This window comes from Pelodiscus sinensis, chromosome 14, assembly GCF_052426305.1.
Source record: "Pelodiscus sinensis isolate ZL-2025 chromosome 14, ASM5242630v1, whole genome shotgun sequence".
Taxonomy (NCBI): Eukaryota; Metazoa; Chordata; order Testudines; family Trionychidae; genus Pelodiscus; species Pelodiscus sinensis.
Genome location: NC_143065.1, coordinates 37,886,616 through 37,942,452, shown reverse-complemented (window position 1 = coordinate 37,942,452; position 55,837 = coordinate 37,886,616). Strand labels below are relative to the sequence as shown.

Below are 55,837 nucleotides of genomic sequence, written 5' to 3'. Positions count from 1 at the left end.
AGTTTTGGGCCACCTTTGTACGTATTTGCAATGTGAACCAGGTCCCAGATGACCAGACTGACTGGAAAAGCCAGGAAGGTATTTAATGAACTGGGGGAGGAAGATGCTTTAGACTGAGCGGCTTAAAGATTATGCACTGAGACAGTTCAAGGTTACCCCTGAATCTCACCGGGTTAAATTTAGGAGCTTTAAAATGTCTAGTGACTGTACATATATGGAATGTGCTCACAAGCTGATGGGTTTTGTTAAAAAGTGGTTATGAGGGCAAAAGCGAATGGGAATTGTGAGAAACTGCTGGATTTGATTACCCTGGAGCAGTTTCTGAGTATTGTGCCTGACCAGGTCAGGGCAGCTGTGTGTGATCAGGAGCCCGAGTCAGTCCTATGCGCTGCACAGTTTGCAGATGCCCATACCCAAAACAGGGCACAGGAAGGGCACAGACCACATGGGAAGACTTATCACCTTTCCCTGTAGATTAGACGGAGGGAGGGGTTTAGAAGCAAACCCAGCCCTGAATCCAACAAGGGAGCTCAGAGAAACCCTGAGAGCAGGAATGCTCACCCCGAGGATAAGCAGGCCAAATGCTACCACTGTGGCAGATCTAGCCATGATTACCTGACTGTCCAGACCTGAAGAGCAGCCCAAGGCCAGCAGCTCCTAGCCACACAATAAGCACCAACTCTGTCACTGTGTGCACCCAAGCAGGTCACTCAAACCCCAGCGAGGATGCTGATGCCAACCAGAGTCCAGGTGTGAGCACTGCAGTGGATAATGTTAACCCAGTAACTTATAGTGTTGAGGGGGAGGGCAGTGAGCTCACGCGGTATGTCAGGACTGAGGCATGAGGCATGGAAGGGCAGCAAAAAGTTTATGGGGGAGGCGAAGGTTGATGGAGTTGAATGTAGGGGTTGACGAGACACTGGTGCTGATCTCATGATAGTTAAAGGGCACTTGGTGAAATCGGAGGACATGTTGACTGGGGATTTGTGGTTGGTTCTTTGGGACCAGGAGGACCAGTTCTGGGTAGGTGAGATTGGGTTCTATAACCACTCACCTGGATGCAGACCCAGGGCTGATTGGGGCACAGGAAGAGCTGGGGTGTCAGAGGGGTTTTGCTCGTGAGTCTTCCTGCCGGCCAGATTGGCAGATGAAGTGCTCGGTGTGACTGGTTTGTGGCCTATTTGGGAAAGGTCTCCAGTCAGGGGCTGTAAGCAGCCCTGGTTTTGAGCAATTCACCCTGAGCGGATGCCCTCGGCTGTGCCCAGACCCAGCCTGGTCCATCACACCCCCACCCCACAGCAGGGCACATAGGCAGCTCCATTGGAGCTTTGCTGGGGGGCAACCGGGCCGGCTTCCAGTGGCATGCGGTTCCTCCCTCCCACTACGGCACTACCTCTACCATCAGTCTGGTGGCACGTCTCCTCCTCCTCCAGGCTGCGTGTTAGTACAGCAGCTGCTGCCACCAGGCAGCTGGGCGGGTCCAAGTCAAAACCCAGCAGAGCTGCTCCCAGACCTCCACACTTTGGAGCCCCAGCAGGAGCCACACAGAGCCCAGCTGGGGTGCTGTGAGGCAGGGCACACTCGGGCACAGCAGGTGCCAAGACTGCAGCAGAAGCAGCCCATGGTGCTATTTTTAGTACGGCGATCCTGGTCCCCGTGGGCAGCCCTGGCTTCAGTTGGAGCCAAGCAGCAGCTGCATGAAACGTGTTCCAGATGGGGCAGCCTCACCCGAATGGACCTCATGTGCTGCCACTTTACTGCAGCTGGAGCTGGGCTGCCCACAGAAACTGCGGTAGTAAAAAATAGTGCGGCAGGTGGCCTCTGCTCCAGTCCTGGCACACGGCTCCGCCCTGGGAGCAGTTGGGGCTGCAGGAGGTTCTGGAGCTGGGACCGCAGTAATGAAAATAGCACTGCAGCCCCAGCTCCTGCCACTGCAAACTGCTTTCCACGTTGAAAGCAGGTAAGGGAGGGGCAAGGGAAGAACTAAGGAGGGGGTGGGTGAGGAGAGATGAGCTTGTGCTCAGGGGAGGGGAGCAGGGCAGGAGAAGAAAGGAGAAGGCACCACAGGGCATGGAGGAGAGACAAATGCCAGGGAGCCAAGAGGAGACAATGAGAAAAAGGGCAGGAGGCGGGAGTTGAGGGAGGGTGTCAGTGGGAGTGAGAGAAGGGAGGGGACAGGATGATGGTGGGAGAGGAGAGAGGAGGGACAATGGGGGCAAGAGGGAAGAAGAGGAGAGGGGAGGAGTGGGTGTCGGGAGAAGAGGGGTGGGCATGAAGAAGGCGGGGGATGGAGCAAGTCATGTGTGAGGGCACAGAGGGTGTGAAGGGACCTGGGGGAAAGGTTGCTGAGGGGGTGAGCACCAAGCAGAAAGAGGGCAGGGGCAGTGCAGGAAGGGGGAGGCACCAGGAAGGAGCATGGGTAAGGGAAAGTGCAGGTGCCAGGGACTGGGGGGGTGAAGCAGAAGGGCAGACACATGGAGGTGCGGGATGGGCAGAGGACAGAGGAGAGAGACAGGGCAGGTGGGTAGAGGGAGGTGTTAGGAGAGGGGCTGGGGAAGGGTAGCTACAGATGATCAGAATGGGAGTAGAAGAGGAGTGGGCACAGGGGAAGAGAAGTGCTGGTGCAAGGATCAAGGAGGATGGGATGGGGGGCAGGTCCCCAAAGGGCTGAGGGAAGTGAGAATGGCAGGAGCCAGGACAGCAGAGGAGGGTAGGGGGCAGAAGGCATCAGGGGAGCAGATGGGGCAAGGGGAGGGTAGGAGACATGGCAGCAGAGGGACCAGGGAGAGGTTTATAAGATATTTATTAATAACTTGGGTGCCACAGTGGCACATCCGAACAAGCGCATATGAATTCCATACTAGTGCACAAGACAAAATCCATTCTGCTGATAGGAGGAAAATCTTAGAGGGAACACTATCCCCAGCCTCTCCCCCCAAGTTAATGCAATGCAAATTGGGTCAATGCAATTGCAGGATAGTTGCATGGGGGGGTCCTGTGGGAGCCAAACCATTCCTATTGGCAGGAGGACAGTAGAAAGAGTTCTTCGTAGGGTCACGTGACACCCTTTACTTCTGGTCATGTGTCCATCTTGATCCTGGGAGTACTACCTCCAAGGGTGGGACTTCTTGTGGCAGGGGTCATGGCTAATGCAGGGGTCAGGGAGTGTGGCTCATGGAGGTGGGCACAAAGCCAAGAGACCCAACTCAAGGTTTGCTGCATCGGACTCTAGCCCTACAAGAATATGCAGTGGAAATAATTCACATAAAGGGGAAGGAAAATATAGTGGCAGATGTATTATCAAGAATGAGGAGCTTTTAGGTTTCAGTCCGTGCTGTCTGGGACACCTCTTCCTGCTTCAGTTTAGCAGTGATGGTATCTGATTATCATGTGACCATAAAAAACAAAGTTGCTACTATTGTTACATAATTGCAACACAATATGCCAAGTATGACACATGGTCAGAAAGATTAAGCATGCTGCAGGCTAACTAACCCAGAGTCAGCATAGAAAGATATATTAAAACACTAGGTAAATGGTAATTAGTGCCATTCAATGCAAGATAGGCTAGAACTTTGAAATGCAAATCTAAATGTGCATGTTTACTTGTATATCTTGCTAGACATTAGTGATGTAAACAAACAGTTCCTGTCTACTACTTTAGCTGTTGATTAGGCGATCAAAGGGAATATTAACATTGACATGGATGTTGGGTGAAATAATTTCCTTGTCTACATGTCTCTAAAGTTTGCGATAGACAGTTTCGTGGATAAATTACCTTGTGTTAATTACCATAATATCTGGGAAACTTAAGGTTACGTGTCCTACCAGGAAACTGTAAGATCATTGGATCCTCATCCCATCATCTCAGATCTGCTTACAGTTTCCTTCAGGGGAAACCTAAGCCATAATGAGTGAATTCCCAGTTAAGCTCAGGCCCGTACGCAGGGTGGGTGAAAAGGGTGCAAGCACACCCTACCACAGCCCCCATCGGGCCAATTCCATCTGGGCTGGAGAAGGCTGAAGCATCTCCAGCCAGACTCAAGAGGCAGCCGCCCCCTCTGCCAGCTGCAGAGGCCAATCAGAGCCAACAAAGAATGGGATCTACTGACAACGCCTATCAAGCACAGGTCACAACATGCTCCTGATCTATTGCAACCCTCGACCACTTACCAAATTCTTGGAGTGCCCCCCCCCATCAAAATTATTGCCCACCCCTAACCTGTGGACTAAATTCTAAAGAACTCTGAGACTACAAAGCTCACCATCTCTATTTTGAATCTGATCTTAGAACTATACTCATGTCTGTAACCAATACTCTGTTTTACTTTTTAATAACATTTAATCAGAATTGGCTATAAATGTGTATTTGGGATAAGATCTGAAATATTCATTGACCTGGGAGGTACTGTGTCCAGTCCTTCAGGACTGGTAGAACATTATTTGACTTGGGTATTTGAGTGGAAGTCTAAGGCTGGGTTGCGCTGAGGTTATTTTGTGCTGACTTGGTAAATCTAAGTATCAGAATAACCACCAGTTTTGAGTGTGAGTGCCTCATTCTCTGCAGTTCACCCTAATCAAGTGACCTCATCTAGCTCCCTGCCTTCCCTCAGTCACAAATGCACACTTATTGTTAAAACTGAAAATATAACACTAATATAGAACAACCAGTTAGCTTTAAATCAAGGAAGTTGCTTTATTTTACTCTTATAAACATCTGCATCATATTTCAGTTAGATTTCTAATAAAGGTTGAAAAAAATGGAGTAAATAGTGTGAAATTCTGATCAAAATTTTGTGAAAATTTTGACGAGCTCCTGAGTCTAAATTGGTGCTGAGCGCCAGATTTTTGAATCCTTGCACATCATGAAATGCATTTATTCATTTGAGAGGTCCCACTGAAGGCAGCATTTCACTTGAACCATTTGCATGTGTAAATTTCTCAGCATGGTTTGAAGGCTCTGAAGTCTGGCCCTGAGCAAGTAGCATAGGTTAATAACCTCTAATTTCAAGTATATTTTAAAATGATTTAGATCTGCCTGAGAGGTATTTTCAAGAGACCATAAATGCTTTTAAAGAACCTGAAGGGATGGAGAGTGCTAAATGCCTGAGAGCTGTGAATGATTTTTGTCCATTTCGTATAATCACTGGCCAGCAGGAGGTAAGGGATTCTGGAAGATCCGTCTGTCTTTATCCACTGACACACTTTGTAAGTAGAGGTTTTTTGCTAGAGCCTTTCCATAGAAGTGGCATTGCTCTCTCAGTGAACTCATGATAGAAATGATATCAAAGGAAGATTTGGCTGGTTTTGGCTGGAAACCCGTTAGGGTTTTAATTTATGTAGATCTCTATTAGTTTCACTCATTAACTTGTGTGAGACTCTGTCATAAGAGCAATTCACTTTCCCAGGAACAGAATGCAACACAAACCCTAAGCTAAATTTTCCACTCAACCATACGCAAGTTGTTTTAAAGTGAAGTTTCACTGTTAACTAAATAAATAACTCTAACACACACATACCACAACACAATCACAGCTACCCGTCATAAAAATAATTTAATGCCTAATAATCCAAATATAAATAGTTATCTTTACTATATATAAAGTTTTCTTTACCACATTCCGTCCTCAATTCACAACTTCAATGGGAATGGCTTTTTGAAATCTAGGGATATGACATTAGTTTGTTGTGTAATTTGATGGCTAATGATTTCAATATGATTAAAGTTTTCTTTAAGATCTCTGTATACAAATAAAGAGATTTGTTTTATTATAGCGTGGCTTTTTTTTACCAAATATTTTGTATCACACTTTGTATATTCCAATGCTAGTGATATTATGTATCTTCTTATATCGCTACAATATTTACCCAGTGTTGCTCGGGCCCTTAAATAAGTTTTGTTTTTCTTCATTTAAATCGTTCTTCTGGATTTGGGCTGGGGATGAGGGGTTCAGTATAGGGACTGAGACAACCCCAGCCCTCTCTCACCACAGCAGCGTGGGCCATGTGAGAAGCACCTCTCCATGGTCCCTGTAGCTCCTGTGGGCACAGCCAGGGGAGGGGTGCATATCCCCAGCTGGGGACACACAAACTCTCTGGCTTGATCTACACTAGACCAGGAAAGTTGGCTTAAGGTACGCAACTCCAGCTATGCAAAATGCATAGCTTGAGTCAGCTTACCTTAAACTGAACCTTGGTGGCCTCCACACCGCAGAGGCTGACAGGAGCAAATGCTCTCATCCGCTTCCTTTACTCCATGCAAAAGGAGGAGTCTCAGACACCAGCAGGAGCTGCCCTCAGAATTCAATTTAAGGGTCTATACTAGACCTGCTAAATCAAACACCAGAAAATTGACCTCAAGCGTGTCCATCTTCCAATAAGCATAGACATGTCCTCTGAAATATATAGTAGATTGCTCTTCCTTTCTCAATGCCTGCTGCCTGCTGGCCAAATGGAGTTACAGCTGTCCTGGTACCCATCTCTGGCCCCTTGCTACCCCCCGTGATCATTCTACCGTTCAACTGTCTCTGCCTACCAGATCCCTCCCTTTCCATTTTATGAGAAATAATCAAATTCCAGGCACATCCTATTGTCCTGGCACAACCAAACCCTTATCTTGCTTTTTCTTATGATGAGGCAGCTGCACATCAAATGTGGTGGTCCTAGCTCTTATTGTTTAGGGGTAGTTCTTGAACTGACTCAGACCAACGAACATTTCTAAAATATATAGCAAGATGTACTGCAGTGCCTCTTATATGTTACCCTCAACAAAAGGACTGTTGTAACTCAGGAGACGATTGACTTGTCAGAGTGAGTTTTCAGTCTTCTTGACCAATCTTCCTTTTACAGGCTGTTACATTCTGTGTTCCCCTGCACTTCAGAAATATTTGGGCCATAACTCACAGAAATGCCTGATGGAAAAGTAACCCACACTGGTGGACTGTTTGCAGGGCAATAGTTTGTTGAATATCATACTTTTTAGGACTTCAGCATCAGTGATCGAAGCACAGCTTACAGAGATTTGGAGATGTGCCACCACTACTTAGATTTATCAGAGCAGCAAATGAAATTCAGATGACAGTAGATTCCCTTTCACCTTCATTCCCACACCACTCCAACAAATTAGCAACACTGGCCCAGTAGTTCATCTATTAGGTCTCTACCTCTAATAGATATCATTTACATCATCATCCTGAAACTGTTGCTCAGCATCTTCCTCTGACACTAACATGTTGATAAGAAATCAGGCAGCATCCCCTCTCTTCAGAGGGTAACAAACTGAGTCATTACAGGAGAAGTCAAGAAAAGGCTGGGATTAGAACAATCCATTGAAAGCAGCAGTTCTCAATTGTGATAAGCGTTAGACATACTGAAAGAGCTTTACGGATGAGCTGAGTGTTTCAAGATGCTCAGTCCTTACAGGGGTTGTTAATTATTCATTTTGTACATTAAGTGAATAGTGGAACTTGACACTGACTCAGGTTTTACAATACCCTTCCTTTTTTCATGGCCTCAGATGTAGTAGCAAAACAGATGATCATTTAAAGACCACCATTTTGTGCTATTATGCAACAGTACTCTATCATGGGAAGGTTCAAAGCAAATGTATATGACAGGTTTCTCATGTTTATTTATGAAGACTAAACCAGTATTTGCAAGTATCCATCATGCAGAACTGTCATTGGATTAAATATTGAATACATAATCTTTCATGAGAATAGATTACTTACCTTAATGGCTACAGAAAAAGATTCATACAGGTGAATGCTGTTTTTATTTTTTATACTTTCAGATCATTGTCCTTTAAAACCATGTAAGGACAGCCTCTTCAGTATTCTCGTTTGTGAAAGGAAAATTTTATTTCTGTTTGGAAATGCAAAACTGCCTAACAAAAGAAATGTAAATAAATAAGATTTAGATAGGCATTGTTATTTTTAACACTGCACTAGCTTTTTGAACCAATCTGGATTTTTATATGTCTATTTAAACACCTTCATAAAGGCATTACATTACCTTGATAGCCGAGCACCATTAATTACATTGTACAAAAACTGCTGAATAGGGTATGAGAAAGGGGTATGAGTTAGTAAAATATTCTCATTTAAAAAAAAAAAAACACAGGAGTTCACAGCAGTGGGGGCTATTTTTAGTTTAAAATCTTTCTTTTGTATCAGATATGTATAACATTAAGCAGGTTCTGCATGTGCATAACATTCAGGAATTATTTGATTTCAGGACTCTTCTTCTCCGGTTGGCAAAGTACTTGCGACTGTACCCTTGGCACAACAGGGAAGAGAAAAATAGGATCAATGGGGTCAGCTACACAAAAAACATCTATGAATAAATACAGCTCACATCATTTAAAGAGAAAGCTATTTCACTTTTTCATCTAATGGTTTCTGGGGTTCAGAGCTTATTTGCTCTCATATTTGACTATAGGGGTTTCTATGCTTCAGGAAGGGTACACGTTCAACCCTGCTAAATTTAGTACTATTTTAAAAGAATTTTGGATATAAAGATGCATTTCTGGTGAGATGTTACTTTCAAGAGTTCAGTACTTAGCGTAAAGAGGAGTTTCCATAGAAAACATTGAGGTCAGTGTGACTGACAACCATGTTAAATCTAGGAACGAAGGTCTTAAACAACGTTCTGAAGAGACAACCCAAAACGATGGCCATCTCCTCTCTATTCAGAGGTGCCTGGGGTATCAGTTCTGTGATTCATGGTGCCTTTAGGCAGATTCACTTAGAACAGGAAACTAAAACCTCATTTAACAGAATGACCCTTAATTGCAGAGGTCAAACACACACTTCTGGTCTGAATCTTCGGTTTCAATGAGACCGTTCAGCTACTTCCACATGTTGCCACTAACCAGAAACCACCAATCCTATGCTTTTGCAAGAACTGAAGAGCCTGATGTTCTTACTTCAGGTGCACCAAAGGCTATTCGCTAGGATGGGCAGAAAGCTGTCCTTTGCCTATTATTTGCCAGACTCTGGGCAACAGGGGGTGGATCATTTGATGATTTCCTGTTCTGTTCATTCCCTGTGGGGCACTGGCCACTTTCAGGAGACAGGATACTCGACTAGATGCACCTGTTGTCTGACCCAGTAGGGCCCCTCTTATGACTCAGTGAAGCTGGCTGGTGTTTCTAGAAAAAGTTTTCCTACATGTAATGTGGGACCACTACACGTTCTATAGCGAGTAGAAAATATCAACATCTATACATGGGGTAAGGTTCTGACATTTTATGTGAGCACCAGGTTTGTGGTTGCTGAGAAATAAAAAAAGCTTGACTATGGGACTGAGGCACAGTGAATGTCTGACCTTGTAAGGTCCAAGCAATTGTCACGGGTCTTTCTTTGGCACAGCCAAAGGTAAGGAAGGTGTGATGGGGTGTTCACTTCACACTTGCCCTGAAGAAGTTAAGGTGAACGAGGAAGGGCCAGTTAACCTGAGCGGCTGTAGCTGACAGGAATCCAGTAGCCTAAGCAATGCCTTCTCTAAAGAGTGAGGGAGGAAACAGCTGGGCTGGATTTATGAAGATGGGGAGTTGGCAGCAGGGAACAGTCTGCAGTCACTCCCTAGGGAAAGGAAAACATGTTTGGGAGCTATGGAGCCAAAAGAGCCTAGGGTTATTCCCTAGGAGAAGAAAGTTTGGGGAATGGAAAACCCAGGTTAGGAAAGGCTCATGCAGAAGGCAGCAAGATCCAGGATGGAACAGGCTTTTGGCTGTTGACTGGGAGGTACCTGAGCTGGAACCCAGGATCAAGGGAAGGCCCAGGTTCCCCAACCAGCTACTGGGGGAATGACAGTAGCTGCGCAGCAAATGGGAACACTGAGTCTATTCATAAACAGCAACTTTGATACCCCAGAAGGGAGAACGTACAACTAGGTCAGAGGGCTAAACCACAAGCACAGAGCGTCTTACCTTGTGGAGATTCAGGAAGAAAGTCCTGACATGCAGTGAGAAGCAGTACGGTGGAATCAGATCTGGAATCAGCTAGTCCCCAAAAGTGATGAGGAGGTGCACTAGCAGTTGAAAAAAAAAAAACCATGACAGAATTCAGCCCAATCTTAGAGCAGTAGGAAAACTATAGTTTTCCTGTCCACTCCAACACTTTCAGGTTTATAAATGCTCTGCCCCTTCTTCACCCTTGCTTTAAAAAGGCACCTCAGGCAGTCCAAACAGGCTGGTTAGATGAGTGAAGGAAGAACTGGTTGCTGTGTTTTTTCTTCCATCGCTGCCACCACAGTGTTACAGGCATTTCATACTTCCAACTGAAAGGGACTCATGGATCTGAACACACCGAGAGGATTCAATGCATATGAGACAAAAGCTTTCATTTTTTCTTTGCTAATGGAACCTTATCAGTACCAATGGGGAAGAGGGAGAAGGAGGAAGAAGAAGCATATACACATTATTTTTCATTGTTTAATACTGAACGTGGAAAAGTGCAAATGTTCATGAAACCACAACAGAAATTTAGACTGCATCAAAAATGACCACACCACAAGCTACTTGCAAAGTCTCGCAGCTGACCTCAACAAATCCTGTTTCAACATGTCTTCAGTCTTTTAAACACCTACTATAGCAAACATCAATCTGTACAGAGCCGTAACTCTCATATCTCTCTTCTTACACTTATATACTCCATTTTATTTGCTTTCTAATCCAAAAGTGTACATGTTTAAAGAATATTACAGTCCTCCACTTCTGAGGTAAACTACCTCAAGCATATAATACAAAGTTCTAGTGAATAAAACTAGTAGTTACATTTTAACAAAATTCTATTTATTGAATTCAAACTCAGCAATTACCTATTTGTATTTAATGAAAACAAGAACAGCAGAATTTCTATGAGTAAGCTCCAACAATGTGTGCTGATTGAGGCCACGTTATCAATCCTTCCAGCGCCACGCTATGACTAAAGTAATTAAACACACAGCTATTAAGTAGGGCATATATATCCCTATTTTTTTTTTAAAAAGACAGCTCTCAGCGTAGTAGGCTTCATTTGCTCTGGACAGGAATGTTAATTAAGGCCGGAGTTTTGCTACCACAGTGGTTTTCAACTTTTTTTTTTTTTAAGGGATTCATAACTGAACATTTTTGAATGCAAGTGCAGACCCCCTTTGAAAAATCTTTGGCCTAATGTGCAGAACTCATGTTAAAAACCACTTTTCTATGATAACGACACTCTTTCATGGACCCGGAGACATAGCCTGTGGCCCTACAAGGGTCCATAGACCACAGATTGAAAACCACTGTGCTAACACATCAAGATGGGAGTAGCATCTGCGCAGCTCAAATTGGAATATCAGGGCCCAAGTCACTACTTCTTCATTGCCTGGAAGAGTCATTTCCCAATGACGGCTGTCATGCCAAAAAAAAAAAAAAAAAAGTCTGTGGTTCTTTCCCAGTTTTCAATAACACTGAAGGTAATGGCATAAGGCTTGTGTTAATTCAAATTGAAAAATGCTGCTTACAACAAAGTCTTCTTCAAGGCTTACATCCTCCTTTCTTCATTAAACCTTCTAGTTTTCATAGCTTCAGGGAACTCATCCATTGGAATAGATTTTTTTACATCAAATTACTGCTCTTTTCCAATGTGTTGTGACAAACCCAAACTCTTCAAGCAGAAGATTAAAATTCTGATTCAATCTAGAATTAAAGCACTTAAATTCATGGAAGAAACTTGTTTTCTCCAAGCAACAAATGGAACTCCATAACAACATAAGTTTCAATATAACCTACTACACTTAGTAACTTAATGCTATTAAACAACATTAAACAGTTGGTGCCTCCATGGAAACATCTTATTTAGAAACAATACCAATATGGTCTCTCTTTTCTTCTCCTTCAATGTTATGAACAGCTGTTAAAACAGTAATTCATGATTCATTTACTTCTTGCTATTTTTTTCCTTACATGATATCCTAGTTTTCTGAAAATCAGAAGCTAAATACAATCTAAAGTCAGTAGAATTGTTTCTGAAGAGAACAGATCTCAAAATTTTCCATGAGGCATCAATAAATGGAGTTGATATTATTGGCCCTTCTATTTGTGGCAGGAGAACACATATTCTGCAGCTATCCTTATGTCTATTTTAAGAAAGCTTTTCAAAGTTTCAACTTCAAACCAAATTTACAGAAAACTAAAGCCAATACTTTTCAAACCTGTGCGCCTAAAATTAGATTCCTAATTTGTATTTAAGTTAATATTTTAATAAAATTCTACCCAAATATGAAATTACATGTATGTCTAAAGCAATCACATTTGAATATTTTTGCCTAATTCCCATATAGGAATTATTTAAAATCTAAAAATACAGTATTGTTAGATTTTTTTTAAGCCAGTTCCAGAAGGAATGGACTAAATCGAATTTTTAGCTGTTCTTGGAGTTATAATAATTCATGAGCCGCTTCTCTATAAATGATAGCAAAAGTATGTGCTACAGGAGCATATGAGAATAATTCTGACAAATATCTGTTGTGATTAAGAATATGAAATAAATGTAGCATGCACACTTCAGATGCATCTGCACTAAACTTCGGATTTGTTTCCAGCACAAGGGCCACTGCTCCCTCTCTTTCCAGCTAAGAGAACAATTTCAGGATACAGTGCTGAAGATGCTCCATTTTCACCATTCTAACTGCACCAGTGTTGGAAACGGATATAAAATTTGGCAGTGCAGACAAGGTCCTATACATAAACCTTGAAATGCTGATAATGACTTAAAGATACTGGTATAGTCTCAATCTCGTCAATAAAGGCAGACTCTAATATACTGGTTTGTCTTATATCAAAAGTAAACTAAGATGTTGAACTACAATCTATCTCCACTTCATGTTTAAGTCAGCAATACAGAGTACAGGTTGAACCTCTTTAGACTGGCACTCTCTGATCCAGCAACATCCGTAGTCCAGCCTGATTTTAGTTAGCCAGCTTGTCCACTTATCATGGGTGTGGCCAAATTTTCCAGAGTCCCATAATGTTTGTTTACATCCCTCAATCCTGGCACTCAGTGTTCAGTGATGTTATTTAGCTCTAATTTAATCTTAAATGTCTTCTAAGAGCCCAGTAAGCAGTGAAAGTGTTGGTCATGGTACTAAACAATAGTGATCTCCCATAGTCTGGCAAATTCTCTGGTTTGACCCTTGTCAGGTCCCAAGGGTGCCAGACTGGAGAGCTTCAATCTGTAGTAGTCAGTTTTATCAAATCTAGCTTCTAATGATACTAAAGAAAGTGAGAAGTTAATGAGAGCCACGCCACAATAAGAATATAGTTGGACTGTAATTTGAGTTAAACGCACACAACCTATGTTTAAAGTAACATAATGCTTGTGACCAAAACCAAACCACAAGCAAGGAATTCAAAGTTAAAGGCTAATAGTCTGGAACAATATGGCTGTCGGGTTTAACTTGCCATTCTACTTTCAGAGCATATTAACACGTTAGCTTCTTACTCTGTATATCTAATTCACTGTGTATATTCAGAGATGTGTCTACAACAAAAGCTGTGCATGGGCTAGCCAACCAAGCTAGCTTGAATCCAGCTAGTACAAATAGCAATAGCAGAGAAGAGAGCGAAGCACAGGCTTCAGCACAAAGCGTTCAAACCCAGCAGAGGGTAGGTATTCAGTTTGCGTGTCCACATTGAGTCTTCGGTGCTATGGTTGTGTGAATATGCTAACAGGATTCAAGCTAGCTCAAACAGACTACCTCTTGCACAGCTTTTGCTGAGTAGGTATACCCCAAGGTATAGCTTCTTATTTTAGTGTCAACAGTTCAGTTTCTTTGTTACTCTTTCTGCACCCATTAGCACCGCAGAACTAGTACAGCCACTGAAAAATTAGATGGATTCTATTATTGAGTGGGCACCAAAAGAATTAACTCAGTTCTAATTACAGGACTGAATTATGCTCCTCAGTGACACAAGTGAGTAAACCCAATAAAAACAATGGCATTTCAAGTACTGTATCTGAAGGTAGAGAGTGGCTGGAGAAAATCCATTACTGGTGATGGCAAGAAGCCAGAAAGAACCCAGATGGGTGACTTTCAGATCCTAGGTTGAATATTCAGTTGGGGGAGGAGAAGGAGGAGGAATCTTTTTGTTTTTAAATAGAGAATGTTGATGTGGAAATGAAGACCCAATGAACATGCCATTTTTTCAGTCACTAGTCAAAGCACCACACTTGAGCTAATCCTGTTGTTCCAAGGCATTAAACTGTATGATATGTGCCATCCCACTCTCCTTAGGCACTTGCAATACCCAATATCAGAACAGTACTATATATTGAGAGCAGTCATTTCATATGTGATTATGTAGAATCAAAGAAGTTAGAGGGATTTTATCACCGACTTTAACGTAACTAAGATTCAGCCTATGGTTTTTATCCATTGTCTTACTGATTCTCTTTAAAAATATTAAACACATTGCACTTTATAAAGGCAAACTAAATATGTTCCTGAAAACAACATGACTGAGATATAGTTTTACTTCTTGCCTTCTCTGTATTTGGTTCTAACTAGAAAGGTGACAAAGTTTTTACCATAATTTTTGGCATGCATGGTTTGCTTTGCATGGTTTTACTTTGTAGATGCAATTATTTCATTTTTCCTCACATTTTACTATTATTTATTGCACATGGAAATGGAACTTAACATCAACTGCCTGCATGCCTTACTCTAATATTCTTCCAACTGCCTGTGGTTAACACTTAAAGAATTCAGCATTTCTTTTTAGTTTTTAAAGTATCCCAGTACAACACAGTGTTCTAAAGTTGATAAAATCCAGCTCAGACTCTCACTTGTGGATTAGCTTAATATATTTTTCCAGATATATCTAAGATCTGGAAAAATCCTCAGTAGAAAGCTCCTATCCTGGAAATTGAAGAAATTTGAAGCCACTGGAAAGACATCAGTGAGAAAAGAACTGGCAATAGAGGGAGCCCTCCCTAATTTGCAAAAGGATGTTGGATATATTGAGGCTTAGAAATTTAATGTGTGTCAATCCAATGTTGATGTAGTAGTGGGACAGTTCCTTTAAAAAAAAATCAAAAATTTCTATGATGAACAAGTTATATTAAACTGTCCTTTCAGAACCAGTGTCCATCATTATCTTCTTCCCTCTCTTCTTCTTTGTCTAAATACACAAGGGCTATTTTCTTTTCATCAGAAATCATTGACCTTTGGTCTACCATTCTTTGCAGCTGTACACTTTTTTCAAATACTGACTTCTCTGTTACTGGTTCACCATAAGCCTGAGAAGAATCAGGAAAAACACGGACTTCTTTGGTACTTTCGCTATCAGTGTCCTTCTGGTCACTTTCAACTACAACCTGAGAGTGTCTGACATCAGGCTCCTTCCAGTTTGATACTGTGATTCTAGCTTCCTGTGTTCTCCCTTCCACAACAGGTACTCCTGCCACATTAGTTACATCCATTTGAAAAGTAAAAGATGTCTCCTTGGGTCCTAATTTAATATGCCCTATAGATCGACCACTCTCCGATGACTCTTCTGTCTGAAAGCGATCGTCGCTGGTTTCAGAAATGGGCCCTTTGAAGATGATTTGTTCTGTATGAGTTTCTGTGGGACTCACTTTTATGAGCCTGATGGATCTATTAGGATCTGAGTTTCCTTCAGTCTCAGAAAGGCTTACTCCTGCACTACTGATCTCTGGAAATTCAGAAATGGAGCCTTGATATATGACTTGTTCAGTAGTTTTAATTTCCTTCTGACCTAACGTAATGTGTTTTATTGACCCTTCTGAATGAAAGCTGTCTCCCGATTCACTGAATTCCAGATGTTCAGAAATTGGCCCCTGGTAGATAATTTGCTCAGTTGTCATAAATTCCTTGGGACCTAATTTAATATGCATGATAGATGCATTTGTATCTGACCTATGCTCCAGGTGAGAGCGGTCTCCCACACTCCCAAACTCTGCTGTTTCAGAAAGAGGCCCTTCATGTGCGATTTTATCAGCTGAATGCATCTCTTTTTGTCCTAATTTAATGTGCCTTATTGAACTTCCTGTCTGAGAGAGTTCTCCTGTGCCACTGAGCTCCACATTTCCAGAAATGGGCCCTTCAAATATTACTTGTTCTGTGTGAATTTCTTTTGGACTCACTCTAATGTGCCTTACTGATCTGTTAGTATCCATTGACTCTTCTATGTGAGAGAAATCTCCTGAGCTACTGAGCTCTAAGGAGTCTGAAATGGGCCTTTGGAAAATGAGATCTTCAGTAATCTGCTGTGAACCTAATGTGATATGCCTCATGGACCGATTATTATCAGTTTCTAATGGTGGCTTAGTAAGGATTTCCGGTTCATCTACCTTTATAGTTTTAGTAACAGGCCCTTTATAAATGATTTCTTCAGTCATCTGAATTTCCTGAGGACCCAGTTTAAAATGCTTCACAGACCTCTCAATATCTGATGACCTTTCTGTCTGAACAAGATCTCCCCTACCATCAAGTTCCAGAGGTTCAGAAATGGGCCCTTCATATATGATGTGCTCAGTTCTCCGAATTTCTGTTGGACCTATTTTAATATGTCTTACAGATTGATTAATATCAGTTGATTCCTGTGTCTGAGAGACTTCTTCTCCTTTACCAAACTCCACAGCTTCTGAAACCGGCCCTTCACAAATAACTTCTTCAGTGGAATGATATTCCATGCCATCATTACTTCTCACCCTGGATGAGCTGTAAACCCCTCTGCTAGCCCAAGGAGCGGATTTATTACTGGATGAAGAAATGTCTATTTCTATGCGGCTTTTACCATCAGTCTGACTTTCCAACTCAGGTTCATTACGTTCAAAGCCCTCTTGTTTTGGGGACTTCAGGGACACGCTCTCAGTCTCACTTCTGATGACTCCACCAAGCTGTGCAATATCAAACTGATCCGCATCAAGGGTTTGGGTCAGATTGACCTCAGCCACAATTGTCACCAAACCATCTTCACTCACTTGGTCAACTTTTTTTATGTCAACTGCCACGCTACTGGAGTCAGCATGATCTTCTTTCGTTAGCGCAGCTAGTTCTTCTTTCACACTTTCTGGAAGACTCCCCTCTAGTTGTCCCAATGCATCTTTCAACTGTTGTTTTGGGTCCTTGGTTTCCTTCAATAAAAGCCCCTTTATAGAGGTTTGAAATTCATGTGGTATTTTAATCTCTTTTTCAATAACAATGGATTCTGCATGTGATGCTTCACCTTTTGGATGTTCCTCATTTACAACACAGGTGCTTGCTTCCTCTCCCACCACTTGATATGTTTGTTCTGGTGAGATAATGCCATCATCTTTTCTTCTTTGCGTGCCCTGCAAAAATTCATCTTGCCAAGAATATTTAATAGTTGATTCTTCTTCTATGTAAATTTGCCCATACACTGAGTCATTCTCTTTTCCATGAGCAAAAGGGTAATCATCTGGAGTAGATACAAAATATCTTTGTTCATCAACTGAGTCATCTGCCTCCGTTACTTCTTCCACGTGGGTAAGGCTCTCGCTGGGTTGTTTTTTCTTTTTAAAATCTTCAGCTGAAGTTGTAGTGTTCTGCTCTTGCTCATCACCATAATGCCCCTTCATACCAGGTGACGTCTCTTCTACTTCCTCTACTTCAAATGGTGTTGAAAACTCACTCCTTTCATCAGCTGCAGATTCTAGTGGTTCCTCAACAATCTCAACCTTGACAGACACTTTGCCTATACGGTCTCTTCCCTTCAGGCCCTCATTTATTATGTCTTCTATAACATCTTTGGATGGAATTCCCTCCGCACCTTCCAGCACCCCTTTGCCATCCTTGTTTAATAGATTTCCTAGATCAACTTCATCTGAAATGTCTATGTCTTCATGAACTTGAGATTGTACTGTGATCTCAGTCCCCTCTCTCTCATCATCATATTTTTTCCTTTCAAGGTAGCTTATTTTTGCATGCGGCGTTGTTTCTGAACCAGAAGACTGAACAAAACTTTTAAGAATATCTGCGACAATAGTTTCTGCTATGTTTTCAGTTGACAAAGAACTCATTTTAGGGCTACTTTTGTCACTAATTCCATGTTCATCTTCCAGATTGGGTTCTTTTTCTGAAACATTCACATTGAGAATCTCACTGGGTTTAATTGTCTCTTTTCCTACAGACGTTTTAAAGCCTTGAAATTTTATTTCTGTGTTACTGTTCTGCAATATTTTGTCTGGAGTATACATTTCAACCCTGATGGGTATCTCAACAGGTTCTTTGCTTCTTGATTCCACGAACACATTTGTACTCCTTTTGGTTACTTCATCTTCTTTAATCTTAGCATCAGGGAGAAAAAATTCTCCGTCTGTGGTTGATTCATGTACTCTGGTTTGTTCTTCCCATGTAACATTTGTTTCTTCTTTGGCAATGTTATCTTCCTTATTCCTGACTCCTGAAAAAATCTTTTTGTTATCATTAATAATCACATCCTCCATTATGTGCGTTTTCTGCTCTGGTGTAACCTCAATCTTCCTTCCAAAAATTGCACTTCTTTCTGCTGCTGTGGGTTTTTCATCCATTCCCCTTTTTCTTTCCTCACTGACTGATTCCTTATCTTTTTCTTCTAACAAGCCACGTTTCCCCTCTTTAACTTGTTCATCCCCTTTTGTTTTTTCTTTCAACAAACCATGAGTGTCATCTAAGATCTGTTCATATTTGGTTTGTTTAAAATTGGAATTCAACCCGTAAGATGGAAATTTAGCAAAATTATCTGGTTTTATTCTTGTACCTTCAGAAACACCTGATCTTGTGTCTACTTTCTGGTCCTTGTTTGAATTTTGAACACTTGTCAAATCTTTTGAAAAAGAAACTGCTGAAGTAGTTGTAATTTCTGTCCTCTTTCTTTCAGGAAATGTGTTTCGATGAATTTCAGTGTCTCCCCAAACACCGTATGTTGGGGTAAAGGTTTTGAACTCTCTGTGACCCTTCATAGTTCTTTCATAATTGGCATCCTTTTCAATAGTGGCTGAAGGACGATATTCTGAAATAAGAATCTCTTTTCTTAAAACTTTTCCATTATCTGTTGTCCATGGTCCACCACGCATTGTCTGAGTTGAATCAAATGCAGAACTGCGAATATTTGTTACTGGTGTTTTATGTCTAGTGTCAGCACGCTTGATAATCGGAAAGCTTTTCTTTTTATTTTCTTCTCGGTATGCCGAGTAACTATTTGTGTAATCATAAGGTACGTTTCTTATACCTGCAAGAAAAGTTTAGATACACAAAAATTAAAATACTGTCTTGTATGTAAAGATCTATATACAACAACAGGGACATGCAATAATCTAGACATGTTCTTAATGTAACGCTAAAATATTTCTGAAGAAATAATGTTAATTCACATTAAAGCACACTATTGGACATCTGTACACACAAGTATTCTTATGGGATTTGAAAGATAGCACAACTTAGATGTCAAATTAATTAAAATTAAGGGTAACGTGTTTTCAGTGAGTGCAAGCTGCTGTTAATTCCCCATATTTATTACCTTAACCATGATGAGCTAATCCTACTGGACATTAGCACACATATGATGTGTCTTTTCTGAGTAATTATGCAATTTAGTATTTATTAATGTTTGTATACTCTGACATTCATTGCCTTTATATGCTATAATTAAAACAGTAACATTGTAGCCAATTGAAATTCAGTTAGTCACATGGTTAACAGTGCAGGAGCTGGAAGTTTAACCAGTAAGGTTAACTGATAAGCTAATGCTTATCGGTTAACCCAGTGGTCCCCAACACGGTGCCCGCGGGCGCCATGGCGCCCGCGGGGGCATTTCAATGCGCCCGCCAGGTGCTCGGGGCTGGCCTGGCCCTGGGCACATGGGCGCTTGCGGGGAGAGCGCCGGGCGCGCGGCACTCGGCGGGAGGCGGCGGGGGGAGCGCCGGCCCCGGGCGCGCGGCGGGGGGAGCGCCGGTCCCGGGCGCGCGGCACTCGGCGGGGGGGGAGGAGCAGGAGCGCCGGCCTCGGGCGCGCGGCACTCGGTGGGGGGGGGGGGAAGGAGCGCCGGCCTCGGGCGCGCGGCACTCGGCGGGGGGGGGGGGGGGGGAAGGAGCGCCGGCCTCGGGCGCGCGGGACTTGGAGGGAGGGAGGGGATGGCGGGGAGCGCCGGCCCCGGGCGCGCGGCCCTTAGAGGGGGCCCTGCCCCCAGGCACGCAGCTATGGGGGGACCCCGCCCCCGGGCGCGCGGTAGGTGGGGCCCCGCCCCCGGGCGCATGGATGGGGGGGCGCCCCCGGTCCCCGCCCCCTGGCGCCCGGCGGGCAAACGGCCACGCCCCCTGGCGCCCGACAACCTAAAAAGGTTGGGGACCACTGGGTTAACCAGTTAAATTCTTTACATCTCTAGCTACAATGCTAGTAATCTCAGATTTAATTTACTGCTTCTTCAACCATTGTGCCTAGAGAGGATATGTCTACACTGCAGAGTTTTTCCAGAAAAACAGGTGTTTTTCCAAAAAAACTACACTTATGTCCACACTGCAATTGCGTTCTTTCGACAGAAAGTCAAAAGAACGTAGGGGGTTTTCTGACAGCGGTAAACCTCTTTCTACGAGGAAGACGACTTTTTCCAAAAGAGCTGTTTTGGAAAAAGGTGTGTGCGCACAGGGAAGAGGGTTTTTTCTGAAAGAAGAGGCCTCCAGGAAAAAACACAGGTGCCCTAGTGGCCACTTCGTCCATAGTAATCATAACTTAAATGACAGATAATGTGGATGCTATCTTTCGAAAAAGCAGATCGCTTTTTTCAATGTGCTCTTGCTATGTGGATGCTCTCTTTCGAAAAGTTTTTCCGGAAGATCTCTTCTGGAAAAGATTCTTCTGAAAGAAGCCTGCAGTCTAGAAGTAACCAGCGTGTTATTGAATCAGAATTGTCTGCTCCTTCAGGATGAGAATTTAACTTGCCAGCAAGTGCCACAATATGAAAATATAAACACAATCCCACTCTATCAGCACCGTGTTAAAAACAGGTGTGTTGTCAGGGATTAACTTTTTAAACTGTCCATTCATGACCCAAAGCTGTTACCATCAGATCACTCTTTAGTACTTCATATGAAAGGAGTCTGATGCTTTCCACACAGGTGTAAGCAAAAGACACTGGTACAACTCACATCTCAACAGACACAGCGCACGCACAAATGAACGTGGAAAAGGAACCCACTGAAGATAAACCAAGTTGAAGTATATTAGTGAGCAACACAGACAAGCTTAGCTTGCTGCTGTCTAAGCTGCGAAGGGCATTGGGCCCTACTATCAACACATAGATTAATTCATTTAAAAATACTGATTCTCAGACACAGCTCACAGAAGTGGGTTTTTGGTGTGGGGGGCTGTTTGTTATGAGCTTAACAGCTAAAATATGTTGCAACACACTTACACTGATTCAATGGAAACAATTGTTTTTAAACTGACTAAAATCTCTATTTAGAGGTTTAACTTTAATGTTCACTTCTTTACCTTGTGGTATTTCTCTCCCCTGCTGATCAATCCATGTAATAATCCATTGGCTGTTCTCCCCTTCTAATAAAGCTCTGTAACAAACACACATACAGAAACATTTGATCAAAAGAAAGAGGAAGAAGAGTTATAATACACTTTACAAGTTCGGGAGTGGAGCACAGACATATGAACAGGAGAGAAGAGTATCACTTGCACTTTCAAACATACTTACTGATACTAGGGGAAAACAGTTCTAAACAGATTAAAGAAGGTAAATATTCTTAGTAACACACAGATAATCAAGTGAAGTCATCCAAATTGACATCAGCACAATATATTTTGTAAAAACATTTTGGTAAGTACTTTATGGTGATAATTATCTTGCTAGATTTTTAGGCCAATTCATCTTTCCCCTTCATTTCTCAGCATTCTGTTGTCACAATTTTTGGTAGTCCTTCCCCCTAGCTAAAATAACTTCCATGTTTTTAAGAAATCAGGGCTGCTGTAAATATTTCCCTCTTAAAGCTCCGCTGTCCAGCTACAACTGTAAGCTCAACAGCAGTTTACCACAAACAATTGGAATACAAATTTTGTTTGGCTTCTCAAGAAAGGGATACGGGAAGCATAAAAAAAAAGTCACACCTACCCAATTTTTAACATCTGCATCTATCACCGTCACTTGCTACCTGTGTTAAGGACACTAGTACTCTGCAGAGTCTGCTAAAGTGCATCCCCCCATATTAGTGACAAACACAGCTGTCCTTAGGGACCAGGCCTTCAGCTGGCTTCATGGAAAATACTAAAGACAAACACTGTCTTACAGAATAACAGCATGGCTTTTTTTTTTTTTACCTGGACCCTAGGTGTGGGTACATAATGTAGAGCAGGGCTTCTCAACTTTGGAAGCCCTGGGGGCCACAATGATAGTTTCAGCACATGCCGAAGGCTGCAACTTAAGTGTGGTTGCATATACATGCAAATATATATGCAAATATATGCAAAAATATTCTCTCACTCACAGGAATGAATACAAAGATTAAGGCAAGACCACACAACACACAGGCACCATTTAAGTCAGTTCTGCTGATATTAATAAAATGCAATATTTATCCGGTTTCCACTAATAGGACAGCACTTAATGAGCAGTGACAGTCCAGGAATATAACTACTAACACACATATCAACAGAAGACCATTATATTGACTACTTTTTTGTTTTGGCTTCCACCTGCAGGCTGCATGTTGAGCTCCACGTAAACCAAAAAAGCACTGCGGGCCACAAACAAATGGGCTGTGTGTTGAGTAGCCCTGCTGTAGAGTGCACCTACTATGCACCATGGAGAGACCCAAGACCACTGCTCACCCTATGATTTTGCTCATTCTGACTGGCATTCTGACAATCTGGCACAAACCACCTGCCCCTGCATGTTGTGCTACCCTGAGTTTTTTCCCCTTATGCACCTGTGGAGAGCAAGTCCCACTGAAATTAACAGAGCTACAATTCAGTGAATTTTTTAAAGAAATGCTATCATCTTCCCTTAGGTTACAAATGACTCACACCATCAATGTGTTTTCCTAAGGAAGGATGCTCACAATGCACTAAAAGGGCTCTCTAAACTCATGCCTCAGAGAACTTATAGATGTGGAGAAAAAGAACGTCTCTATCTGCCCATGCAAGACTGTTGCCTTCTCTAGATGATCTACAAAACACATGCAGTAGGGCTGTATGCTGCATGCTGATAGAATGTTTAGAAATGGTGGCCAAACAGATACGGACAGGAGAATTTCTGGTAATTCCTACAAACATCTAATATGCAATTATTTCCTATGACATTCCAAGTCTGCTATTTCTTCCTCTGCCCTGCCGACACACCTATACTAGGGATAAAAAATACTAGTTCATCAGTAAACCAGTTAAATGTTAGGTTTAACTGGTTAACCAATTAAGCAGGATCCTGGTGGGGGGAACCGCTCCAGCCTGGCTTACTGGGTAACCGGTTACCCATTCACGTTCCTAACCTACACTCCCTGCTATGAAGTAAGATCCTTTTTCTATTAACTGATGCCTTTTCCCCCAATTATATGCCCCCCCCCCCCAAAAAAAAAAAGTTAGATCTAAAGTTAGACCTAAATAAGCTAGACAGCACTCTGGCGCATCAGACTGTGAAAAATGCTATGGCAGCTTTAGTTACTTATCAAATTGAATAATGTAATCACAGTACACTAGCCCTTCTGTTTCTTATATTCTCTTTTATTCATCCTATAGTGCAGCCATCTTATTGCATTTTGGAAATGCCAAATGTTTTGCACTGATAAGCAGTAGCTGCATGATAGAAGTTATCAGGGTGAAGCTGGAGGTTCTTGATAGTTGAGGCTTTGAGCTCCTGGAGGGAATAGAAGAAAGTTTAACAAACACGTTAACTGGCTGTTTCTGCTAACATGATCAGTGGTGGGATAGACAGTGTTTACATTTAAACCGTCATCTTTAGGTTTCTGACTTAACCAACGCTTTACACCTTTGCCTTCCACACTTGCAGGAGGACAACCCTGAATCCTTCCACAGTTCACTTTGGTAACGTTTTCTTTGCAAGCTACAGTTCATCTTTAAGTTTGACACAATCAACTCTGGATTAAACAAAGACTGTGAAGCTAACTACAAAAGCAGCTTCTGCTCTTTGGAATTCACACCTCCAGATCAGCTGCTAGAAGTGGGCCTCATCCTCCTTGATTGGATCCACCTCATCATCTCCAGCCTGATCCTGGTCTGCATATTTATACCTGCCTCTGGAAATTTCCACTACATGCATCTGACGAAGTGGGTCTTTGCCCACAAAAGCTTATGCTCCTACGCTTCAGTTAGTCTATAAGGTGCCAATGGACTCCTCGTCGCTTTTGCAGATTCAGACTAACACGGCTACCCCTCTGATACTTTGCAAGCATGTGTTAGTACTGGTTAAACAAAGGGTCAGGGTTGGTTAACAAGTGTTTGCTAACCCCAAACTTTTCTCTGTTAACACAGGTTATTATACATGTTGGACCTCCCTAGTCTGGCCCCCTCAGGACCTAACCGGTCCCCAAGGAGGCAGCTTGCCAGATTAAGGGAGGTCAATTGCAGCCTCTCTGACAACGGAGTCCGGGCTCCCTCCGCATCAGCCAGCAAATCCACCCGGTCTCTCTTTCCGGCTCCTCTGCCCCAGGGCACCGGTGCAGACATGGCTGCCCACCATGGGGCACTACCGCTGGGCTTCAGAGCCAGCTCTGTCCTCCTTGGCCACTTCCAACTACCAGGCTCCCTGCTGCTGACCTGTTGGGGCGCTCTGGTCCAGCAACATCTGTGGTCCTGCTGAACCATGGATGTTGCCAGACCAGTGTGTCCTAGATGAGTGAGGTTCAATCTATATTTAACCCTGGGGATAAGCCCCAGGGCAAGCTCAACCAGTTCAGTAAATGAAGAATAAAGGTGTTACCCTGCATCTATAGCAGGCGAAAGTCATGACTATGTTTCCTAATTAGAGAAACCTCCAAAGACCAAACATCTGATCTCTTCTAGCTTGTAACTCCAAAGAAAATCGCTGCTCTCATCTGGCATTCTGGCTAGTGCTGCCAATGCTACAGAAAAGTCTGAACAATCTGACAGTGCAGGCACTGAAAATATTAACTGTGACGACGGAAAGTAGGAACGTGGATAGTATGACTAGGGATTTTTGGCTGCTGTTAAAACAACAGTTGTTCAGTTGCTGGAGCAACGTATGAAGTCACTAAAAATAAGTTCCAAGAAGTACACGCTATATAGCAAATGGCAATAGCACCGAGACAGGCTGGCTCTGAAAACAAGCGATACATGAAAATAAAGAGAAAACCCCAGCAAAACTGGACTGTGACTCAGTGTTTCTACGGGCTCTGGCTCAGGATACATTTCCACTGACTTCAATGCAATGCAGATATTAAAATCACTTTCACATTTTTAAGAGGGTAAATTAATAAGGAACAGCATAGCCTAGCGGATACAGCAAGAGCCTGAGAATTAGCAACTCTGGTTTCTATTCCTGGCTTTCCCAGTGATTTGCTTTTTAATCTTGAACAAGTAACTTCTCTCAATGAGTCAGTTTCCTCTCCTTACCCTTTGTCTGTCTTATCGATTTAGACAGTAAGCTCTTTGGGAAAGGGACCTTCTCTTACTGCATGTTTATATAGTTCCTAGACTCGAATCCCAATTTCAGCTGCGGCCTCTCTGCACCACTGCAATACAAACAACAATGAAAAATGCTCCTTCAAGAAATCCTTCCTTATAAAGTAATTGTGCAGATACATACTTAAAACTCACACCCTGAATGCAGAGACCCACTCCACTGCCATAACTGTCTGAACATGAAATTCCCAAGAGAGTCAGGAAATTAATACTGACTCTTTAACTCAACTCCCCGATTATTACTATCATTGTTTAACACGTGCCTTGACATCTAGCGCACTGAGAAGCAACCTACGCTAGTGAGTGGGCTGCATGAGAGGACCTCCTTCATTCCACTGGGCCGCAAGGTTGTTGTAACCAAGATGGTCTCCCGGGATAGGGTAGTTTTGCTAACTACACTTCCGTACTTAGAATTGGGGGGGGGGGGGTGCCGACTGCACAGTAGCTTTGACTGGATGCCGAGGGAGTGCATGGCTCTCACAAGGTTGTGTGCAATCACTTCACATGCCCTTGCCTTAAGTGCATGTCACTTTAGTAATACCGGTAGGAAAAAAACTACACAGACAAGAACCAGCGGAATCTGTCCAATGGTAAACAAAACATCTCATGGGCCATACATAGGACCCGAGTGGGCCGCAGATTGCCCATCACTGGCCTACTGGTATAAAAGCACATGATAGGCTCTGCCTCCAAAGAACTTACAGTAAAGGACAAGAGAGACGGGTGGGTGAGGGACACAAGTGGGGTGGGACAGAAGTGAGAAGGTACCGATAGGGATGTAATGACTAGTCAACTATCTGACAAGCAAAAACTTATCAGATAATCGACTAATCCCTCGACTAGTCACTCCGCCCCCGCCACCTCTATCAGAGCAAACGAGGAGAGGGAGCAGGCACCGGTGGGAGCTGGCTTAACAGCTGGTTCCCCCATCACCGTATTCACAGGGGAGAGGCAGGGAGGGCAGCGAGGACCAAGCGTGAGCTGGGAACCTGCTGGATCTTAAAACATTTTTAAAGATCACAACTGCAGCAGGGGGGACCTGGTGTGAGCTGGGACAGCAGATTCTTGGCTCATGCCAGGTCCCCCCGCTGCACTCCAGCCCTTTTTACATTTAAGGCTGGTGCACAGCTAGGGGACTTGGCACAAGTCGAGAATCAGCTGGCCTGGCTTGCAATGGGTCCCCCCACCGCTGCGCACCAGCCTTTTAAATGTATTAAGAGCGGGCAGGCTCTTAATACATTTAAAAGGCAGAGCCGCAGCAGACCCAGGAGCTCCCAGGGCCAGGAGCTAACCCTGCTGTAGCTTCCCTGCTTATCGACTAATCGATTAGTTGATTAAACTAAATGTAACATCCCTAGGTACCAAAAATAATAATGCGTGTGCACTCTGTTACGATCCACAGCACAAGCCTTGCCACAAAACTCCATCACTTAAAAAAAAAAAAAAAAAAAGACGCCCTCTTAGGTTATTTCTTCCATGTGGTCTCAACCTGGGATCAGGAACCCCATGGAGGGGAGGGTTACAGTCAGATCCAGGAGGTCCTGGCCACTCTCCCTTTTTTCAGTGCTAGATGGGAGAGGGGCCTGAAACTGCCGCGCTTCGGGGGGGACAGAGGGATATTTTTCTATTGGAACAAGGGTGACCATCTGGAAATGGCTGAGGACCACTGACGTACCCAGGCCTGTCACAGGTTGAGCAGGCCCTTTAAAGAGAATTCAGGCCCAATTCCACTGAGCCAAGTTTTCCTTCTAAATCAATGGGATTGGAGGACAGAGATCATGTGAAGAAGAGCAGGTGACTGACCGCTCACCAGGCCTGCTTGGCTGGCTATACAGTATATGAGGCAGAACACTGAGGCTATGTCTACACTCGCAGCTTCTTGCGCGAGTAATATGCAAATGAGGCTAAGCGTGGAATATTGCCGAGCCTCATTTGCATACCTAATGAGCCTCCATTTTTTTCAGAAGAGGCTCTTGCGCAAGAAGGAGCGTCTACACTGCCCCTTCTTGCGCAAGAAAAACCCTCTTGTGCAATGCTGTTCTTCCTGTCAAGTACTAGGTGTAACGGCATTGCACAAGAGGGTTTTTCTTGCGCAAGAAGGGGCAGTGTAGACGCTCCTTCTTGCGCAAGAGCCTCTTCTGAAAAAAATGGAGGCTCATTAGGTATGCAAATGAGGCTCGGCAATATTCCACGCTTAGCCTCATTTGCATATTACTCGCGCAAGAAGCCGCGAGTGTAGACATAGCCTGAGTGAATAAGGGAGCTGGCAGGAACAACATGTTTGGTGGTAACAGAAAACACTAGACATGCCAGGGACTTTCTCTTTAGTGCTGAGGAAAGATGGCAGCTAGCAGAAGAAACCCAAAAATAACTGCCAGCAAAAGGCTTGTGTATTATTTAGTTGTCCTTCCATTTGCCCTGTGTGACATTATTGGATTTTTGGATGAACATACAAAACATTGTTGCAACCACTGTTACATGTTTGCACCAAATCTTATACAAAGTGGGCCAAGTGAGTTGTCAACAGAAAGCTTATGCTTTGCTGATTCTATGCATATGCATGTATCATTTTTGTATTTGAAGCTATGAGTGTTGGTTATGTACTTGTATTTCAAATGTTTGCTTCTGGGAAGTATCAACGGGCTTGGCCAACCTATTGTGAAAAGTTTGCCAGCCCAGAGAACAGCAGTACTTCACTAACACTACACCTTAAGTGATGCCAATCCACATCTGAGGAGCTTTGCTGTGAAGGGTCAAACCAGCATGTAAGCCATGGCTGTTACCTAAAGAAGGACCAAGCCATTCATGGACAGATGATTGCTCATGTGACAAACTCCGTCTTGGGCATACTTTCACACAGCAAGAACAATGGAATTCCCGCCACATGGGAAAGGGTATAAAGAAGGCCCTGGGAACTCCTCTATTTGGTCTTCATCCCAGCTCATGACTTCTGAAACATCTTGGCTATGAACTGAGCGCGAAAGGATTGATGACCCATCCTAAAAAGGATGTATTCCAGAGACTTATAAAGCAGCAGATTAATCCATCCCTGCCACAAGAACTTCACAACGGGTATATGTAATTTAATTCCTTTAACAATATTACTCTCAACCTATTTTTCTTTCTTTTTATTAATAATCCTTTAGATTCTAAAGGATTGGCACAGCATGTTCTTTTGGGTAAGATCTGAAGAATAAATTGACTTGGGAATGTGTCTGGTCCTTTGGGATCAAGAAACCTGTTTGGATTTGGTGAGATTCATTTTCATAACCACTCATCTGTGTAAGGAGTGCTAGTGGTAGTGGAAGAGGAAGGGTGGAATGTCTAAGGGGACAGTATGACTTCTTGCTAAACAGTGTGGTAAACAGAAGTGCTCTTTGACACTGCTGTGCTGTACCTTGTAATAAAGAACCCCCAGTCTTGGGCTGTAAGTAACCCTGTCCTTAAGCAATTTGTCCCGATTTAACCCTCTCAGCAGTACCCCCAGAAACTCCCTGCAAGTGGAGAATTTCTCCTTTGGCTGAAGGTCCAGAGCACATAAGTCGCCAACCAGAAGGAGACTATGAAGTGAAACAGACATGGTGCACCAACTGAGGATCCAGGCAAGATGAGGCTACAATGCCTTACAGGCCAATTCAAGATTGTTCCCTACGGCAAATCTTCCCGTATTTTGTTCAATCTAGTTTTAAATGTCTTAAGTGATGGGTCTTCCACAATTTCTTCTTGGAGACTATTACACAATCTAATCTAGTGTGGGTTTTTTTTAGCATTTCGGCGCCACCAAACCACATTGTGGAACAACAGGAAAATATTTATTTCAACCTTTACAAATAAAGCACAAGAATGGAAACGGCCAAGCATAGAACTTTATATTGCTATGCAAGAGAAGTTCCATTTCCAGCACCGATCCCATTCATCAGAGCAGGAAGGGTTGGCAGCACTGGGAAGGAAGCATGCTTGGTCCTGGGGGAAGGGAGTTCCTTGCAGCACTATCATTTTCACCAGCCAATTCAGGAGTGGCAATGACTAGCTCCAGTGGAAACACTCCTTCACCCTTACTTAGTGACGCTAGCTTGAGGAGTTGTCAAACAAAGCAAACACCACACAGGGTGGGAGATAGAGACATTCTAGTGTGGGACAAAGAAGAGGGAAATAAAACAAACACTATGTACTTTGTCCATCATATTAAGAGGACACTGTCTCACAGCAATCACTGAAACTTCACAACAGAATCCTCAGAATTATGAGCATAGCTCCTTATAGCCTTTGGACCTTGATGTGCCTAATAAAGGACAGGAGTAGATTTCCTCTGTGAGAATAAGAAGCGGATACTAGGCATCCTGGTACAAAGGGTACTACAGGAACTGGTTTAATAGACACAGAAGACCAGGAATCCAGAGCAGCTTTAATTCAACAGCTGGTTCAATGGAACCAAAATGATGTCTTCCTTCCTCAATGAAGTGAAGCAATATCATCTACTAGGGCAGGGGATTAAATCCCCAGTAAAGGGTGGTAGTTTTGTTTGGATGAAACATGAAGTAGCCAAAATAGTAATTTTTCCCCTCCTAAGACATTAAAGGAATTTTCTTCACGGGGACAGGACGAAACTGCTTTTTGATCAGCTGGACAACCCCTATCTCTGACCTCAACCAAACAACGTTTCTTTCAACAGGAAGCTGTGAATGTATCTGCTGAAGTCTGTCGTGGCGAGACAGAGATAACAACGGACAGAGGCACAGAGAATCACAAGCTAATAAAGAACATTTCATGAGTCTCTACAGGCTTAAGACAGTAACTTCAGTGGACAACAAACATACATTCCAGGCTAGGGATGTGAAAGGTGAACTCGTTAGCATCACTCATAATGGGTGATGCTTACCAGTTCCAGTTAACCAGTGGGGGCTGGAGCTCCCCACCCACCGCAGGCGGGGCCTGCTCCAGCCCCATGGGGCTTGCCATGAACTGGGGCGCTCTGGCCATCCAGAGCAGCCCCCTTCCTCTTAACCGATTAAAAGGGGGGTTGGGTAACTGATTAAACATCACATTTAACCGGTTAACTAATTAAAACAGGATTTTACATCCCAACTCAAGACAATGCCAAGTTGTCTCCCGCTCGTTAAGGCAGACTGCTCTAGAGATAATCGGGATATGACTGCTGGAGAGGCTCCCAGATTTAGTAGGCTCACAGCTGACTTTTACAGAGCTGCAACTTACTGTCTGCTCATTTACTAAGCATATGTCAAAGCACCAAGCCATCTGGGCAGCATCATGTACAGCACTGTGTAAACATCAATAGTCACAGCACCAAAGCCCTTTTTACCGAGATCAAGGCATTATTGCTCCATTTATTAGATGCATAAACTGAGGCAAAAAGATTAGATCATGAGCCTAAGGCAACAAAATGAAGCAGGTGTCAGAATTGGGATTAGAATTTAGGAATTCTATGTGTTTTTAGTAATAGTGACTTCTGTGCTCTTTCCACTTAATAACAGTCTCTGAATTAACAAACATGGATGGATCACTTCACCCGCTACTTTCTGGACAAACTCAGCTGCTTATTTGCTCACAGTAACATTGCAAAATATTTAAGGACATCAGTAGCAGTACTTACCATCAAGCAGCTTTGTAAGCATGTATCCTACTATGCTCTGTGTGTGTCAAATGTTAATACACAATATAAACAAATCTATGGATTCTTAAGGATAAGAGAGCAGCCACACACGTATTAAACAAGGTTATTTGGTTCACTGCATTAGAATTGTTGTCTCGTGACTTTAAAAATCAATACAAATTGTAAACAACTAGTTTCATCTGCCAACTTTATTGAAAATAAAGTGTTAATAGTGGAAAAATTTGGAACCGTCACCATAAAAATTGCATTTGTCTTCTATTCATCAACTTTTTTCCCCCTTCTGAACCAGTATGTGCCATGCATCAATTAATTTATGACTTTAAAATGTCAGAACTATTCTGGCTTTTCAAGTGCTCAACAGACTAGAAATATTCACAAGTAAAGAGGATTTATTAGCAGAATGGTTCTTTACATCTCATACTTGGCCCGAGCATGTGGTTCCTTAGCAAAGCTCAGGATCTGAAAAGTAAGGTTTAGAACAGTGAAACTCAGACCTCGGTAGTTCAGGAACCTTACTGGTGATCAACATCATTCAAAGAGCTACAGCAGCATGAATTCATTGTTTCATTTACTACATATATTGTTCTTCCAACAAAAGGACTGACCAAGTGTTCTACAATTCATTAAAACAACACAGTAAAAGTATCCTGACTGGTTGTTAATTAAATCACACCGTGTTTTAATATCATGTGCGACAAAAAGCTGAAAGAAACACATTAAAAGAACTACTAGCAACTCCCACATCTCAGTCAGAGTATCATGGATTTAAAATAATGGAATTTTATTTTAATTTCTTTATTGCTTTTCCTTCTTTGGCAGAAACAGAACTTGTAATTGAAACAATGCCTTTGAGCCAAGAATATCACTACTTAACTCAGTGTAGCAGAAAAACAAAAAAGGTACAGTAAGCAGCACACTCAAGTCCAGTAACAAACTGAACACTGAATGCTGGCACTATTACTTGACTGTTGGAAGATCCACCCTGTCTTATGACTTATCAATTACAACCTGAGAGATGTTGAGCCTTCATCTAGTACTTGTATCTATTCAAACACACTAAAAACAATTAACAGTTAGCTTGGCTTTTAGCATCATAGTAATCAAGCAGGCTGCTTTTGCACCAAGAACTTTACTGCAAAAGTAGCAGCAAATGTTTTGAATTCCAGGATTCAAAGGATTATTTGGCTTCAGTAACATCCTGTTCCATAGATTATAGACATAATTACTATTAGTTAAATGGCTATGGTGAAATGCTATGTCTAAAGGTTCTAATTTCCCTTTTTATGTAGATAATACCTATTCACACTGTTAATGAACAATAGTTATAATTCACTTTACATCATCTTCTGTCTGAAGATATTAACAGACTTTACAATATTATGCTTTGATACTTCCGCCACATGGATATTACTTCTCCTTTTCAGATGGGAGAACCCAGGCATAGAGAGGTTAAGTGACCTGACCCAGGTCACACAGCTAGCTAATAGCAGCTGAAAACTGAACCCAGAAATCCAGACCCCCCACTCTAATGGGAATTATAGATGTGCTAAGGAAAGGAAACCTGAGGAGTTTAACAACAAGTGTCATCCTTTTAAAAAGTAGATGCCAAATTACACCCTAAAAGATGGAAAATGTAGTTCACATGTCTGATTTATAATAAGTTACCTAAGACATCTCCTGAGGCTACTACCCATTACAGTTATAATCCTTACCTGTAAGTTGCAACTTCAAGGCTGAGTCCCGCTTTCACCTGCATTAGTTCATTGTAGTCCTTTAGGTAATCCATGATTGACAGAGTCAGGAACTGTTTTTCTTCTTCTAGGGCGTCAATTATCCTCTGAAGAGAAACACTTCCAATTAGTTTTGAACAATTTGATTTTACTTTTTCACATTTGCGCTTATGGAAACTTACCAGTTTTACTGCAAACACCAAGATAAAAACCTTTACAAGTATTAAAGCAACATGCACTAGTATCTCAGTTTTAAGGGGAACAAAGAGGAAATACAGAAATATATATATAACCTACACTTGGACTTCCCTGGCGTATAATTCATGAGATACTATTACCAGGATAAATTATTCATGCTAGGATGCATGTGTTACATCTGGCTAAATTAAATTGTCTTTAAATAACAAACAAAATCCCATCCTATTGCCCCATTTTGCTCCCTGCACACGTACACACACAAAGGTTACCCTTTATGCAGGGAAGCAAAAAGCACCCTCTTATAATTGTCGTATGTAGAACATTAAAAGCCAGATTCAACATTGAAAACACACACACACACACACACACACACACACACACTCCTATTTAAACACATTTGAAATGCTCAAATATGATGGTGAACAATGCAGCACGATAACCTGAATAGAATATGACTTGGTCACAACTGTCTGCGAACCATTTTGGAGACCACAGACATATGGACCCAAGTTATGAGATTTGAAATTCCAGAGTCTGGGGATGTTTGGACCTATGGGTGATGTTTCAAGCAGGGTTCTATCCTCCTACGCCTTCATTAGGAAATAGGCCAGTGACCACCACTCGTTTTCATCTTGAGGAGCTGAAGAGAGCAGCATTCTGAATGCTCACCGAGGACGAGCACTGGTTGTGGAGTTGAGGCAGCTAGACTAAGGAGTTCCATCTCCCCATCGAGGGGCTCCAGAAAGAGGATCTGCACCCTAGGAGTGTACTTGAGATAGGGCATGCCCAGACTTTGTGGGCTCTGAAGCTTGTGCAATTCCAATACAGCATTGGAGCAACCTTGCACAAAAGTGGACTGTAGCAATTGCAAAAGCATTCATTCCACCAGGAGCAGTCAGCATGCAAACAGGAAAGCAGACAAAAATCTCTGATAGTCGTCCCCCCCCCATTTACCAAGAACTGAAAGAATTAAGAGAGTAACTTTTGTGAAGTCTTTCCCTGACACCCCAGAGCAGGGTGCATAAACCTTTTCGGCCAGATTCAGGAGGCCGGGAACACACATGGGACTTTTGAGGATAAAAAGGCAAACCTTGAAAACCATGGTACAGATGGGATGGCAAGAAAACTAGAATTTAAGGGGGTAAAATCCCATTTAATTAGTTAACCGGTTAAATGTTAAGTGTAACTGGCTAACTGATTCAATGGGGATGGGCGGGGGCCACTCCAGCTCCCTGCCACTGGCAAGGGCTGCTCCTGCCCAGCTACTTCCAGCCCTTTCCGGGGCTGCCGGTTCCCAGCCCCTTTCAGGGTTGCTGGCCCATGTGGGAGCCGGACGGTGCTACAGCAATCTTCCATGGGGGCTCTCCAGGTACGGGTTAACTGTTACCCAGTATGGGTCTAGTTACCCATGAACATCCCTACTAGGGTTATCACACGTCTGGGTTCTCCGAAACATTGCTTCCTTTTTGAGGGTCCATCCAGGAAGACTTTTCCAATAGCAGGCTGTGTCCAGGATTCTTGCAGAGCAGACGTTACACTTCAGAAAGAGCCCTGACTGGTCCGCTTCCAGACTGGTCCCTCCCCTGCAACCACCGATGACGGGCCCATTCCCCTGGATCCCACCTACCAGATCCCACCCCAGCAGGTGCTGACAGGTGGCTGTCACTGCCTCCTGGGCTTGGGACTGCCACCCTGCCGCTGTGACTGGGAAAGACTCTCCTCCCCACCTCCCCTGAGTTCCCCCCCAGCAGGGTCTCCCTCAGCCCTGCCCCCGAACTGCAGCACTGTCCTTTTTTTGGAAACCTGAACCTTTGTAATCCTATAGGGTGCACACTGCCCCCTCCCAGCTATATAAATGGGGTGTTGAGGTGTAGTCGACTAATCTTGTCAACTATACGCATTCCCCTCTTGCTGCCTCTTTATCAGAGGAAGCAGCGGCGGGAGCTGGAGAAGAGGGGGGTGAAGCAGAAGCAGTGCTGGAAGGAGACAGCTTAAAAGCCAGCTTCCCCCAGCACTGGCTCCATGGTACCACCTGCCCCCAGGGGAGGCAGAGGAGGCTGCTGCAAAACAGCCTCTGTCTGTGGCAAGTCGGTTGCTGAATCACAGTTGATATGTAAGAGACTATAAGCTCATGCCAAGGTCTAAGTCAGGGAGAACTGCAAGATACCACCCCAGGAGAGGCAGGCTAGAGGCCTAAAGCCGCAGAGAAGATGCCATGAGACTAACTCAGAGTGGGGTCAGAGAAACTGCCAGCCATGAACTGTATCAAAAGCAACAAGCCAAGGACACCAGCGCACATTCAGGAGAAAAACAAACCTTCTGTCACTGGAATCCCTTGTTGGAATTACATCCTTCCCCAACAGTGATGATGATTATGCTTATAGCTCCCCGAGACTGCCAAGCATAGGACAGCTAGAACATGTGCATGTTAAACTGAGAGCTAATCCACACTGGCAGTGCTGCAGCCGCACCATTACAGCACATCTGGTCAAGACGGGAGAGAGTTCTCCCATGGGTATAATAAATCCACTTCCATGAAGGGCAGTAGCTCTCCAACTGACTCAGCTCTGTCCACACTGGTGCTAAGGTCACTGTAACCTATGTGGGGATTAGTCACACCCTGGAGCTCTCAGTTTACAGAAGTAAGCTCCCGTGTACACCAAGCCTTAAGGAAGGGTAGTTATTAGGCAATGTAAGGATTGTTTTGGGGCCTTATGCTTTCTTGACCTTTGTATGTGCTGAGCTAAGTGGGTTCACTAATGGTCTCAAAAGTCTTTCTTGGTACCATTGTACAGAAGTAGGGATGTTAAATAGAGGTTCATTTTCCATCGACTAGTCAATCAGTCAATAAGCGGGGGAGATGCTGCTGCTGTGCTTCAGCCTTTTAAGCGTATTAAAAGCCAGTGGGCTCTTTTGCTTATCGGATAGTCGACTAGTCGCTTACATCCCTTTAAAGAAGCAGCACCCATATCTTGGAAGGTGGATAATCTAAGTTCTGGCACTATACCGACTCCTTTCAGAGGTCTGAGCAAGGGGATTAACTCGGCAAGGTTCACCACTCAATCATGTAAAGAAATGGAGGGGGGGGGGGAATCACAGGAGTCCACTAAAGCAGTGGTTTTCAAACTATGGGTCATAACCCAGTACTAGGTCACGGAATGTCAGGCACTGGTGCAAGGTGATCAGGGGACCAGTGGGGTGCAAAGGCAGCTGCACTGCAGACTGCGCTGCACCCCAGAAGCAGCTGGCAACAGGACCGGCTCCTAGGTGGGAGGAGGAGGAGGGAACACACAGGGCTCTGCGCACTGCCCCTGCCCTGAGCACTAGCTCTACACTCCCACTGGCTGGGAACCTGCTGCTGGCTGCTTCTGGGTCGCAGCATGGTCTGTGGTGCCAGGAGTGGCAGGAAGCTGCCTTAGCACCCACGCCGCAACGCTGGCCGGGAGCTGCTCAAGTAAGGCCACTCCTGCCCCAGCCCTGGTCCCTCCCTCCCCCCCTACAGCTCAACACTCTTATCCTCAGCCCCACCCTGGAGCCCACACTCAAAGAAAATTGTTGACGCCGCAACCCCACAAAATTTGACTAAACTGGGTCATGAGAAAAAAAGTTTGAAAACCGCTGCCCTAAAGCACTGAAAGGGACTACAGGAAACCCTTGCCATTCACCACTACGGTGAGGCTGCTGTGGCTCCCGGCCTCGCTGTGCAGGCTGGGAGCTGTGAGGACTCAGCACAGAGGCCAGGAGCCACAGTGAGTTCCCCGCAGCTCCCAGGTCCCACCCAGCCCACAAGAGACCCACCAATACACGGAACTGCAAAGAGCAATTCTACAAATCGCGAGGGTCTCCTATCAATCTCACACTCTTAAGGTGGTCCCTTCTAGTCAGGAATGTGAAACGTGAGCAGAGCTGTAGGAGAAAGACTGCTCCCGGGATGCCCGAACTGTCCTGGTTTTGTGAATAAAGGACTTCAGACTCTCCGGCACTCCTGATCTGGCATCTTTTACCAACTCCCAAGCCACTTAGCAGCTTAATATAAGAAAAAGAAAAAGAAGCAACCCAGCACTTGGCGGGCTGGAAATGGCCACAGGAATTCAGTGTGACAGATTTGTGTTAAATGTTAATTCAACAAGAGGCCGTTTTCCTCTCCTTTGGAGCTCTCAGCATCATGGAACAGATACAGGAGCCAATCCTGAGTCTATTGAAGTCAGTGGCAAATGTCCAGTTGGCTTCAGTGGAGCAGGATGAAAGCCAGGGTCTTTTCTGTGTTCTAAAAATATTAGGCCCTCTCCTGTTTATCCTGCTGTATGTGAATCTGCTGTGGAAGTCAGTAGGAGTTTCAGCATAAATACTGTCACAGCATGCTATCGGGGCCTAGATACCCGAGACAGGAGACTCCTACTAGCTATCCATTAGCCCACTCGCACAAATGCAGGATTTCTTCCTACAGGCTCTGTGCTCGTGACTGTCCAGTCCAGTTAAACCAGTGATTCTCACCCAGGGGTCCAGGTTCCCTTGGGGGGGGGGGGGCGGCATGAGCAGGTTTCAGGGAGTCCAACAAGCACAGCTGGCATCAGACTCACTAAGGCTCAGGGCAGAAAGCTGAAGCTCACTCCATGCAGGACAGCAGCCCAAGACCCTGAGCTCCAGCACCTAGGGCTGAAGTCAAAGGCTGAGCAATTTAGCTTCATGGTGCCCCTTATAGTGCGGGGCTCTGGGGAACGGCCCTGGTTCCAACTCCTTAAGGTGACCCTGGCTTTTGTATGGAGAAAAACGGGTGCTGTAGTAGAAGTTGGCCAGGGAGTTTTTAATAGCATGTTCGGGGAGGGAGTGGCTAAAGAGAAAAAGGTCAAGAACCTCTAAATTAGACTCTACTGCAGAAAAATTGTATTAGCACTGAAAGCTATGAGGATAGGGAGCACTGGAAATGAGATGGCCATATGGAAAGTGGAGAATATTAATCAGTCCCCTTGCTACAGCAGCTGTCAAGGAAATTCCTACCATCATCATCACATATTTTTGGTCAAAAATATGCATCTAAGTGACATCACTTTTAAATAAACAAACATCTAGCAACTCGTTTTCGGGCCATGACATCCAAAGCCTTCGTAAACATCTTCACTTCTGTAAAAGAAATGGTCAGGAAAAACTGAGCAAGAGCAGAAAACCTAAATCACTTGCTTTCCCCCATCTTGTATTTTCCCACGACAGATAGGAAGGAGAGATCACCTCTTTCCCACAGACTGCCTGGAAAGCCAGTTTGGGTTTGCCTAGGTGGTCACTAGAGAAGCCTTCTCTCGTTGTAAACGGAGCAGTTTTAACATCATTCAGATCGAGTGTGGATCCCACACTGGCACTGAAAGGGTTAAGGGAAGCTAGAGCATTTAGTAATAGCATCTAGTGGCAACTACAGGGCATGGCAGTCCCATTAAAGATGCTTAATGGGGAAGATGCCCAGATAAGCCAAGGGAGAGACAGAGCTCTACAAAGCCTCTTCCCCTCTCGTCCAGCAGTATAGTGCTATATTGAAAGTAGAGCTAGGTAAGGACTCCAGGAGATTAAAGGGAAGAGTTGGCCCCAGAATCCTTCTGAGCAAAGAACTCTAGCAGCTGGCCAGGAGACGTCAGGGAGGTGGACGCGAGTGGTGCTCCGTGATAAATTGACATGATTTGGACTCTCAGGGAGAAAGTTCTAGGAGCTGTTCAACTGAAAAGCAGAGCACAGGAAAGCTGAGAAGAATGAAAGTTCAGTTGTGAGAGGGGCAAAAATAGTTTGTGCAGCTTGTGAAGACAGAGGCTGTGAAGACTAGGACAAGACAGGTACCCAGTAGGCCCACGAAGGAGCTATGGGACATGCCTGCTGATGATGGGGCTGAGGTAGGGAAAAACCCAGCGAGGTTACAAAGGAGCAAGTCTGAATAGACGGTGCTTGCCTGCTCACTACTGAGTCCCTGAAGTAGAACCCACAGGAGAGGAAGAGTCTGAGTTCCCCTACCAGCCATTGAGTAAGGTGGCATGAAACCTGACATAAGGGGATAAGGACTCTTTGAAGTCATGAGAGGATAAGCACCGTGGGCTCCAAGCTGAGGATTCAATATCTGATATAAAGATACTAGACCTTTATTTGTTGAACCCGTTGGTACCAACAAAAGGTGGTGGGCAGTAATGGCTTGGATGGAGGACAATGTTCCATCCATGTGTGGAATAAATGTTGTTATACGCACCGAGCAATGTGTTGATGTGCACCATTAATGGAAACACATGCTGCCGGCTGCAGGCACTCTGCTAGTCAGTGAGGCAGTATTTCAATGTGTCCTGGGTGGCTGTTCAAGTGCTTAGCTTACAGGCAACACTGATGGAGGACCGTAGGTATGAGAAGAGGCAGTCCACTCCAGGGCTAGAGCCATTTCAGCAGGAAAGCCCGCTACCATGCCCAGCCATAAGGTGGCATGCCAGCGGTAAGTCCACCCTCCCACACTGAGAAGCAATAAACACGGACCCTCATGACAACAATATTACAGAAGCTTCAATATAATAATCAAGGTACATGCAATAATGGCAGCTGATGTGTTTTCATTTGGGGGGCTTGAAGCAGTTCGAGATGCTTATCGTAACTCATTTTAAAATATCAGTAAATACTGCGCTTAAAATACCTCAAATTGGGATGATAATTTAAAAACACACACACACACACACACACACAAAGTCAGAATTAAATTTGTGTGTAAGGACAGAACAACTAGCAGCCACATGGTAATTTTGATTTTTCTAACTGGCATTTTTTACCTGCTGTTTCTCATCCTTGCTGCCAGTCCAGTAATATTTTAAAAATTGACTCACTCTGCAAAATACCTGCAGCATTTTTCCCCATAAATCCTCCATGAAATAAAAACACATATGGAGATGACACTGGTACAAAAACATCTCTTCTGGCTGAGATAGGGGAAAAGTAGCCATTCTTGCAGCCATAGGGGGAAATTTTTTGGTATTGAACAGTAAATGATAAAAAGTATGGAAGGGGGTGGATGACACTTGAGATATTGTGCTGCTTTAGTGAAACAATTTGAGCCATTATTGTTCAGGATCAATCGGTTTTCCATTATGAATGTCTAATAGCATTTTATACCAGGTCTGTAAAGGTAATGCATTTTAGGATTAAAGTCATTTTTACAATCTGGTGGAGGAAATAAGTTTATATAATTTTCCTCTCATCAAAATAAAAAACATAAACCTACAGGAAACTTTTGTCACTTTCTACACTTTCACCTGGTTTTAGTTGCAGGACTATTATTTATTAAAATCAATGGGAGATTCACAGATAAAATCTCCATCCGCTGCTTTGAAAAATACTTAAATGATATTTAAAAAGAGAATGACTCAACCCTCAAAGACCAGAATATTTCAAGTTAAGTGTAAAAGCTCCACTGTTTGCTGTGTTTTGTTGTTTTGAACTGGTCAGGCTCTGTTCACAGCAACTTGCAAACAAGCTAGCAATTTAAAATCCAGACAGAGCAACCACACTCTAGTCCCCGCACAATGTGCAATATCTCCATAATCTCCCATGTCAGACATGCTCTTACACACAATAGGATCATTAACACGAGGGCTGCAGACAGACAAAGAGAGCTAGCAGAGTGTTAATAAAAGGTCTGATGAAGTACAAAAGAAATGCTGCCCTAAGGAAACGCAGGGCAGAACTATTTTCTGATCTGCATAGCGGATTGATGGACTGGATGATCTAATGTGTCTTTTCCATCCGTAACCTTTGATATTTTGCTCTCCTAGCATATGCTGATCTATCCATGCACATGGGGTGCTTTGTAACTGACATACTGCCTTACTGTGGCTGTCAGAACTCTTGCCCACAAAGACTGGGGCAATCGGCTGTTGTAAAATACCATGGCATTTTCATTCCTCCTGCCCAGTCAGCACCATGATCATCAGTCTCTCACCTGCCTTAGAAAAATGAAGGGCTCAGTTAACCATGCTGGGGTCTGACCCCTCAAGGCTCAAGATCACGAGTAGAGAACTGTTCTAGCCAGAGGGGAGCACAGATCAGCACTTACTTTGCTAGTCAGAAAACGGGTGCATGGAGTAAGACACGCTTCATTGTCCCAAGGGGCCAGCTCTCATCACAAGCTACTTGGTGTCAGTGCTTAAACCACTCTGGGTGGCAGACCCACGAAATAAAACTTCTACAACTGGAGCCTTTGGTTTGTGAGGGGTGCGATTTCAGCTCTGCCTAGGGAAAAGCACCTGCACCTGGCTTCTTTCCATGCCAGGCCATAGGCAGCAGTCTGTCCCCTCCCAACAGGGTCCCCGACCATGCTCACGGGAGGCAGGCAACTCCGACCCCCAATCACACATTCATATTTTTAGACCATTTTAAGCACTGCCTGCCATGAACTGGAATGAGTTCAGCGTGTAGGTCCCCAGAACTCACACTGCATCCGACAAGGCTGCTGCTCAGTTCTGCTATTCCCAGGGCTTGCTCCGTGTCCACAGGAACTATGGCAAGTTGGCCATGGGGCCAGGTTAGCTGGCAGGGTTTGTCTCCCTCCCGGGGCTGACTGCAGCCCTGGGTGCCCCTTCAGGGCCCCCTGCCCTCTCTAGGGATCACCATCTCCCTGCTTACACCTCACAGGCTCCCCAGCCAGAGCGCCCAGCACCAACCCAAGTTTTTGAAGGGAATCCTTGAGTTTGGGGCCTCCTGCCAGAAATAGCCACTCTGCCTCTGGCCCTTTAATGCAGCAAGCTCCTTGCCTAGCCTCCTCACCCAACCAGTACAAGGGGCCCAAGAGAGGTGGTGCTGGGGAAAGGCCAGGTACCCAATGGGAGGGAGCAGAGCAAGGGCAAGCTAAGGCACAGGGGGGGGAAGGGTCTTAGGATCAAGTGCACGTGGGGGCTGGAAGATCAGAGGCAGCCAAGGTTATTTGGGCAGAGGCAGGGAGGGTGGTAGCTGGAGTGGGGTTACAGGGTGCGCCAGCAAAGGTAGCAGGGGTGGGCTGGGTGAAGAAATCCTGTGGGCAGGATATGGGTGGGGGGGTGGGGGAAGGACAGACCTAGAGAGAAGTGACAGGCTCAAGAGGGAAAACTGGTAGGAGAAGGACCCTAGAGAGTGGTGCAAGAAGGTGACGGATTAGGATGGATGCAGGGAGAAGAAACTCCACCAGCAGGAATCCGCGGGAAAGGCACAAACATTGAGACCCCTGTGAGGACGGGAGGATCTAGAAAAGGAGACAGTGGCCCCTGAGGCAGTGGGGAAAGGGAAGAGTTGGAGGAAGGGGAAAGAGGATGGTCCCCAGAAGAGGGGTGGAGAGGGACTCCGGGAAGGAGGGAAAAGGGGGCTGGGGAAAGGGACCCTCGGAAAAGGAATAGCTGGGAGAGGTGGAAGGGGGTGGAGGGCAATGGTGGGGGGGGGGGGTCTTGCAGCGGGTAGAAGAGAAGCGGCACACGCCCAGATCCCTGAGACAGGACCGTTCTCCCGGCTGCAGCGAGGAGAGGAAGAAACCCAGCCCCGCCCAGCCCCTGCCGCGCTCCGCAGAGAAAGTTTGAGTTTGCCGAGCCGCGTCCCTCCACGTGCGCGGGGCCGGGCCGGAGCTCAGCCCGGAGAGGGGAACGCGAGCCCGGGGCTCCCCCGCTAGCTGCTGGGCCTGGGGGGCGTGGGCGGTGCCCGCCAGCCGTGCGCCCGGCCACCACCCACCTGGTACTCCGCCACCTCGGCCCCGTGCTCCTCCTGCAGGGCCAGCAGCTCCCGCTCCAGCCGCTGGCCCAGGCCGCCCAGCTGCTGGCCCTGGCGGTGCAGCTCCTCCAGCTGCAGGCGGCACCGCGCGCCCTCGGCCCGCAGCTGCTCCAGGTCCTCCCGGCCGAGGCGCGCCTGCCGCTCCTGCAGCGCGCCCAGCTGGCTCTGGTAGCGGAGCAGGCTCTCGCGGCAGGCCTGGCCCAGCACCAGCTCGTAGGTCTCCTCCAGCTGCTCCACGCTCAGCCCGCTCAGCGGCGGCGGCAGCGCGGCCAGGTCCAGGCGCAGCGCCCGCACCTCGCCCGCCTCCCGCCGCTGCCGCTCCAGCAGCCGGGCGTGCTCGGCCCGCAGCCCCTGCAGCAGCTCCTCCAGGGCGGCGCACTCGCCCCACAGCCGCTCCAGCAGCGCCTGCTGCCCGGCCAGCTCGGGCGCCAGGCGGCGCCGCAGCTCCAGCACCTCGGCGCCCAGCAGCTGCAGCTGCCCCAGCTCCCGCCGCAGCCCGTCCCGCTCCTGCTCCGCTCCCTGCTTGGCCCGGCGCAGCTCGGCCAGGTGCAGCCGCAGCTCGGCCACCTCCTGCTGGGGGCCCCGCAGCCCGGCCACCTCCTGCTGCTGCAGCTCGGCCAGCTCCTGGGCCAGCAGCCGGTTCTCCTGCTCCAGCTCCCGCACCCGGGACATGTAGAGCCGCAGCCGGGAATTGAGTTCCCGCAGCTGGGTCTTCTCGTCCCACTCCTCCCAGGAGCGCAGCATCGTGCCGGGCGTCGGGGCTGCGCTCGCCCTGGCGACGGTGTCACTGGACTGCGGGTTCCGGGCGGCAGCTCCCACCCGCGGCTCTTCCCCCTGCTTGGGGCTGTGCTGGACTCATGGCTGGGCGGCGGCGGCTCCCGGGCTGGGCTGGGGCTGGCGTGGACTCCGGGGCTAGGGAGCCAATAGCCGAGTCCTCTGAGCGGCAGCAAAACAGCACCCCCTGCCGGAGCAGGCTGCCCTTGGAGAGAGGTGGTTTGTCCACCACCCTTCCCCACTCTAGTTGGTTTTTCAAGCTGAGGAAAGTGGAGTTAAGAGCCGAGCTGGTAAAACTGCGATCTCTGTGGGAGAGGTCCCAGCATACAGGGAAGCAGCTGAGGAATTCATCAACTGCAATCCAAGGGTCAGGCTCTGGGTAGGACATCAAAAGTCCTCCCCATCTGGGGCTCCTCTTTCTTTTGCTTTTCCATAGGCTTCTAATTCCCTCTTTCTGCTGGATAGTTGCCTAGTTTATGATCAGCTACCGTGCCTGCATCTGTAGTCGGTTTGTTTTAAGTAAATAATAAACATAAGTAATAATTTAAAACCGGTTCTTGAAATAATAGTTGGAAAGGCACAGCTCTGGGCCAGGGCAACCAAATGACTGTGCTTGTATCTTTAATTAACCTGGCACCATTGTTTCTGCTGAGTCTGGCTCTCCTTTACCTGCTGCAGCACTTTGTACAGGTGGGGAGACTTGGTCCAGAGTGTGCTGAAATCAACAGGAGGATTGGATCAGGCAGTGGAGGCTCAAGAAAGGGAAGCTTGAGCCTGAACTGTAGTTTTCTTTACAGGCAGTAGCTGCGCTATAGTACACACATATACCTCACAGTCCATCTAACCTTGCACTGCTACAGTCAACTACTTAGGCCAGGGGTGGGGGATCTTTTTTGGGTTGGAGGCTGCTGACCCACAGAAAAATCAGTCGGGGGCCACACAGAAGTGAAAAACAAAACAAACCTCTGTCATGGCCCCCGACTGAGAATATTTTGTATGCTCTGGCCTCGTGAGGAGGCAACGGGGGGCTGGAGCATCAGCATGGGGTCACCAATGTTGGGAGGGAGCCCCAGGCCTCGCAGGCCAGATCCAGGCAAGCTGGGGGCTGAATAGGTTCCCCACCCCTGATTAGGCATCTTTTTGGCCCATGGGACACATATCTTGCCATATCTTTGCAAGATACTGAATTAATTGTAAGTATTGGGGAGGGGGGATCCATTGTATTAAATCAATGATTTATACATTCATACAATTACTGTTAGCTGGGATCGTATTTATCTTCTGGAGTAGGGAGAAGTGACAGATGTGAGACCCGGGGTTGAAAGGACTATATTCAACAACGCTCCAGACAAAAATGGACTTTTGAAGCAAAAATTGTTCAATGGTTTTCCTGAAGAATACCTAGGGGGGATGTATGTGTGACGTAGTGGGGGTACCTGGCTGGTTTCTATGCTGCTGGCTCTGGGGTAACCCCTACTGGCTGCCGTAGGTACCATGACCCAGCAAAACAGGATGAGTCACTATGCAAACCAGTATGGCCAGACACCCCCCATGGAGAGGAACAAAGAAAGGTGGAATGCTGCCCTGGCTGGGGGGCAGGGCTGGAAGAGTGTTGGTTAGTTGCTGGCTGGGAGCATGGAGGAGACAGTCTAGGGAAAGGGGCTGGAGTTTAGGGGCCCAGTCTCACCCATCTCAAGGGGGCCTGAGGCATCCTAGCCCAGCTCTGTGACCAGATTACATCTGTGCTGTGCTGTATCCTGGAGAGGCAATAAACTTCCTCTATTCCACCGGCTGGTGCAGTCTGTTTGTGCCATTTTGGGGTGCAGGAGACGGGGGAACCCCAACGCGCCGTCACAGTATGCAAGCCAAACAGACCTCCAGTTTTTGAAACTATGCCCTGCCATTGTCAGTGGATCACCTGGTACATGAGACCATGCTCTAAGACCTGTAATGTGTAAAGGAAAGCCTGAACTGAATTCAGGTTCTGAATCTGGGACTATTGATACAATTGGGAGGTGGTTGGAGGACTGATACATTCCAGTGTCGGAAGTTCGAGATGAGGTTACCTCTGGCAGGACTGTCCCTAGGCCTGTGCTCCACCCCATCCCACCTCTTCCCATCTTTGTTCTGCCCCCTCCTTGACTGCATTGTACCCTTTCCTCTAAGCCCCCTTCCGTTGAGTGACGTGGCCCGGAAAACAGGTAGGGGCCTGGAGACAGCATCAGGTGTTGGGCCTGCCATACTCACTGAGGCAGTAGGAAACAGAGCGATCTGGCCCCAGCCTACTTCACTCCCTGGTTCTCAGTTGCATTGCTCTGGGGAGCAGAGAAGGCTGGAGCCAGGTGATTCCACTTCCCGGCAGCACAGTGAAGAAAAGCAATGCAGCTGGGAGTGGAGTAGGCAGAACGGCCATACTGGGTCAGGCCAAAGGTCCATCTAGCCTAGAATCCTGTTTTGTAACAGTGGCTAATACCAGATGCCCCAGAGGGAGGGAACACAACAGGTAATCCTCACGTGATCCCTCTCCTGTTACCCATTTCCAGACAAACAGAGGCTAGGGACACCATTCCTATCCATCCTGGCTAATAGTCATTGATGGACCTAACCTCCATGAATCTGTCTAGCTCTTTTTTGAACCCTATTAAAGTCCTAGTCCTCACTACATCCTCTGGCAAGGAGTTCCACAGGTTTACTGGGACTGGGTCGCTCCACTTCCTGCCACTGCTGGTGAGTGCACAGGCAGGCCCAACCCCTGCTGCCAGTGCCAGGCCCTCCACTTGTCCCCTAAACCTTCCTGGGTCCCCCAATGCGTGGGGTTTATGGCAGCTGCCCCAAATAGGCTCTGATGTCTGGTAAGCTTTTTAGCATGCATGTAAATTCTTTAATTATTTTTAATGTTTTTCTCTGTAATGTTTTTACCTTATGAATAAATGTGGTTGGTTCTGGAGAGCTTTGTACTATCTTATAGTGGCAGGCAATTCTGCTGTTCAGAAACTCTGGAGAGGAAAGCATAGCACAGAGATGGATCTGTTCAGGAAGCCTAGCTTGCTGGGAATATCCAAGAGTGGGCAGGAAACTGCAGCCTGGAAGATCACTGGTCAGAAGGTAGACGTGATGGCTGAGGAACTGTGAGCCTAGAATAGGTGTCCTTACAGAAAGGGGAAATATGGTGCAGTTGCCCTGAACTATGACAGACCCCACACAGCCCCAGAAAAAGATAAGCTAGCAAGAACTAACTGCTTTTTGGACAATTTTTCAGAAGCATGGGGCGGGAAGCACACACCCCTATACCGTCTTTAGGATGGCAGAGATGCTTCTCTGTTGCCCACCTCCTAAGAGTTTAGTAAGCAATACATCTCCTCCACATGTCCCACCGAGCAGAGCCAAATCGTGCCCTTTTGCTTAGTTCTCCGTCGGTATTTTTCCCTGAATAAACAGGTCCTATTGGTGATGGAGGGTGCGCAGGAGGGCCATTTGGCACAGGCCTCAGGAGACAAAGGGGCTCAAACTATGACATTTTTCTACCAAGTCATTTCCATTTATTATACATCTTATAACAGAGACAACAAAAGCAGCTATATATACCTGCAAAAATTGATTTAAATGTTAAATAATTTAAAATGATTTAAATCATAATTTGAATCACCAACTTTTCGGTCACATCCAAGTTTTCATCTTCATGACTGGAGTAGCTTCTGTGATTAGTGATTCTATGCTATTTACAGTCATTGCATAATTTAGAGGTTTTGAAAGTCGTAATTAATTCTGTTACTGTAAAGTGATTTTGCTTGGTCTGAGGGTGAGTTTAAATTAGATGTTTATCTCTGCATAGAAGATTTTTATATTCCTGTTTTTTCTTGTGTGTCTTCGTATACAATAACCACATCGGGCTCAGCTGTAAGCTACCTCTTCATCCAGTTCACCTTTAAAGGCTTTTTTGTGATCATAAACTTTTAATTCTAGTTGTTTAATAAACTTTATATCTAATCTGGCAATCACCCAGTGTTCATATTCATAATAACACACCAGTTATTGGAGGAATTTAATAACCGGAACATATTAGCAGACAAAATTTCAAAACTTTGAAATAAGGCAATAAGGGCTGTAGTAAATAACCCCCTCCCCCCAACCGTTATATAATATTCATTGCGAAGTACATACAATTAAAATTTTGTAAAATCAATAGTCTTAGAAAATTAATTTATTGTGTGTTACTGTGTTTTAAAAGAACCCCTTTATAAAAATGAAGTGAAGATTTGAAAGTGGTGCAAGTAAGAGATGGCAAAAGCAACAGTGAAGCAGCAGTTAAGAGTTTAAAGTCAATAACATCATTTCTCGTAGAAAAGATGCCTCAACCATTAGACCTGCATTTCTCAAACTCTGGGTCCCGACCCCCCCCAGGGGGTCACAAGCAACTTAGAGGGAGGGTTGCAGCAACTTAGAGGGGAGTCGCAGTATCACAAAGTTTGAGAATCCCTGTATTAAACGGTGACCATACTGACAGTGACACTTCCAGTTCTGATTATGAAAATTTTGAACCCACAAATGACATTTCAATGCCACTGCCTCAAAATGAGGAGGTTATTAATCAAGACACAGAAATGCCAACCATAGTGATAGATGCAGAATCTATGCTGAATTTAGAGACTGTGCAGGCAGCAAATGAGAACAGTAATACTTCAAATGCATCAGTACTGTCTGATCCATCCAGCTGGAGCATCAGTAGATGTTGGAGGAAGTTGAAAGACCAAATACTTGCAAATGAACCTTCAGTATCTCATAAAGATGCTATGTTCATGAAAATCAGCTAGTAGAGCAGCACTAGCTGACAGTTCAACTGAAAACTTATTCCTGAGTGAAATAAACACAGAAACTGATAACTGGAAAAAAACTCCCCAAAAATGTCATTCTTTTTCTTTCTGAACAGGGATTAGCTTTGTTTGGTTCCAGCCAACATATCAGTAACTGTACACAGAAATTTTCTTAGTATACTTGATCTTCTTAGCAAGTATAGCCTACTTTTATCAGGCTATATTAAGCGTGTTCGCGAATCACAAGAGAATAGAAAATGCATGCAAGCCCATTACCTGTCTACCAGAATAAAAAAGAGTTTATTGAGCTGTGTGTGACATTTGACATTTGTGCAAACAATAATTCTTGCAGAGATATGACATGAAGTATTTTTCAATTATTATTGATACAACTCCAGACTGTTCTCATAAAGAACAGGCTTGCCCTGAGCTTAAGACAAATCATAAGTATACATCCAATTTTGAATGCATCCATGTGACTGAAGCTGCTAAAAATGATCCACAAAACGAATCTTGTAATTGAAGCGCGCAATGCTACATTAAATATTGAGAGGGATAACATTGAATGACTTCTTAAAGATATTCAAAAGATTTGTGACCAATGGGGGACAATCCTTTCTGAGTCCTAATCAGTAGCACTGGGTTTTGACATTTCATCTGAGTTTTGCACCAATCGCAACCTAACATCTCAATCTGATGCAGAAAGGCACTATCAAGTCAATTTTTTTGTTTGTTTGTTTTTTGTTATTATTGACTCTATAGAATCTGGTCTTACATGTTGATTTGAGTCACTCTGACAAATTTGTATCCTTTCTGGATTCCTTTGAGAGTTCAGAGAACTAAGTGATGAAGATCTATATTCAGCCCCTGAACAGTTTCAACAAAGGTACAACAACGAAATTTCAAGAGATTTCTGTGACAAGATCACCTTCCTGAAACGTATACATTCCACCAATTTTAAATCGGACTGCAAGCCAAAAGAACTGCTTTAAGAAATATTCAATCAAGGCCTGTCGACTGTATTGCCTAACATCACAGTTGCACTACGTACCTTTGTCAGTCTCCCTGCTTCAGTGGCTTCAGGTGAATGCACATTCAGTGTGTTAAAACAAGTAAAGAACTACCATTGTTTTACAATGGGATAAGAGCATTTGAACGGGCTGGTAATGCTTTACATTAACAGTGATGTTGCACCTAAATGAGATTTTTTTTTCTTCAATTATAAACGAGTTTGCACACAACAAAGCCAGAAAAGCATTCCTAAAATGAAGAATTTTGCTTGCAGTGGAAACTCACAATTGAAGTTACATTTTTAACTGCTATTGGTATAATGACTTAATTGTTAATAAATACATGGCTCAAGTGTTCATTTTCATATATTCTTTTAGTTGTAGTATGACCCTGTGGATGAGACATTAGATACGTCGTGGGCCTGGGGCTGGGCTGGGGCCTCTAAACTCAAAGAGGCCTGGGCCTCTGTCATTCTCTGAGGCTATGTCTATCCAGCAACATTATTTCGAAATAAAATAGTCCACGTCTATACAGCCAGCAGTTATTTCCACATGATGTCGAAATACTGTCAAGCTGGAGGACTTCTTACTCTGGCTCCTGTAACCCTCATTTTATGAGGAGTAAGGGAAGTCGGAGGAAGAGTGCTCTGTTTTGAAATAAGTGCTGTGTAGACAGCACCAAAACTCAAAATAAGCTATTTTTACATTAGTTATGCAATAGACATAGCTCAATTTGTGTAGCTTATTTCGAGTTAAGCCCTGCTGTGTGCCTGTGCCCTGAGAGGGCCTGCGAGTAAATAAATAAAATCAGAGAGTAAGGACATCAGGATTTGGCCCTGACCAAAACAGGCTAACAAATTCATGCTCTGCAGATTTGCTTTGGCATAAGCAAAAATGAAGTTGGACTGTACTAATCATAGAAATGGAGGGCTGGCAGGTACCTCGAGACGTCATCAAGGCCAGCATTCTGTGTTGTGACAAAACCAAGTAAACCTATCGGGAAACCATCCTTCATTTATAAGAGGATGGTTTACTAGGATTTTCCCATATCTAATTTCTGTTATGCCAATTACCCGAAACATTTAATACATAGCAAATATACGTTTGAGAGCAACCCTGCACTAGCCAGAAGGAGGGGGGATTAGAGAGATGAGCTTTCTGGATTTTATTTTAATGATAATGTGAGATGCAATGCCAGCAATTTCTCAGTGTATTTTCTTATTGACAGTATTTCTACTGATTTGCTTTATCTATATTTATACTTAACAATTAATATTAGTGTACTGCAGGAAATTATTATACAGCAGTTTCCTGACTTTTTTGCCCCCACGCCCCAGAACTATTTGTTCCCTGACTCTGAATGTTAAGCAACTTTCCATACATAGTGAATGTATTTTTCCACCTCTCCTCTTTTCATTTTCCTATACTTTGTTGGGTCATTTGCTAAATAGATTATGACATGTTTCTTGGTCTGTAGCTGCAAGACTTTTCTGGTGACTTGTAGGAATTTTGCAAATAAATCACTGGCTATAACTACCAGGAGGTAAAATAAGAGCAGAGCACAAATTATCAGAGGTTCATTTCAAAGGCAATAGCTGAAATGCAGTAGTATCTGCCCTGAAAAACTAGTGATCTTGAAAAGATCTGTGTCCCTCCCCCAGCCAATCCTGGTACTTAATCTGAATTGCAAAACAACACCACAATAGCACAAACCACCACACACAATCAGAATGATACTCTCTGGCCACTGCAGTGAAATAATTTCAATGCAGAAAAAGTAGCCTCATCTCCCTTTAGCAGTGATTGGACAAACTCATTCATTCCTATGTCTTAGTGATGTCCCAACTATTTCTCTTTTTTGGAGGGATAAAGTTTTTTGCAACTTTTTATGGAACAAGAATAAAGCTTGTGCTGTGGATTCTTTGGTGCAGCTGCTAGCTGCCTTCCTGCTAGCTCCTGATCTTGAACATGGCTGCAATGGCACATGCAGAGTCTGACAGCAAAGAAGATGAGGAGGTGGACCAAAAGCACAAGTGAGACAAGGGACCGCTTGGAGTCTCACCCTTTCCAAGGCAGTGTGAGACACTTAGAAATCCCAGGCACAGTCTGCTCCTGGGGCCCAAACCTGCCTCTGTTGAACTCAGTTGTAAATTTCAGTGAAATCAGTGACAGCAGATTCCAGCAGCAATCTGCAGGGAGGGCAACTCACAACCCGCCCCCTCCCTCTTGGTCTGCCACTTCAGTAAGTATGTCCCTGTCATACTGCAAGAAGGAAGACCACATCCTTTTTGAGTCTCAGTTCTTTCCCTTGAAATGATTTCACAAAGGGTAACCTTATATCCCTGCTAAGCCTTAGTTCTGTTTCAACATAGATTCTGCTTAATACTTCTTCTGTTAAGTTTCCATGAAATGGATATGCCTGTAATCCTGGGGAAATGTTCGGAGCCTGACATTTTAAACGTAAATAGAACAAAAAAAAAAAGCATTGTTTGTGGAAATACTATAGCTGTTGGACAATCCCCCCCCCCCCCATTAAAAGTGAAGTCTATCTGCAATTCCTTCTCAAAGGCCCCAGTCCTAAAATGAGATCTATGGAATCACACCCCAGCCCAGATAAAAGTCCATTTGCCATGAGCAGTTTGCAGGACTGGCACATTCATTTTTGGCTCTTCATCCAAGGGCTGTGATGGCCCTGTACTATTTGCATAACAATTCAAATAAAGCACACATCAGTTACAAGTCTTTTAATGAGTCTTAGAGGGCTATGTTAGTCTGTAACTTTAAAGTGCCACAGGACTACAGTGAGCCCTCGCTACTTCGCGGTTCGACCATCGCGGATTCACGACTTCGCGGACTTTTTGTATGTATATATTATAAAAGAAATATATCGCGGATTTTCCGGAAATTTCGAAAATAGCCACGATATATGAAGACCCCAAATACGTAAATATGGTGTCCCTACTTCGCGGATTTTCAGCTATCGCGGTCGGGTTTGGAACCTATCTACCGCGATAAACGAGGGTTCACTGTACTCACTGTTTTTAGAGACTAATATATATATATAAAATGAACTTTCTTGGATAAAACCCACTTCTTCAGATCTTGTTCTTCTTGTGATTTTTAAAGTATTTTAATAAATATGAGCTGCTTAATCCAGTCCAGGCTGTGCAATCAGAGCACAGCCCCGTTGTATGATACGATCAACTTTTCATTTTTTGTCATTGACCAGAAACACAATGGAGACTCTGCAACCTCAGACCAATGGTGCATTTCTTTCTTATTTTTAACAATTTTATTAGAGATTGTTTTAATTCTTTCCCTTTTAATGTTGCACCCCCACCTCCCAAGGGGAAATATACCCTAGAGATAAAATCCTGGGTCCACTGAAATCAGGGAGGCAGTTTTGCACCACAGTGTCACCATGGGGGTCTTCCATCCTGAAAATACCAGCCCACTTCTGCTGTAGGGTTATTAGTGAGCAAAGGAAAGAAAATAAAAACAAGCGAAAAGAAGCCAGTGTGGCTGGAGGGCTGTGCAGCGTACAGGCACTAGTTCTCCCATTGCAAACCCTCTCCTTGTTTTCCCGCCTCCTCCATTCACAACCTTTCAATTTCTAAAAACAAACACTAGAAAAGCAAAGCAGCAAAAGTTTAACTTGTTTCCGCCCGGGATCGAACCGGGGACCTTTCGCGTGTGAGGCGAACGTGATAACCACTACACTACGGAAACCCTCTCGTAGGTTTCCCTTAGCCTGGCCTCTTTGCAGTGAGATGCAGCCTGATTATTCCCCCAGTGGTCATGGGGGCAGCAGCAGCCGTGGATCAACGCAGCCCGGGGAAGGGGCCAGTCTGAGAGGCCCGCAGGGGAAGCTCCGCAGCCTCCCTCTTGTGAGGCCGCCTGAGCCTCGGGACAGGGTGCAAGGGGGAAAGACAGCAGGGCGGGGGAATTAGTTTTTAGTTTGTTTTTTAATGACCCCTCGCTGGCAGCTCTGCGGGGAGAGAGACCTGGCAACCCTACACCAGCCAGCAAGCCAGAGCTGCTTCCCTTTCGCTGGCAGGGGGAGAGCGAGCACAAACCGTGTCACCCTGGCTTGTGTTTTAAAGTGCAAGGCAGATCCCAATCAGCACAGCACTGTTTATACCAACTGAGAGGTTTCCGGAGATGCTCTTGGAAATGCCCTGCCTGTTTCAACCAGTGAAAGCTGTTTTAAAAAAGCTTAAACCCCACCCAGACTGTGTTTTATGCTTCATGAGCAAGTACAGTTCGCTTGGCTGTAGGAAACCTGTCAGGTAGGACAAGTGGCTTGGAGCACTGGTGATAATGTTTTTCAGATATCACAGGGTGGGTGTAGCTGCTTCTTTAGTGCCTTCCTCTTCAGGATTTCAAAACTCCTTTGCAGAAATGCATGGTATCCCCTTCTTCCAAGGAGGGAGTATAATCAGTGCTCTGTGCGCTTTGCAGACACCACTGAAATTAGCCTCATCAGACATTCCCATTAATGAAAAAGGAGATTAAGTGACTTCTTAATTACAAGTGTCTCGATTTTAGGTGCTTAGGTGTAGATAACCATTTTCACATAGGCTAAGCTGCCACTCTTCCATTGACTTCGTCTGAAGTTTGAGGGGGAGGGTCAGCATTTCTGAACACCAGGCCTGGCACCTAACATTTGACACATTCAAAATCAGAGGCCACTTTTGAAAACTTTAGCCTAAGAGGCTCAGACAGAAGGCATGAAAAACATCTGCATCAGATTTTGGAATAGTGGAAGAGCAGGTAATGTGACTCCATCTTCTGCCTACATCACAAACTGCTCTTTTCTCTCTAGACAAAATTGTGTTCCTGCAGGGGATATTTGTGTATTCCTTCTCGGCACTGAAACCATGAGATTAAACATACTTTTGCAGATGATTAACACAGCTTTTTCTTAAAGAGGACTATAAAATAAGTGGGGATCATATGTCTTGAGATAGATAAATTATCCTTTTTTAACAAAGCAGCTTAAAATGGTTGTTCCAAAGAGCCAAGCTGTGGCTAAGGGTATTTTACCCATTAGAGATTTCATTTAGTTTTCTCCACCAGCTACTTAACTTTTTCTCCTAACAAACTTTTCCTCCCTTTAAAGAGCCATTTGCAATTTCTCTATCCGCCTCTAGATGGTGCATTTTACTCGGGAGAGCATTAGTTTTGGGGGTTTACATAAACAAGTTCGGAGTGAAAGCCTCAGGCAGGTTTGAAACGCGAAAACTGGACAAGACAAATTTTGGTTTTCTGCTAATTGTAATAAAAGATATCTGAGATTAACACACTGCGGAAATATGAATATTTCTTACCTCCCAAACAGTTTATTTATATTTGGAAAGATTCGTTGTTTTATTGGTAAATGTTGGTAAACGTCAATTTCACGATACACACACAAACTGATGAAAAAATATTTCCATTGATGACTGTAAAATTTTACAGATAGGCAGACTAAAAAACAAATCAAAACAATACCAAAAAGTTGCGCCAGAACTTCGATTTTGATATCAGGCTATTTCCTTTGTAAACTCTGACATGTGGTGGTGACAATTTGTGTATTAATGGCTACAAAGCTTGACTGTTTTAAATCTTAGCAGCTACTGTCTTTAAATAATTAGTGTCTGACACCCTTCCATTGTCTGGCCCCCTCCACATTTTCTTGCAGCTGTAAACATTAAAGCAATAAAATGTTAGTAAAAAACTTTAAAACCCATGATTTTGAGCAACCATGAAAATGTAACTAGATAAAACTTGGAGGGGAACATATTTTAAAAAAGAATCCATAATATTAATTTAAATTATTTTTTTAAATCGAATTCTGCCAAGTCTAAGCATGTTATAAGCTACATTTTACTTTCATTTGCATGCTAAACCAATCCCATTTCCAACCACATGTATCTGTTCTTTCCTATACTTTTCTTTACATTAAACTGAAACAAAATCCATTTATTCTCTTAAGTAACAATCTTACCCTCTGCTACTCTACTTGAATTTAAGTTGAAGCAGACTTGAAAGGAGGAGGGAAAGATGAGTAAATATTATAGCCCTGAAATGTGTGACTAACCAAGAGCATGGTATTTATCCTCTTTCTATTTATATACTAATGTTCTTTGTCTAGCAACCGAGGTAGCTGTATAGAGATTTGTAGGAAAAATGGTTACAGGATTTTTAGCTGTGTAAGTGTGTGTTTCCTCAAAACAAGATATTCACTAACCAATTATTTTTAAATGAACCAGAAAGAAAGAACTCCCCAGTCTGCTTGGATATGAATTGGTG

General features: G+C 44.5%; 1 protein-coding gene and 1 non-coding gene across 2 annotated transcripts; both read right to left on the bottom strand.

Moving 5' to 3' along the window:
• Positions 1 to 1,844: 1,844 nt before the first annotated feature.
• Positions 1,845 to 43,921, bottom strand: SYNM (synemin). The gene is made up of 4 exons (XM_075896970.2): positions 42,910 to 43,921; positions 32,995 to 33,119; positions 21,481 to 21,554; positions 1,845 to 19,222 (listed from the first exon to the last, which is right to left on the bottom strand). The coding sequence occupies exons 1-4, from the start codon at positions 43,690 to 43,692 to the stop codon at positions 15,102 to 15,104; spliced, it is 5,103 nt and encodes a 1,700-aa protein (XP_075753085.2). The 5' UTR covers positions 43,693 to 43,921; the 3' UTR covers positions 1,845 to 15,101.
• A 9,278-nt stretch (positions 43,922 to 53,199) lies between these two features.
• On the bottom strand, positions 53,200 to 53,272 carry TRNAV-CAC (transfer RNA valine (anticodon CAC)). Its single transcript has one exon. It is a non-coding gene; the product is annotated as a tRNA-Val (tRNA).
• Between the last annotated feature and the right edge of the window lie 2,565 nt (positions 53,273 to 55,837).

Coding starts and splice junctions, on each gene's coding strand:
- SYNM (XM_075896970.2), bottom strand. CDS start 43,692: ATGCTGCGCTCCTGGGAGGAGTGGGACGAGAAGACCCAGCTGCGGGAA. Junction 21,555..32,994: donor CTTGAAGTTGCAACTTACAG/GTAAGGATTATA, acceptor TGTTTGTTACAG/AGCTTTATTAGAAGGGGAGA. Junction 19,223..21,480: donor GGGGAGAGAAATACCACAAG/GTAAAGAAGTGA, acceptor CTTTTCTTGCAG/GTATAAGAAACGTACCTTAT.